The following is a 72,089-nucleotide window of genomic DNA, read 5'->3' on the forward strand; positions in this document are numbered from 1 at the left end:
ATATCTTAAGGTGAAATCCTTTTGGCCATTTTTACCACTGCAGCCAGATCCAGCAAGAAGTTGATTACGGGGAGTCCCCCGGGCTTGACGATAGCCTCTATTAATGCATCGCTCGCTGAATCTAGAGCTCAGGTCACGAGCCTGGCCCTCAAAGGCCCCATCGGTAGAGCACACGCTCTTCTTTCTCAGAAATCCAAAAATCCTGGCTTCTTGGACTTCATCGTGAACTCAATAGAAATTATTTGAATATTAACCCCTTAATGACAGCCAATACATCTTTTTACTGAACTGAGATATAAGGGAATATCATCCCCATACAGGCAACAATCCAGCAGCTGTCGGCTGTCCACTATATCTGACAACTTGCTGTATCACACACGATCAGTGTTGGCACCGTCCATATCTGTTTAACCCCTTAGTTGCTGCTGTCAAAAGTGACTACATCGGAAAAATGGTTAAAAGATTGTGGGGGCTTCCGCATTAATTTAATTCACACACCAAGATTATGATTGTGTGGTCCTGATGTTTACAATAGCAGTTCATGGCCAAATAGCTGCTTTAGAGTCTCCCGGATATAGCGGTCAGTTCAGAAGTTAGCGACATTTAGATGGTAAACAAACTTTTTCATTCCTGCTATACCACTTTGCATTAATTCCTGAAAATCACCTGAAGGGTTAATAAACTACCTGACAGCAGTTTACAATATGTCAGGGGGTGCAGTTTTTAAAATGGTATTACTTTTGGGGGTTTTCTAATATATAGAACCCCCAAAGTCACTTCTAACCTGGATAGGTCCCTCAAAAAATAAATTTTGTAACTTTCCTTGAAAAAATGAAAAATTACTGCTACATTTTTAAACCTCCTAAAAGGCTAACAAAATAAAATTGCATTTTAAAAATGGTGCTGATGTAAAGCCGACATGTGGGAAACATTATTTACTAATGTTTTTGTGTGGTGTGACGATCTGGATTGAACGGATAATCATTCAAAGTTTGAAAATTGCAATTTTTTTTTATATTTTTGCCACGTTTCTGATATTTTTAATACATAAACACAAAACATATCAACCTAAATTTACCATTATCATAAATTACAATGCACCACGAAAAAACATTCTCAAAATCAATGGGATTTGTTGAAGCGTTCCAGAGTTATCACCACATAAAGAGATATTGGTCAGAATTTTAAAAATTGGCTCTGTCACTAAGGGGTTAAACTCACACACAAAATCAGTTCTCATGAGATAGATTTTTTTTTTGTATATCAAAATAATGGTGGATGTGGAGGGCAGAGTACAGACGGATGTGTTCCGAAAGGAAACATCAGTGAATTCACTTTTACATGCAACATCTGCCCATACCCCATCCTCCATCCAAGCAGTGCCCATTGGGCAATTTCTGAGAATGAAGAGAGTGTGCTCTACCGATGATGGTCCATTTTTCATCCGTGTGATGACCCATTTTTCATCCATGTGATGATCCTGTCATGATTCCAGTGCAGGTTTTTGAGCTGCACACCGGGGGTTAATGTCTGGAGCTCTGTGCAGGTTTTGACCTGCACACTTGGGGTCAATGATTGTGGCCTCTTTCTGGTTCTGGGAGAGCTTCATAAACCTCTGGGTAGCTTCAATCCCTGCCAGTTATACTTTTGCCTTTGGCCTAGTGTGCTGACCCCCGTGTGCCTGTGTGTTGCTATAGCTTGTTTATATGGTTCTGACCCGATTCTGTTTCCCGTTGTGAGTTTGCCTGTTGATTTTGTACTGCGTTATTATGTCTGTGTATGACTCATTGCCTGTGATCTGACTACTCTCTGCTCGCCCCTCTTGTACCCTGCAGCTATCTCTGTGTATGACTCATTGCCTGTGACCTGACTACTCTCTGCTCGCCCCTCTGGTACCTTGCAGCTATCTCTGTGTGTGACTCATTGGCTACGTCCTGACTATTCTCCCTGTCTATGCCCCTTGGTAACTTTGTCTCGCAGTTACCCTGCTAGGAATTGTCTTGCAGCTCCTAGCTCTGTGGAGTTTAGGCCACGCCTCTAGCAGTCACGTGCTTCAGGTCCTGCGGGTCTGAAGTACACATCTATTCGGTTGCTGCCCGCTCCACAGGTATCTTTGAGCACGCTTTCGCTTTACTCAGGGCACGCGCACTGGCTCAGTGAGCAAGTTCAGTGCGGTGTCTCCTGACATTATAACTGGCCTACAGTTTTTTTTTTTGTTTTTTTTTTTCTCTCCTCACTTCTGCAGCATGGACCCAATGTGTGCTTTATCTGAGCAGGTGAAAAGCTTGACTCAGTCACTGCAGAAGCTTAGTTTGGAACACCAAGCTCTGGCCCAGTCCCAACGGCGGGTTGAGGACTCAGTTCAGGGGGTACTTTCCGCAAGCTTCCAGCAGGTGGGGAATAGAGATGTCATTTTAGTCCCACCTGAATTCCCGGTTAAATTACCAGATATGTTTTCTGGTAACAAGGATGATTTCAGGGCATTTAAGGAGGGCTGTAAGCTATTTTTTTTCTCTGAGACCCCGCTCCTCTGGGGATGAGAAACAGAGGGTGGGGGTGGTGATGTCCCTGATAAGGGGGTCCCCACAAGCCTGGGCATTCTCGCTTTCCTCTTCTGCCCCTGAGAGAACGTCTGTGGATGCATTTTTTGAAGCCTTAGGGCTTATTTATGATGAGCCTGATAGAGTGCGGTTGGCTGAGGACAAAGTGATGAGTGTCTGTTAGAGGGAGCACTCGGCCGAATGGTTCTGTACTGAATTCAGACGTTGGGCAGCAGAGATTTCCTGGAGTGATGCCGCCCTTCGGGGGCTGTTCCACAGAGGCCTGTGTGAACGTCTGAAGGATGCTTTGGCACGTCATCCTCCGCCTGACTCCCTGGAGGATGCCATGGTCCAAGCGGTTCGCATGGATCGCAGGCTGCGGGCTAGAGGCATTATGCAACGGGAAACGCCCTTATTCTTCAGTGGAGATGAGACACAGACTCTTCCTATGGCTATGGAGGTGAACGCTGTCACCTGTGAGGGAAAGGAAAGAAGACGCCGCCGGGAAAAGCAGTTGTGCTTCTATTGTGAGAAATCTGGACATTGGAAGAAGGACTGCCCCTCCTGTCCGTCATCCTCCAAGATGGCGGGAAACGACTAGGTCTGGGTAGTAATCGAGGAGGCTACCCAGACCTTCAGGTACAATTTTCCTCATGTGCAAAAATGGTGCTGCAGGTGGAACTGGAACTTGGTTATGGTCCTGTTCAGACTACTGCTTTTATTGACTGCGGTTCGGCTGTGAACCTGATTGATACCAAGGTTATGACTCTTTATAAGATAGGGACAGTCAGGCTTCACGATCCTGTTAAACTTGTGGCAATTGACTCATCTCCTCTTACCCAAGACGGTATCTGTTGCAGGTCTGAACTTTTTTCTCTAAAAGTGGGTTCCACTCATGTGGAAAAACTAAGTTGTCTGGTGGTAGATAACTTACCTGCAGGACTGGTACTGGGGATGCCTTGGCTTCAACGCCATAATCCTACCATTGATTGGGTTACAGGGGAAATCACTCAATGGGGATGCAATAATAAATGTGGTAACCGGGGACATCTTGTTAACGCTGTTAAATCAGTGTCTGTGTCGTCTGTCGATCTGGAAGGTATTCCGGAGTACCTGAAAGATTTCGAAGACGTTTTTTCCGAAAGTGAGGCTGAGGCGCTGCCACCACATAGACCCTATGATTGTGCCATTGATTTAGTACCCGGAGCCAAGTTACCTAAGGCTCGATTGTTCAATTTGTCTGGGCCTGAGCGCCAAGCCATGAAGGAGTACATAGCTGAGAGTCTCCGCAAAGGGCATATCAGGCCTTCTGTGTCACCTGTGGCAGCAGGGTTCTTCTTTGTGAAGAAAAAAGATGGTGGTTTGCGGCCGTGCCTCGACTTTCTGGAACTGAACAAGATAACGGTTAGGAACTCTTACCCACTTCCCCTCATCCCAGACTTATGTAACCAGTTAGCTGGGGCCCAATGGTTCTCCAAGTTGGATCTGCGGGGGGCCTACAATCTGATAAGGGTTCGGGAAGGGGACGAGTGGAAAACGGCATTCCTCACATCAGAAGGACTCTTCGAGAACCTGGTAATGCCATTTGGGTTAACTAATGCACCCGCTATTTTCCAAAATTTCATCAATGTTGTGTTTTCTGATCTGATAGGCCGTTTTGTTATTATTTATTTGGATGATATTTTGGTGTATTCCCCGGACAGTCAATCTCACTTGCAACATCTAAAGACAGTTCTCCAGAGACTCAGGGAGAACCAATTGTTCGCCAAATTGGAAAAATGTTCATTTTTTGTACAGGAGCTGTCTTTTTTGGGGTTGATTGTGTCCTGTGAGGGGTTTCGTATGGATCCTAAGAAGGTGCTGGCGATCGCTGACTGGGTTCAGCCTCGAGATCTCAAGGGGCTCCAGCGCTTCTTAGGATTTGCGAACTATTACCGGAGATTCATTAAAGGTTTCTCACAAGTGGTTAAACCACTCACGGATCTTACCCAGAAGGGAGCTGATGTAAAAAATTGGTCTGTACTCGCTAAGGAATCCTTCTCAGCTATTAAGAAATGTTTTATGTCTGCCCCGGTGTTGGTGCAACCTGACCCGTCCAAACCATTCATTGTGGAGGTGGATGCTTCTGAAGTGGGGGTGGGGGCTGTGCTGTCCCAGAGTCCGGCCACCCTTACCAATCTCAAACCCTGTGCCTTCTTCTCCAAGAAGTTCTCTTCAGCTGAGAAAAACTATGATGTAGGCAATAGAGAACTTCTTGCGGTCAAGCTGGCATTTGAGGAATGGAGGCACTTTTTGGAAGGGGCGGCTCACCCTATCACGGTTGTCACAGATCACAAAAATTTGGCATACCTTGAATCTGCTAAGAGGCTTACTCCTACACAGGCCCGTTGGTCACTTTTTTTTTCACGATTTCAGTTCTCAATTACTTTTCGACCGGGATCCAAAAATGTTAAAGCGGATGCCCTGTCCAGAAGTTTTGATCCAGTGTCTCTCCCTGAGCCGCCGTCCTCCATTCTTCCCCCAGGGGTGGTAGTGGCGGGGGTCTCAACTGAGTTGGAACAAGAAATCCTAAGGGCTCAGGCCCTAGCTCCGGCAACCAGGCCAAGCGATAAACTGTTTGTTCCAGATTCATTGTGGTCTAGACTTCTGCAGGAGTTTCATGATTCTAGGCTCAGTGCTCATCCAGGTATCACGGCCACTAGAGAGGCAGTAGCCAGGGGTTTTTGGTGGCCTTCATTAAGGTCCGATGTCAAGGAATTTGTTTCTGCTTGTGGCATGTGTGCCCGTTCCAAAAGCTCGCATAACCGACCGGCTGGGGAACTCATACCTCTACCGGTTCCTGATAGGCCATGGACTCATCTTTCCATGGATTTTATTACCGGTCTTCCACCTTCCAGGGGCAATACCGTGATCTGGGTGGTGGTGGACAGGTTTTCTAAACAGGCCCATTTCATTCCCTTGGCAACATTACCTTCAGCAGAAACATTGTCAAGGTTGTTTGTGCAGCATGTGGTCCGATTGCATGGGGTACCCCTGAATGTTGTGTCTGACAGAGGTGTGCAGTTTGTGGCCAAATTTTGGAGGGCGTTCTGTATGAAATTGGGCATCTCACTCTCCTTCTCGTCGGCATATCACCCGGAGAGCAATGGTCAGACCGAACGCACCAATCAATCCCTGGAACAAATTCTCAGGTGTCTGACCTCCGCCAGACAGGAGGATTGGTGTGATGCGTTACCGTTGGCTGAATTCGCTTTTAACAACCGGGTGAGTCAGTCCACCAACATGTCCCCATTCCTGATTAACTATGGCTTTAATCCGCATTTTGGGGAGTTTTCTCGGGTGGATTCCAGTTGTCCAGGAGCAGAGGGGTCCGTTCAGCGGTTAAAAAACCTCTGGGCTGAAGTCCGGCGTAAAATCTCTCGGGCCCAGGGGAGATACAAATATTTTGCGGACAAAAAGAGAGCCTCGGGAGACATGTTTCAGGTGGGAGAGAAGGTTTGGCTCTCCACGCATAACATCAACTTAAAGGTACCATCAGTTAAGTTGGGACCAAAGTTCATTGGTCCGTACGAGATTATGGAGATAGTCAACCCTGTGGCATATAGGTTGCGTCTCCCCGCCTCCTTAAAAATATCTAATGTGTTCCATAAGTCTCTGTTGAAACCAGCAGGATCTGTCAAAGAGAACTCTGAGACTGTTGTTCCTCCAGTGCTGGTGGAGGGTCAATTGGAGTATGAGGTCGGACATATTGTGGACTCTCGGCGGGTGCGCCGCTCTTTGCAGTACCTGGTCCACTGGAAGGGATATGGACCAGAAGAGCGCTCATGGGTCCCTGCTCGTTCGGTACATGCAGATCGCCTGGTTCAGGCGTTCCATGCCAAGTACCTGGGGAAGCCTGGGGGTCCAGAGGCCCCCCGTTGAGAGGGGGGTACTGTCATGATTCCAGTGCAGGTTTTTGAGCTGCACACCGGGGGTTAATGTCTGGAGCTCTGTGCAGGTTTTGACCTGCACACTTGGGGTTAATGATTGTGGCCTCTTTCTGGTTCTGGGAGAGCTTCATAAACCTCTGGGTAGCTTCAATCCCTGCCAGTTATACTTTTGCCTTTGGCCTAGTGTGCTGACCCCCGTGTGCTTGTATATTGCTATAGCTTGTTTATATGGTTCTGACCCGATTCTGTTTCCCGTTGTGAGTTTGCCTGTTGATTTTGTACTGCGTTATTATCTGTGTATGACTCATTGCCTGTGATCTGACTACTCTCTGCTCGCCCCTCTTGTACCCTGCAGCTATCTCTGTGTATGACTCATTGGCTACGTCCTGACTATTCTCCCTGTCTATGCCCCTTGGTAACTTTGTCTCGCAGTTACTCTGCTAGGAATTGTCTTGCAGCTCCTAGCTCTGTGGAGTTTAGGCCACGCCTCTAGCAGTCACGTGCTTCAGGTCCTGCGGGTGTGAAGTACACATCTATTCGGTTGCTGCCCGCTCCACAGGTATCTTTGAGCACGCTTTCACTTTACTCAGGGCACGCGCACTGGCTCAGTGAGCAAGTTCAGTGCGGTGTCTTTGACAGATCCATTTTTCATCCATGTGATGACCCATTTTTCATACATGTGATGACCCATTTTTCATCCGTGTGATGACCCATTTTTCATCCGTGTGATGACCCATTTTTCATCCATGTGATGGTCTATTTTTCATCCATGTGATAACCCATTTTTCATCCGTGTGATGACACATTTTTCATCCGTGTGATGACCCATTTTTCATCCATGTGATGACCCATTTTTCATCCATGTGATGGTCCATTTTTCATCCATGTGATGACCCATTTTTCATCCATGTGATGGTCCATTTTTCATCCATGTGATGGTCCATTTTTCATCCGTGTGATGACACATTTTTCATCCGTGTGATGACCCATTTTTCATCCGTGTGATGACCCATTTTTCATTCGTGTGATGACCCATTTTTCATCCGTGTGATGACCCATTTTTCATCCGTGTGATGACCCATTTTTCATCCGTGTGATGACCCATTTTTCATCCGTGTGATGACCCATTTTTCATTCGTGTGATGACCCATTTTTCATCCGTGTGATGACCCATTTTTCATCCGTATGATGACCCATTTTTCATCTGTGTGATGACCCATTTTTCATCCATGTGATGTCCCATTTTTCATCCATGTGATGACCCATTTTTCATCCGTGTGATGACCCATTTTTCATCCATGCAATGACCCATTTTTCACCCATGTGATGGCCCATTTTTCATCCATGTGATTCTCCATTTTTCATCCATTTGCTGTCAGGGCAGCTGTACCTAGATCCTGTGAACGTTTTTGCTCTAAAAGTCGGATAATTTTGCAGACCTATAACACTTGAATGGCAACCTCTGTCCACAAGACAAAGCACAGGACATATCTAATATTATTTCATGCACTAGCAGTAAAAGACATGTGACTAGCCCCACGTTGCCTGAATAATGATGATGTCTGAATAAGCCCCAGCTGATACCAGGGCGGAGGCGGCTGCTTCTCCTCTCTCGTGTTAGCAGAGACTGCGACACGTTATGGTCACACAATGTCTGACTGTGTTCTGGTTACCACCGCTTGGATGCCTTGTTTTTAGCACTGTTTTGTGGCAGTTTATATAGTTTATATTATTATTTGAGCACTGTATGGGTTTATTGTTTGAGCACTGCAAGGCACTATTTTATGAGCATTGTATGGCAGTATTATATAGACAAGCTATGTTAGTTTTATATACGACCATGATATTTGGACACTTTATGTCAGTATAATTTTGGTTCCTGTACAGAATTAATAAAGTAGTTATCCACAGCTCTTGTAAGAGCAATAGATAAAAGTTTGTAAGCACCGCACATGTTCTGCTCTCTAGCAGAGGCGGTCGGTCTCCAAGGCAACAAGCTGTAAGCAAAGAAAAAGTGTTAACTTAAGAACAGCTGGAAATTTTAATAAGCTTTAAATTGCAAAATTGCTTATTTTTACAAATGCTCAATATCCATCTATGAAGATGAGACGAACCCTTTAAAGGGAACCTGTCACCAGGTCAAAAGTGGACAGTTTTTGCTCTTATTTTTCCCTCTGCTACCCTGTTTATTCTATTTTTGTTCTTTTAAAAACCACCATACGGTTCCAGATATATGGATTTTTTTATTCAGAATTAATTTTTGTGTTTTGTGGTTTTTTTTACGAAGGGTGTGTTACTCACAAGGTAATAATGCAGACCAGCATATAGCCACGCCCCAGAGGATCCTGTGAGCAACACCCCTTTGGTAAAACCGATAAAACTCAGAACTGGATAAAAAGGCCCATATCTCTGGAACCTTGTGGCGGATTTGGAAAAAGAAAATGGAATAATCAGGGGAACAGCGGGAATAAAATAAAAGCAAAAAATTGGTCACTTTTGAACTGAAGATATGTCCTATTTTAGGATTTTCATGGACAACCCCTTTTAACATATATTTAATATTAGACTTTCTTTTAGAGAGTTTGCAATAAAAACGTTTCAAAAGCATCTCTGTACAGCCCTGCCAGGACCTTCTTCCTGGCAGAACAATCATTCCCTGCACTTTCCTGTACGCGTCCCGCTGCACTCGATGGAGAAAAGAAGACGGTGAGGATGGCAGTCACACTAGCTGTTAGCGATGTGACGAGAGTGGAGAAAATGGAGGGAAGCCAGGGAACAAGCTGTGGTGGCTTGTAAGTTGAGAGAGAAGACTGGGAGTCTGGTCTGCAGCCCATGAGATTGCATGGCTGGCACACAACTTTATAAATAGTCTGTAAAAATGGACAGAATTTTGGAAAGAAAAGATTTAACCTTAATTTCTGAGTAATGTGAAATTTTACTTTAGTGATTGGTGCATTTCTAAATATGACATCTCATAATTACTCATCTACGTTGCAGAGATATTAGCTTGCAAGGTTTAGATTTTAATTTATGATAAGTCCAAAGGGGCATTGCCAGAGTTTCTTCTTTGGGGGCGTGTGATTTTTTTTCCCCTGCATGATGTTGACCAATTATAAGTTGGAGGCGTCAAGCAATGAAAATAGAACACGCCCCTGGAAGGTGTGAAGATGTCTTCTCCTGTGAAATGTAATGAGAGATAGCCCTGATCTCGGCTCTGATCTCTGCAGCTAATGTGTGGCGTAGAGCAGAGCTGAGTGTCATTATAAGGCTGGAGTCACACACCAGGTAGAAAAATACGGACCGTATTTTACGTCCATAATACGCATAAATGGTCCCTAAATAGTGCTCCGTATGTCATCCGTTGTCAGTGTGTGGCTGCGTATTTTTCTCATGTAAGTATGTAATCCGTATGGCATCCGTATACCGTTTTTTTCTCGCAACCTTGCAAAATGGACATTTAACGGTTTTGAGGCCTGCACATAATTTAACTCATCAGCACCAACCCTATTTATTGCCTCAACATCAGTTGGCAGCCTCCAATCTGCCCATTTTGGTGCTGTGCTTGTGTTGGTGTCTTGCTGGTTGTTAGCAAACATGTCCGACACACTTCAGTTCACCCCAACTGACCGTGTTCTCTTCAACTGGGTTTTCTCCAGGCGCTTTGGCCAGCCATACCCAGTGATTGTGGATCTGAGGAGGAGACGCATGCGGCTCCATCCACTTTTGAGGCAACGACTCACAAGAGGTCATTTTCAGCCCCTCTATTCTTCTCTGCGGGATCATCCGGAAAAATTTTACAAATACCGTTGTATGAGCCTTGCAACATTTGATCTACTCTTGGAGACAGTGCGCCCTGGGATAACCTTTCAGGACACAAGAATGCGCCAAGCTAGATCTGCAGAGAAGCGACTTCTACTCACATTACGGTATGTACTACACAACCACATTCTCTATGTTCATGATGTGTTGCCAAAAGTATGTTTTTTATTTAGTCCTAAGTTTAATGCCCTCATCTTATTCAAGATATATATAAACTTACAGACCAGAATGTTATGTGTAATATGTACTGAATATCACGTAGTGATTGTGCGACCAAATATATGTGTTAGTAGATCTGAATCACTAACAAGTTTGGTATGTATGTACCTGGTGTTTCGTTAATTTATGCATTCTAAAATATTCCATTTCTGTTGTTCTTCAGCTTCCTGGCCACTGGCCTGTCTTATGCCACCCTCCACCATGAGTTTCTCATTGGAAGATCTACCATTTCTGGCATAGTCAGGTCGACATGTAGTCAAATATGGTCAAGACTACATCAACTCGTCATGCCCCAGTCAAGGATGGAAGACTGGTTGAGGATATCAAGGGACTTTGAGGAGGAATGCCAGTTTCCTAATTGTATTGGGGCCCTTGATGGCAAACATATCCGGGTGCGTAAGCTGCCGAACTGTGGCTCACAATTCTTCAATTATAAACAATACTTTTCTGTTGTATTGTTGGCTCTGGCCGACCCTCAGTACAAGTTTATAATTGTTGATGGGTCGCCCTCCCAGGGCTGTGGGGTACTCGGTACCGGGCCGGTGTCAGCGGGATGTGTCACAGCGGCGGTGACCCGGTCCGTGGCCCTGGGCGCCCAAGTAATGGGAGAATTGAAATGGTGGAATGTAATTGATTGAATGAATAGTTCGTGACGCCACCTGTGGTGTTCGGCAAGTGAGATGTTAAGCCGACGCTGCATGCAGATCCTCTGGGGCTGGTGGTGTGTTGCAGCCAAGATGGTGAAGCTCTCCACAGGTGGAGCTGTAGTCCCAGGGCAGTGTAGATGTAGGGGTAGAGGAGAGGCGCAGGCAGTGTAGAAGCTACACCAGATGTAACCAGATGTAAATGGAGGACACCAGGGCTTGTAGTTCCAAAGCTTTACTCACAGTCTGTAGCACACACAGGTGACTGCCCTGCCTCTGTGCTGTGTCCTCCGGGTCAGGGACTCAGTCAACCTCCAGGTCAGATGGAATGCTCTCTTCCAACACTCAGCCAACATGTGCCTTTCTGAACGTCTCCTCTTATAGCGCCTTTGATGTGAAGTACTCCTGCTACTGAGTTACACTGGAGTTCCTCCTGACAGATGTTCCCATGAACCTTCCTTGTACGGCAGACAGCGGTAGCCTGCTTCAGGGACTCCTTGCTCCTGAGTCCCGGCTCACTATCAATGTTGCTGTTGTGCCCCCAACTCTTGGATGGGAGTAGTGCATTTACAGCCAACTACTCCACCGGTGTCTGCTGTAGGACCCTTAGTATTCATACAACCTCGGGGACCGGGCCCCGACCTTGCGCTTAGAACTTCTAGGCAGGGTTCTCTTCTAACCCACGTCCTCTGTTCCCTTTTACTCCTACGTTCCGTACTAGTCTTTCCTTCCCATGGAAGATCAGGTTTCTGTTCAATGTCTTTCTCTTTCTTTCCTTTCCTGTGCCAGCAGACCCAGGTCACTGAGATCTGCTGCAGCACCTCCTTCCTCCATCCCTCTCTCAGGGATCCTCACTCCTCTCCGACTCACTCCCAACTGACTTCAAATCCTAAACCTTCCCACTCTTTTATGTATTCTAACTCCACCCGCCTCCCAGCACGTTTCGTGTTCCAAGCAGGGAGCCCCCAAAGGTGCTCTGCTACACTCCAAGCAGGGAGCCACAATGTGGCTTTGCTGAACTAATGTGTTGTGTGGGATGCAAGTGTTGGAGCGTGGTCAGGAGCCTCCAACTTACCTGGATGGTGGGATACCACACCTCAGGAGGAGGTGCAGTACCTCTGTGGCAACTGAACCCTCAGTGGCGCCACATTGACATTGGGGCCTATGGAAGGACGGGAGACTCTAGAGTCTTCAATACTTTCATTATGGGTCGGTGGCTACGCACCAACCAGTTGGATCTACCCCCACCATGCCAGCTACCAGGCTCCACTCAAGAATCAGTCCCTTATGTCCTTGTGGCAGATGAGGCTTTTAAGTTATCGCGCAATGTCATGAGGCCATATCCCCGGCGCAACCTGGACCACTGGCGCTGAATTTGTAACTTGCGCCTATCACGTGCTCGGCGACTGGTGGAGTGTTCCTTTGGCATTCATTAGGCCAAATGGCGGGTCCTACAGTCTGCCATTCAGCTGAGTGAACAAAATGTAAATGAAGTAATTAAAGCATGTGGCGTTCGCCATAACTTCACCAGGATACATGATTGTTCCTCCTCTGCTGGTGTTGTGCGTAGGCCGGACAATGTGCGCAGGGTGAGACCACCTATCATCCCTCAACGTAGACCGCTCTCTGGGCTCAAAGTGTGTGATATTTTCACAAATTACTTTATGTCACCAGAGGGGGAAAATTCTTGGCCAGAGCATTCTGTGACTATGTTGTAAATTTTTCTTTTTGGCCTTTGGGAAACTATATATATTACAACCCCTTATGTCTTTTCTCGGTTTCTAAATCAATGTGTAAGCATATGGCAGCATGTGGTGATGTTAGTGCATCATTGATAAAGACAAGAACAATTGAAAGTTGTATGTATCTGGGTCGCCCTCCTAGAGCTGTGGGGTACTCGGTACCGGGCCGGTATCAGTGGGATGTGTCACAGCAGCGGTGACCCGGTCCATGGCCCTGGGCGCCCAAGTAATGGTGGAATGTGATGTAGTTTAAGTGGAATAGTTTGTGACGCCACCTGTGGTGTTTGGCAAGCAAGATGTTAAGCCAACGCTGCGTGCAGATCCTCTGGGGCTGATGGTGTGTTGCAGCATAGATGGTATAGCTCCCCACAGGTGAAGCTGTAACCCCAGGGCAGTGTAATTGCAATAGATGAGGATAGGCGCAGGCGGTGTGAGGAATGCTGGTACCCAGATGTAGCGGTGCTGATGGTGTTAGCTCACAAATGAATGGAAGACACCAGGGCTTGCAGTTCCAAAGCTTAACTCACAGTCCGTGGTACACACTGGTACCTGCCTCCGTGCCGTATCCTCCAGGGCAGAGACTCAATCAACCTCCCGGGCAAGTCAGGATTCTCCTCTCCAACACTCCGCCAACATGTACCGTTCCTGAACGACTCCTCTATTGCGCCTTAAGGTGTGAAGAACTCCAGTACCGTGGTACTCTGGAGTTCCTCCTGTCAGATGTTCCTAAAAACTCTACTCGTACGGCAGACAGCTGTAGCCTCTCTCGGGGACTCCCTTCTCCGGAGTCCTGGCTCTCTATTCAGTTGCTGTTGTGCCCCAAGTCTTAGATGGGAGTAGTGCATTTACAGCCAACTACTCCACCGGTGCCTGCTGCAGAACCATAAGTGTCCATATAACCTCGGGGACCGGGCCTCGGCCTTGCGCTGAGAACCTATAGGCAGGGTCCCTCTTCCGACCCACATCTCCTCTCTGTTCTCCTACTCCTTCGTTCCGCACTGTTCTTTCTCTCTCTTATGGAAGCTTAGGTTGCAGTTCTACGTCTTTCTCCTTCTGTTCCTTTCCCATGCCAGCTAGCTCAGATCACTGAGGCAGCTGCAGCACTCCTTCTCCTCAGACCCGTCCTCAGACTCTCCTGACTGACTGTCCTTCCCTCGCCTGACCTCCCGTCAGACTGACCTGTAATCCTACACTTTCCCACTCTTTTATATATCTCAACTCCACCCACCTCCCAGCACATCCAGTGTTCCATGCAGGGAACCACCAGAGGTGCTCTGTTACTCTCTAAGCACTGAGCCTCAATGTGGCTGTGCAGAACTACCCTGTTGTGTGGGGTGCGAGTGTTGGAGCGTGGAAAGGAGTTCCCCCATTACCTGGATGGTGGGGCACTACACCTTAGGAGAAGGTGCAGTACCTCTGTGGCGACTGAGCCTCAGGGGCGCCACATATCCTATTTTAAAGGCCTTGTGAAGCCATATGTTATTTAGCAAAATGGCCATAATTGGCCTTAGAACCCCCAAAAATTGTTAAAATATTACAATACAGCATTTAACCAGAAAAAAACACACAAACTTATAAATTGTAGTATGCAGGGGGGGAGAAGGCGGCAGCCCAGCCTGTGCTGCCTGATGGCTAGTTTGGCCACCTTGGCCCTCGGCCTGTGTGGGGGCATACTCTTGCCCATGATGGAGTTAGTGGGCCGGCTCATGGGCTTGAGGTGGATACTGGGCACTATGATATTGGAGACAACTCTCCTGTTGAGGCTGGTAGGGCCGTGAGTCTAAACCACCAAAATGGCCATGTCGTCCCCAACCAGATTGGGACCAGCCTCCAACATTGGCTGGGAACAAGTGGCCATATTGGTGTGCTGGGTTATACCCTGACATTTGAGAATGATGTTGCCAATGTTGGGTAGGGCGGAAGGGTGTGAGGTGTAGGCCCACGTGTAGGAGGATCCTCAGACCCTGATTGAGCAAGCACTTGGGGGTGTGGGTTAAGACGCATGAGATTCCTGGGTGACAGCTGCCACCTCTCCAGAAACTCAAACACCTCATAAGGGGTATTGGGGGGTGTGCTTGCGTCAATTAGGATCTGAATGGATCCTTGCACATGTAGCCGCACCTCACGGGGAAGGGAACGAAGATAATGGGCAAGGCTGCGTGAGTACTCCTCCTCCCCATCATCAGTGGCAACTCTGGTACGAGAATTTTGGTCCCCTGAATCCACATTGGTCCTGGTATCAGTGGCAGGGATATGGCGCCTTCGTCTACGTTGCCTGGATGGCACAGCAGGCTGGGGGGAGCCCTCTAGCTGAACAGTTGGGCTGCTGCTGATGCCCTGTTCATCCTAGATGTCGGGTGGTGATGCAGCAGACGGTCCTTGTAGTGGCTCTGTTCCTGGTGGTGGTGTTTCTGGTGGCGGCCCAGGTTCTAGGGCAAGATCAGGTCTAGCAGGAGAAGTCACTTGGGCCTGGCTCCTTGGAAGGTCACAAGATGTGCCAGACACCTCAACCCCTCCACCTACAGGATCGATGATGGCCTCTGATTCAGACCCTGTCTCCCTTTCAGTGATGTTAGACTGAGTTCTGTGATTAAATATAAAATGTAGAAAAAGGAAATTTTTGATCGGGCCCTATAAAGCATTTGTGTCATGTCGTGTTTTTGGTATATTTACGATCTGAGATCCATAAGTGGAGCGAGGAATGAGAGGCGGTTGAAATTAACATATTTCCGCTTTGTGTGGGCCCCAGAACCACTTCTTGCCCGCTGCTGGCGCTCACGGCGATACTGGTCACGGATGCTGCGCCAGCGTCTCATCACATCTTCGACTGCAATGTGACATAAAAGAATGAAAAATTACAATTTGCCTAAAACAAGTTTTTGAACTAGTTTCAAAGTCATGTGGCCTACTGGGGTGTGAGTTCTACCCAGGGTGGCATATAGCATTGGTGCAACCAGGCCAGATGCACAGGGTCACAGTAGCTCATGTGGCAATTAGCAACTCTTTAAACTGTTTTTTCTAGGCATTATGAGGAGCTTGGGGACAGGGTAACATTCTCTCAGGGTCAAACAGTGGGTCCAAAAATAATATACAAGCCACAAGAGCCCAATATCAGAAGCACAGTGTTAGCACGGGTGGTCAGGAGCGGGGACTCCGAGAGTGGACCCTCTGGACCGTGGCACCGAGGGACCCCGGGCGAGCTGCCAGGTGGAACCGACCCCTATACAGGGACCGTTAGGAGCAGGCCCAGGGGTTCGAGTACCACGGTAGCCGGTACCGAGAGGGGCGGCTCAGGATGGACCGGAGTAAGACTGAGACTGGAGTAGGACGGCAGGAGCACTGAAGACAGGACTGGAGTAGGACGACAGGAACACTGAAGGCAGGACTGGAGTAGGACGGCAGGAACACTGAAGGCAGGACTGGAGTAGGACGGCAGGAACACTGAAGGCAGGACTGGAGTAGGACGGCAGGAACACTGAAGGCAGGACTGGAGTAGGACGGCAGGAACACTGAAGGCAGGACTGGAGTAGGACGGCAGGAACACTGAAGGCAGGACTGGAGTAGGACGGCAGGAACACTGAAGGCAGGACTGGAGTAGGACGGCAGGAACACTGAAGGCAGGACTGGAGTAGGACGGCAGGAACACAAGGCAGGACTGGAGTAGGTAACAGGAACACGGGTAGCAGGACTGAGAAGCTGCTGTGAGGAGCAGCCGAGACAGGAACTGCAGGAGCAGAGTGTGCACGATGGAGCGAGGCCAGAGTGTCAGGAAACACAACGATCAGGCGCCTCCCTCAGGGGGAAGCGGCCTGATATGGCCCCGTCTGGTCAGCCATTGGTCCAAAGGTGCTTCCGGGTCAGGGCACAGCCGGAGCATAAGAAGCAGGAAGGAGGCGCGGCCGCGGCTTATGGCGCATAGCATGCAGGGAAGGCATTGGTTGCGAACCTGTCTCAGGTGACCGCCGCGGCCGTCGGGTGGAGAGAGGCTGTGGCGTGGGAGCGGAGGGCGACTGCGGCGTGGGAGCGGAGGCCGGGTGAGTATGGCGGAGCGGTGTAACACACAGGATGTGGGGGGCCTACTTGTAATACTTATGTGCTGCTGCTCCTCACGTGGCCGATCACCAAAATCAGGGAACATTTTGCGACATATGCGCCTCCATGAAGCCTCCTTTCTTGCCCGGTCAGCATAATGTGCATCCCGTTGGTCCCATAATTTCGGGCGATCATGCACAAGAACAATTAGCAGCTCCACATTCAGATTCTGGCAGGGTGCCATGATGCTGCTGTACTCCGTGGAGGCATACTTCCTGTATGTCTGGAGCGCTTTTTGAGCTAATTTGCATGTCTAAGCTTCCTGATGATGGATTGGCCCATTTCCTGTCACCAGGAAAAGTCTTGCGTATTTCTCGCAAGTCACATGTGTGGTCCGTGTGTAATGCGATTTTTTTGCGCACCCATAGACTTGCATTGGAGTACTATGGTCGTAATACGCTGACAATCGCAGCATGCTGCGATTGGCACGGACCGTAGAAAATACGCGCGAAAAATACGGCTGATGGGAGCTGCCCCATAGAGAATCATTGGTCCGTGTGCAATGCGTTTTTTTTAACGCCTCTCACTCGTCCGTATTCCTCTCTAGTGTGACGCCGGCCAAACACCTTCAGCTTTCATCTTACAGCAGTCTGAGAAGAGGGGGAATTCAGCAGAGCTGTATGTCATTACAATCACCTCCAGCTTTCATCTCATGGCAGTCAGTGAGTGGGGTGTGAATACAGCAAATAGGAGCGTGATTAACACCTTCAGCTTTAATCTCACAGCAGTCATTATGAGTGGAGGGGAAATACATCAGAGCTGTGTGTCATTACATGCACTTCCAGCTTTCATCTCAAGGAAGTCAGTGTGAGGGGGGAATATGAATACAGTAAAGCTGAGTGTGATTGTGAAACTTTCAGCTTTCAGCTCACAGCAGTCAATGTGACAGGAGGGGGAATACAGCAGAGATGTGTGTTATTACAAACACCTCCAGCTCCAGGAGAGCTGCAGTTGTAGAGGTCTTTGTAATGACACTGATCTCTACTCCTCCCTCCACACTGACTGTTGTGAGATGAAGTTGGAAGTGTTTGTAATGACACTCAGATCTGCTGTATTTTGCACAGAAGCTACATCAATCATGGCTATCTACCATTACATCTCACAGGAGAAAAAATATTATTGTGACATTCTGGAAACTCGTTTTTATTCCCTTGCATGACTCCTCCTTCTTGATTGGTCAACATTATGCAGGGGAAGAAGTACGTGGCCCCCAGAGAAGAATCTCTGGTAACATCTTTTTGGGCTTATCATAAATTGTAGCCTAGTGCCACAAAATAAAAAAGATGTTTTATTCAGCTCTGTAGCCACTATTCTATGAGGTGACTAATTTAGCATGCTTAAACTGGGGAAAGGTCCAAAACATATGTTATGGTAATTTATTAAACAGATACAAAATGTAAGTCATGGATGATTTTAAAACAAAACAAAAAAAAAGAATCCTCACTCACCTACCAGCAGCACTGAGGATCCAGTGGAAGCAGTAGCGTAGCTAACGGGGGAGCTGAGGGGGCGGTGGCCCCGGGCCCCGTGCTCTGATGGGGCCCACCCGAGCTATGCTATGTAACTATATCGGCGTGCAGATCGCACCGATACAATTACATGCTGCAGCAGGGAGTGAGCCATGTGACCGCTCTTCTGCAGAGGAGAGGGGGAAGGGAGGTCACTCACCCAATCCTGGCTGAGCGCGCTCTCCTTGAAAGCTCCCTGCTGCAGAGAAGTCATCAGCTCCAGCAGCAGCCTGGATGCAGGGGGCTCTGCCTGTGAGCTGAGTTCACTGTCTGCTCTGCACTTGATTGCTTCTGACTGAGGGGAGCCTGAAAGCTGAGGAGCGTGCTGCTCCAGGACCAGTGGACGCTGCACACAGCATGGGAATTGATGAGTATCTATGTTAGTTACTATTTGAAGTGTCTAATCTGTTGCTTTGGATACATACATACAACTTACCGCTATTTGGGTGTAATATTTATTACATGATGCTCTCCTTACGTGTTACATAGTTTTCAGGCACTTTGCAGCGGTCACTGATGCGCTATATGGCGATGCTTTGTCTTGGCCTGGGAATTTACTGCACTTTGGGACTGAGAGAAAACCAGGAAAAGTGCAAACTAGAGATCGCACTGATGGCCGCATTCACTGACCTGTGCAGAGAAAGCGGCGCATCCTCCCCGGCAGGCAGAGGGAGGGTTAAACCAGTGTATCGATCACCTTATCTCGGCTGTTTGTGCTGGCGTGTAATTATTAACCTACCCGTTACCAGGCTGACAGCGAGTCCTAGAGGATTAGTGTATGTGCACACGTTGTGGATTACTCTGAGGATTTTTCCGCGCGGATTTGGCCAAATGCACAGGTAAATCCGCAGGTTAAATGACCGGCGTTTTACCTGCGGATTTAGTGCAGATTTCCCCTGCGGATTCCTATAATGCACCAGGTGTCAAAACGCTGCGGATTCCGCACAAAGAATTGACATATTGCAGATTTAAATCTGCAGAAAATCCGCAGCGTGTGCACTGTGTTTTTCATTTCTCATAGACTGTACTGTACAACGCAGCAGAAACTGCTGCGGATCCGCCGGACCAAATCCACTGTGGATCCGCAGCAGAATCCGCAACGTGTGCACACACCCTAACTAGTGTTTGCTGCTCCCAGAGTAGAGTTCCTACTGGGAAGTGAAGTCTGGAACTTGTAGTGCCACAGCAACAGTTAGTGCTTGATGACAAATAGCTGTGGAATAGTGTTTTTCTATGCAGCGATTGTTAGTGGCATGGACATCTTACTAGTGTGATATATTAGTATCAGTAATGCAGGTGACTTATTGTTGGAGTGAATCCTACAATGTGGTGAGCTACAGGGGGGAGGCAGGTCACCCCGGGACCAGCGCTCTGAGGGGACCCACCCACAGCACGCCGATAGTGTTACATTCTGCGGCAGATCAGGCAGAATCGATCTCCCTGATCTGCCACCCGGCCGCTATGGGGCCCCTGAGCAGGCACTAGGGCCCTGCGCCAGCAGTGGGTCCCCACCTGTCATTGCAAAATCAACTGTGTTGGCTGGAGGCCATTTCAGCTGACTCCATTGATGAGAGAAGGAGCATTACGCTCCCTCTCCCATCATTCCCCTCTCATCAGCTTCTGATGTCACTAACGCCAACACTGACAGGGGGTCGCAATGACGTCACTACTCGGAGCCTACAGTCCAGAGATGTGCGGGAGCTCGCAGCAGGGAAGAAACCAGGAGGAAAGGTGAGTTTTGGATTTATTTTTTATGAGGCTGCCTATGGGGTGCATTATATAAAGGGCTGCATTATTCTATAGGGTCTGCCTATGGGGAGTGCATTATACTATACTGAGGACTATAGTGAGACTTGTCTGGCACATTATACTATATGGAGGCTATCTAGCGGGCCATCATACAGTGTGGAGATTACAGTGTTGGAGCTATCAAACAATTTGGGGAATACTAAGCGGTCAGTATAAATACAGTGAGGGGGGATTAGACTGTGTATAAGAGAGCATCATACTGTGTATAGGGGAGCATCATACTGTGTATAGGGGAGCATCATACTGTGTATAGGGGAGCTGTACAGGGGGGGAGACTCATGACATTATTAAATGTAAAGTGGGCACTTATTGCTATAGGGAACTCAGGTAACTGTGACTGTCAAAGGGGCACAAATGGCGCAATTACTTTCTAGGGGACAAAATATGGGCACTGTTTTCGAGAGTTGCTTTAGAATTTAGAGGGCACAGAGAACCACACAGCAGGTACAGTTAAAGGGACACATACAGCAGCTCAGCATTGCGGTATCAGCAGGGTAAGGAGACTGTGCAGGTAGGGAGTAGTCCCATTGGTGACAGTGCTCAAAATATGAGACATGAAATGTGTCTTTGTTGTAATCTCTGCAGACGAGTCCTGGCTGGAAGAAGTTGTCATGTTGGTCTGGGCCAGATGGAAAAGTGAACGATTCCATCAGAAAGAATGTCAGCTGTAAGTTACCATCTGTAACTGTGCTGTGATCTCTTATACGGTATATTGTGTAGGACGGGTATCTACCACTCACTATATGGCGGTAATATCAATATTGGTCTTTATTTAGATATTATGTTCAGCAACAGCGCGGTCCTCGGCTGAGGTTCTCCTCCACTATTATTGTGCGTCACCGAGTTGTAATCAAGGTTACCTGGTTGGGGGCCCACTCAGACGTTTTGCCCCCCCTGAACCAAAATCCCAGCTACACCTCTGAGTGCAAGTCACTCTTGAGATTTGTCCCGACTCAAGGAGTGATGTCTGCTTCATTCTAAAGTCACAAATCTGCTGAAGGTTGTGATGGGCTGCAGTGGTCAGGTCACTAGAGGAGTGCATCAGCTGACATTTCTCTTTTAGTCACCTGACTACTGCAGTCCATCTAGATCCTGTGAATTTGTAATTTAGAAAACTTTTTTCCTGAGTAGGGCAGACCTCCAGAGCTGCCTATAACGGATCCATTGCTACCAGGGAGTATGCCTCCATTTTTTTTTGAAAATCATCCATTCCCAAAACAAAATGTTTCTGTTTCAGAAGCCCCCTTTAACATTTATAGGAATTCAGACAAGTTTAGAAATGTTAATAATATAAATATATTTTCGATCTCTTATCAATCTTAGGCCTGTTTCACACTTCCGTTTTTTCAAATCCGTCAAAATCCGTTGTTTTCCGTAAAAAAACGGATCCGCCATTTTTTGCAGGATCCGTTTTTTTGTCCCATAGACTTCCATTACGGTTACCGCGGATCCGTCAAAAAAACGGATCCGTTTTTAAAAAAACGGATCCGTTTGCATCAGTTTCCGTCAAAAAAACGGAAACGGATCCGTTTGGCGGACACAAAAACGGAAGTGTGAAACAGGCCTTAGGCTGCTTTTATTAAAGTGAATCTGTCAGCAGGTATTTGGAATATAATCTGAGAGCCGCATGACGTAGGGACAGAAACCATGATTCCAGCGATGTATCACTTATTGGGCTGCTTGCTGCTGTTTTAATAGAATCCCTGTTTTCTCTGCTGTAGATGCAGCAGTCTCAGAATGCTGAGCTGTGCATCACCCCGCCTACACCCCTGACTGGCAGCTTCCCGTGTACACTGTACATTGTCAGCCAATCACTGGTGGGGGCGGGGTTACCCTGGACTGGTCTGCACATCAGACCTAGTCCTGCAGTGATAATCTCCTGCTGATAAAATACTGATTGCATTGAACATAGATTTTGTTACAGATTTTTATGCAGATCTTCTGTGTATCTGTGGCAAAATCTGCAGAATATTTGTCCCTGAACTATGGCATAAATGAATGGCATCAATGTAACAAATTGTAACAGAATGATAAGAAATACATGAGAAATCGCCTCATCCTATTGCCCTGTCTCTGCTGGTGTCCCCCAAGTCTCTGTCCTGGGACCTCTACTCTCCTCCATTTATCCCTGGGGTTTCCAGCACCTCGTACTTACTGAGGGCACTTATATCACCCACCTCTGCTGTCCATAATCCCACAGTGTTTATCCGATACATCCTATGTCTTCTTGGCTTTCTTAAACTTCTACACAGAGAAATCTGAACTCATTATCTTCCCAGCACCTTGTCTCCAACAAGACTTCACAATCACTGCAAACGGCTCCATAATTTCCTGTCTCACAAATCCACTGTCCCCGGTCACCTCTCACCAGGCCCGGATTGGCAATATTCCAAGTTCCTCCCGCACTGCAGGGAGATAAGCCGCCACGCCCCCCGCACCCCGCCCCCCATCCTCGCCTTAGCATGAGACACCCCCCCAGCCACTCACAGCGTCGCACTCGCTTTCCTGCTCGCTCTGTTCGCAGGACCTGTGATGAGGTCACAGGAGGGGAGGAGTCAGGGGGGTCACATGATCAGGAGCCTTTGTCCAGACCCCCGATCATGTCACCCCCTGACTCCGCCCCTCCTATGACCTCATCACAGGTCCTGTGCGCTCAGCCTTGCCTCTACCGTCTGCAAGACTCTGCTTTGCTGTTGTCATGGTGCTGGTTGAGGTAAGTATGTGTGTAGTCAGGATTTACAGTGTGGATGTAGCAGAGCTGTGTGTGTATGAGGTGTACGGAGCGGAGCTGTGTGTGTACAAGGTGTACGGAGCGAAGCCGCGTGTGTACGAGGTGTACGGAGCGGAGCCGTGTGTGTGCGAGGTGTACGGAGCGGAGCCGTGTGTGTGTGAGGTGTACGGAGCGGAGCTGTGTGTGTACGAGGTGTACGGAGCGGAGCCGTGCGTGTACGAGGTGTACGGAGCGGAGCCGTGCGTGTACGAGGTGTACGGAGCGGAGCCGTGTGTGTGTGAGGTGTACGGAGCGGAGCCGTGTGTGTACGAGGTGTACGGAGCGGAGCTGTGTGTGTATGAGGTGTACGGAGCGGAGCTGTGTGTGTACGAGGTGTACGGAGCGGAGCCGCGTGTGTACGAGGTGTACGGAGCGGAGCCGTGTGTGTGCGAGGTGTACGGAGCGGAGCCGTGTGTGTGTGAGGTGTACGGAGCGGAGCTGTGTGTGTACGAGGTGTACGGAGCGGAGCCGTGCGTGTACGAGGTGTACGGAGCGGAGCCGTGCGTGTACGAGGTGTACGGAGCGGAGCCGTGTGTGTGTGAGGTGTACGGAGCGGAGCCGTGTGTGTACGAGGTGTACGGAGCGGAGCCGTGTGTGTATGAGGTGTACGGAGCGGAGCTGTGTGTGTACGAGGTGTACGGAGCGGAGCCGCGTGTGTGCGAGGTGTACGGAGCGGAGCCGCGTGTGTGCGAGGTGTACGGAGCGGAGCCGCGTGTGTGCGAGGTGTACGGAGCGGAGCCGTGTGTGTGTGAGGTGTACGGAGCGGAGCCGCGTGTGTGTGAGGTGTACGGAGCGGTGCCGCGTGTGTGTGAGGTGTACGGAGCGGAGCCGTGTGTGTACGAGGTGTACGGAGCGGAGCCGTGTGTGTACGAGGTGTACGGAGCGGTGCCGCGTGTGTGTGAGGTGTACGGAGCGGAGCCGTGTGTGTACGAGGTGTACGGAGCGGAGCCGCGTGTGTGTACGAGGTGTACGGAGCGGAGCCGTGTGTGTACGAGGTGTACGGAGCGGAGCCGTGTGTGTACGAGGTGTACGGAGCGGAGCCGCATGTGTGTACGAGGTGTACGGAGCGGAGCCGTGTGTGTACGAGGTGTACGGAGCGGAGCCGTGTGTGTACGAGGTGTACGGAGCGGAGCCGCGTGTGTGTACGAGGTGTACGGAGCGGAGCCGTGTGTGTACGAGGTGTACGGAGCGGAGCCGTGTGTGTACGAGGTGTACGGAGCGGAGCCGCGTGTGTGTACGAGGTGTACGGAGCGGAGCCGCTTGTGTGCGAGGTGTACGGAGCGGTGCCGCGTGTGTGTGAGGTGTACGGAGCGGAGCCGCGTGTGTGCGAGGTGTACGGAGAGGAGCCGCGTGTGTGTACGAGGTGTACGGAGCGGTGCCGCATGTGTGTACGAGGTGTACGGAGCGGAGCCGCTTGTGTGCGAGGTGTACGGAGCGGTGCCGCGTGTGTGCGAGGTGTACGGAGCGGTGCCGCGTGTGTGCGAGGTGTACGGAGAGGAGCCGCGTGTGTGCGAGGTGTACGGAGAGGAGCCGCGTGTGTGCGAGGTGTACGGAGAGGAGCCGCGTGTGTGCGAGGTGTACGGAGAGGAGCCGCGTGTGTGCGAGGTGTACGGAGAGGAGCCACGTGTGTGCGAGGTGTACGGAGAGGAGCCGCGTGTGTGTACGAGGTGTACGGAGCAGAGCAGTGTGTGTACGAGGTGTACGGAGCGGAGCCGTGTGTACGAGGTGTACGGAGCGGAGCTGTGTGTGTGCGAGGTGTACGGAGCGGAGCTGTGTGTGTGCGAGGTGTACGGAGAGGAGCCGCGTGTGAGCGAGGTGTACGGAGCGGAGCCGTGTGTACGAGGTGTACGGAGCGGAGCCGTGTGTACGAGGTGTACGGAGCGGAGCCGCGTGTGAGCGAGGTGTACGGAGCGGAGCCGCGTGTGAGCGAGGTGTACGGAGCGGAGCCGTGTGTGTACGAGGTGTACGGAGCGGAGCCGTGTGTACGAGGTGTACGGAGCGGAGCCGTGTGTGTACGAGGTGTACGGAGCGGAGCCGTGTGTGTACGAGGTGTACGGAGCGGAGCCATGTGTGTACGAGGTGTACGGAGCGGAGCCGTGTGTGTACGAGGTGAACGGAGCGGAGCCGTGTGTGTACGAGGTGTACGGAGCGGAGCCGTGTGTGTACGAGGTGTACGGAGCGGAGCCGTGTGTGTACGAGGTGTACGGAGCGGAGCCGTGTGTACGAGGTGTCCTGACCGGAGCCATGTGTGTACGAGGTGTACGGAGCGGAGCCGCATGTGTACGAGGTGTACGGAGCGGAGTCGTGTGTACGAGGTGTACGGAGCGGAGCCGCGTGTGTGCGAGGTGTACGGAGCGGAGTCGCGTGTGTGCGAGGTGTACGGAGCGGTGCCGCGTGTGTGCGAGGTGTACGGAGCGGTGCCGCTTGTGTGCGAGGTGTACGGAGCGGTGCCGCGTGTGTGCGAGGTGTACGGAGAGGAGCCGCGTGTGTGCGAAGTGTACGGAGAGGAGCCGCGTGTGTGCGAAGTGTACGGAGAGGAGCCGCGTGTGTGCGAGGTGTACGGAGAGGAGCCGCGTGTGTGCGAGGTGTACGGAGAGGAGCCGCGTGTGTGCGAGGTGTACGGAGAGGAGCCGCGTGTGTGCGAGGTGTGCGGAGAGGAGCCGCGTGTGTGCGAGGTGTACGGAGAGGAGCCGCGTGTGTGCGAGGTGTACGGAGAGGAGCCGCGTGTGTGCGAGGTGTACGGAGAGGAGCCGTGTGTACGAGGTGTACGGAGAGGAGCCGCGTGTGTTCGAGGTGTACGGAGAGGAGCCGCGTGTGTGCGAGGTGTACGGAGAGGAGCCGCGTGTGTGCGAGGTGTACGGAGAGGAGCCGCGTGTGTTCGAGGTGTACGGAGATGAGCCGCGTGTGTGCGAGGTGTACGGAGAGGAGCCGCGTGTGTGCGAGGTGTACGGAGAGGAGCCGCGTGTGTGCGAGGTGTACGGAGAGGAGCCGCGTGTGTACGAGGCGTACGGAGAGGAGCCGCGCGTGTACGAGGCTGGGTGTATGGTCACGGACTGGGTGTATGGGCACAGACTGGTTGTATGGGCACAGCCAGGATGTATGGGCACAGCCCAGGTGTATGGGAACAACATGGATGTAAGGGCACAGCCCGGGTCTATGAGTACAGCCCAGGTGTATGGCCACAGCCTGGATGTATGGGCACAGCCTGGGTGCATTGATTTAGCCCTGGTGTATGGGCACAGCCTGGGAGTATGGGTACAGCCTGGGTGTATGGGCACAGCCTGGGTGTATGGGCACAGCCTATATGTATGGTCACAGCCTGGATGTATGGACAGCAGCCCGGGTGTATGGGCACAGCCCAGGTGTATGGGCACAGCCTAGATGTATGGGCACAGCCCAGGTGTATGGGCACAGCCCAGGAGTGTAGGCACAGCCTGGGAGTATGGTCACGGCCTGGGTGCATGGGCACAGACTGGGTGTATGGGCACAGACTGGTTGTATGGGCACAGCCAGGATATATGGACACAGCCTGGGAGTATGGTCACAGCCTGGATGTATGGACAGCAGCCCAGGTGTATGGGCACAGCCTAGATGTATGGGCACAGCCTGGATGTATGGGCACAGCCTAGATGTATGGGCACACCCTGGATGTATGAGCACAGCCTGGGAGTATGGGCACAGCCTGGGAGTATGGGCACACCCTGGATGTATGAGCACAGCCTGGGAGTATGGACAGCAGCCCGGGAGTATGGGCACAGCCTAGATGCATGGGCACAGCCTGAGTGTATGGGCACAGCCTGGATGTATGGACAGCAGCCCGGGTGTATGGGCACAGCCTAGATGCATGGGCACAGCCTGAGTGTATGGGCACAGCCTGGATGTATGGGCACAGCCTGGATGTATGGACAGCAGCCCGGGTGTATGGGCACAGCCTAGATGCATGGGCACAGCCTGGGTGTATGGGCACAGCCTGGATGTGTGGGCACGGCCCGGGTGTATGGGCATACCCTGGATGTATGAGCACAGCCTGGGAGTATGGACAGCAGCCCGGGTGTATGGGCACAGCCTAGATGCATGGGCACAGCCTGGATGTATGGGCACAGCCTGGGTGTATGGGCACAGCCCAGGAGTGTAGGCACAGCCTGGGAGTATGGTCACGGCCTGGGTGCATCATGCATGGGCACAGACTGGGTGTATGGGCACAGCCTGGGAGTATAGTCACAGCCTGGATGTATGGGCACAGCCTGGATGTATGGGCACAGCCTTGGTGTATGGGCACAGCCTTGGTGTATGGGCACAGCCTGGAAGTATGGGCACAGCCTGGGTGTATGGGCACACCCTGGATGTATGAGCACAGCCTGGGAGTATGGTCACAGCCTGGGTGTATGAGCACAGCCTGGGAGTATGGTCACAGCCTGGGAGTATGAGTACAGCCTGGGAGCATGAGCACAGCCTGGGTGTATGAGCACAGCCTGGGAGTATGGGCGCAGCCTGGGTGTATGGGCACAGCCTGGATGTATGAGCACAGCCTGGGAGTATGGGCACACCCTGGATGTATGAGCACAGCCTGGGAGTATGGTCTCACCCTGGATGTATGGGCACAGCCTGGGTGTATGGGCACACCCTGGATGTATGAGCACAGCCTGGGAGTATGGGCACACCCTGGATGTATGGGCACAGCCTGGGAGTATGGGCACAGCCTGGGAGTATGGGCACAGCCTGGGAGTATGGGCACAGCCTGGGTGTATGAGCACAGCCTGGGAGTATGAGCACAGCATGGGTGTATGAGCACAGCCTGGGAGTATGGGCACAGCCTGGGTGTATGGGCACAGCCTGGGAGTATGAGCACAGCATGGGTGTATGAGCACAGCCTGGGAGTATGGGCACAGCCTGGGTGTATGAGCACAGCCTGGGTGTATGAGCACAGCCTGGATGTATGAGCACAGCCTGGGAGTATGGGCACAGCCTGGGAGTATGGGCACACCCTGGATGTATGAGCACAGCCTGGGAGTATGGGCACACCCTGGATGTATGGGCACACCCTGGATGTATGAGCACAGCCTGGGAGTATGGTCACAGCCTGGGAGTATGGGCACAGCCTGGGAGTATGGGCACAGCCTGGGAGTATGGGCACAGCCTGGATGTATGGGCACAGCCTGGATGTATGAGCACAGCCTGGGAGTATGGGCACAGCCTAGATGTATGGGCACACCCTGGATGTATGGGCACAGCCTGGGAGTATGGGCACAGCCTGGGAGTATGGGCACAGCCTGGGTGTATGAGCACAGCCTGGGATTATGAGCACAGCCTGGGAGTATGGTCACGGCCTGGGTGCATGGGCACAGACTGGGTGTATGGGCACAGACTGGTTGTATGGGCACAGCCAGGATATATGGACACAGCCTGGGAGTATGGTCACAGCCTAGATGTATGGGCACAGCCTGGGTGTATGGGCACAGCCTGGATAGATGGGTACAGCCCGGGTGTAATGGCACTGATGTGTAGTATCCAGAAACCATGACGTCCAGTACAAGCCGTCTTACTCTGCACCATGATGGCCTCTGAGAGCGGAGGAGTGAGGCGAGCTGACTCCTGTAGCCGGACGTCTGGTTCGTAGCCCAATGTCTGGCCTTCTGATGGTGTAGTGTGGTGTAATGTACAGTAGCCGCAGCCTCCAGCCTTCACTAACAGCTCGGCATCACATTGATATGGTCATGGTACTAATGGTGCGGCCATTACTCCAAAGGGCCTGCAGAATCGTCTCCAATTTATCAATAGGTAAGGTTATTGAGGCCGTAAGGTAAAAGCAGTGAAGACTGTGACATTCTTCAGTTGCTGGAACTCCCTGAAGAATGAAATAAAAAGCTATCAAATCGTTATATGTTCTCCAAACTGGTGCAAATACTCACATACAGTACATCGACTGAGAACTGTGTCCGTCAGGGATACTACATCACTGCATCGCGACATCTTTTAGGGATAAGTTATGGATGGAAGAAGCAATCGTGGCGGTCTGAGCCGAAAGGAAGAGAAAAGGTGAAGTGAATGACAACGATCAGCGAGAACGTCACTGGTGAGTATATTATACGCTTATATGGTCTGCAGTGCACTGGTGTAAAGGGCCTGTCACACTAAGCGATATGGCTAGCAATATCGCTGTAACATCACTGCTAGCGATATCGCTGTGTCTGATACTTACCTCCGACCGCTCCCCCGCTGATTATCGCTGATCGCGCGAGAACGTCCAGGACCGTTTCTCGTCTGCTTCCTGCGGCGCTTCCTGCTGTGACGACGAGCGACGCGTGGACGCGGGCGGGAGGACATCAGGATTGCCTCGTCTGACAGGTAAGTAACGACCCCCGACCCCTGCGATGTCGCTGGTGAGATCTGCCTGTGTGGCAGCTCACTAGCGACCACTTAGCGATGCACCAGCGATATGACGCTGTCAGAATCGCTGGTCGGGATCGCTGGTGCATCGCTAAGTGGTCGCTAGTGAGCTGCCACACAGGCAGATCTCACCAGCGACATCGCAGGGGTCGGGGGTCGTTACTTACCTGTCAGACGAGGCGATCCTGACGTCCTCCCGCCCGCGTCCACGCGTCGCTTGTCTCCACAGCAGGAAGCAGACGACGAGAAACGGTCCTGGACGTTCTCGCGCGATCAGCGATAACCAGCGGGGGAGCGGTCGGAGGTAAGTATCAGACATAGCGATATTGCTAGCAGTGACGTTATAGCGATATTGCTAGCGATATCGCTTAGTGTGACAGGCCCTTTAGTGTGACAGTAACTTAACACTGGGGTTACCATTATATGGTCACTATATGGCGGTGATTTGAGTCCTAGCAAAGTGGTTGTGATTAATGATCAGTATGGCGGTATTACCTCTACTGTATATGCTGGTGATGTGGTTATGGTCTGGCGGTATTATTTGTCTCCTACATTGCAGCGTTGGTGGTATTATTGGTCTTGGTGGAGTCATGCTGATAATGATTAGTATGGTGGCTGTTTTCTGTCACTATGTGGTGGTATTATCTGACTCCTACATTGCAGCATTGGTGGTACTATTAGTCATGGTACAATCATGACTATAATGATTAGTATGGTGGCTGTATTCGGACACTATGTGGCGGTATTATTTGTCTCCTACATTGCAGCATTGGTGGTACTATTAGTCATGGTACAGTCATTCTGATAATGATTAGCATGGTGGCTTTATGCGGTCACTATGTGGCGGTATTATTTAACATTCTAGGGTATTATAGCCAATTTTGGCCTTGCAGTAAATCTGTATTTGCTACGTCAGTCAGAGACCCCCATCTGGGGTAGTGGGTATGGGGGTGCTGCATGGTTCTGTGCTTTCACATGCCAGAGCTGAATTTAGGTTGGATAGGACAGGGCTGGAAACCGCACATTCTATACTGGGTTCTCGGCATGGAGCGCGGAACGTGATGTGAATGTGACCAGCGGCAGAATAGACTCTTCTATTGATCATTAACTGCCTGGCTGTGTATTTTATTGTGCATGAAGGTGCAAGGAGGGAAAATGCAAAAGTTTCCCAGAAAGTTTCCAAACAAATGAGATGGAGTCACCGCCAAGCATCATTAGGGGAGAGACTTGTGACCTCCAGCAGACTACTGCACTAATAAAACCAGCCAGGCGTTCACAGGCAGGAGAGCGCCCACCTTCCATGTTGTGCCCCTCGATGCAGCGATTGTCTGGCGGCATCATGAATATTCATGCCGAGGTCTGAAAATGTATTGTGCAAGTTATTGGAAAATAAGTCTGTGCTGCAAGAGCTCTTATCAGGGCAAAACAAAGGCCTGGTTCCTCTCCACTTGTAGCTCTGTAGCGCCACCTATTGAGGCAGCGGCCTTGTATATCAGTCTCCGGCTCTTTAATGAGTCTTCTCCAAAAAGAACTGTTTCTGGGATCTTCGCCCTTGAGCATGGCGTTGGTTGGCTCTCAGTGGTCCTACAAGCAATACTACTGCCAATTATCAGTAATGAAAAATTCCAATAAATCAGGATACATTGGCCTACCGAGGTGCTAAATTATCACCGACCCTTGCACTACCTGCCACACTGATGCATCCACCACCATCCATGATGATAACCCAAACCAAACAATTCATTGCCCAAGGCACAGAGGAGCAATATGGACAGCACCTGTCTGTTCTTTTGTGGGGTTTTTTTGCAGGGTAAGTTGTGTTTTCTACAGATTGCATATCCTGTCAGAACATAAGTATATTTATAGTAGAGATGTGTTCTGCCGCACCTGGCGGGGTAGGGTCTCTAAGCCGCTGGTCTGAATGTGCATCATGGACCGGAGGTGTAGGTGCACCTGGAGCAATGGCACTCAGAGCGATGAGCAGAAAAGTTGGAAAGCCTGGGTGGCACCTGAGGTGTGAAATGACAGAGCTCTATGTGCTGGATGGCATTTTGGTTGTGGAATGGCAGAGATGGATATTGCAGACTGGGATTTTGGAACAGCAGAGTCGAATGCAGGGACAGGGACCTTGGAACAGGTAAGTTGACAGGTACATTGGAATAAGAGAGCTGAGTATGCAGGAAGGCGCTTTGGAATAGCAGAGCCAAGAATGCACGTATGCACCTGGGAACAGCAGAGCTGAGGATGAGTGTATCTGTAAGGAGATGGACATATTGCCCACATTCCCCTCTTGAAGAAACAAGTATACAGTTGTGATGTGTAATTATCAGGATCTTGTCAGTGCCGGCGAACTGCCACGGCTGAGCATGGTGACTCACCCACACTGCTGGGGGCCCAGGGTCAGATGCTGCAGGGAAAGCTCAGGCAGACAGGACCTGGGACGCTGAAGGTAGTAGGAAGCACAAGGACCTACGATCATGTGACCACTGGGGGCGGGGCTTAGCGTCCTACTGCTGGAGATGATTGTAGGATGCTACTACAGGGATCCTGGAGTAGAGGAGAGGGGAACTCAGGTCAGACAAGCAGAGGTCATACATGGAGAGAGAATAGTCAGAACGTAGGCAATGAGTCATACACGGAGATAGCTGCGCAGTACAAGAGGGGCAAGCAGAGAGTAGTCAGGACATAGGCAATGAGTCATACACAGAGAGGGCAGCGTAGTACAGGAGAGACAGGCAGAACTCGTAACGGGAACAGAACCAGATCAAAACCAAGCAAGCATAAAGTAGCACAGGCACAAAGCACAGACACACCAGGGTCAGACACACTCGGCCAAGGGTCAAAGTATAAGCGACGAGGAATGACCCCACAATGAGGCTATAAGAAGCCTCAGAGAATCCCAGAGTGAGGCCGTCAGATTAACCTCTGAACTACCTAATCCCACAAGCTGAGCAAACCATGACAGTAATGGGACATGTGCTATGCATTCATTTAGTTAATGTGTGTTGTTAGACAGTAGGGAAAGCAAGAGTTAATGGTTGGGACTAGCCCAGAGTGGGATGGACTAGGCTAAAGGGAAAGTGGACAGTTTCATGTTAGTGAGTCAGATAGAGTCTTGAGTGCATAGAGAAACAACCGATATGAGCAGTGCCATATTCTGGGGCGTCCTTAGAGAGAGAGGGTGTCATGCCCGTCATGTCTGTTGTGCTGCTTGACCCCTGAAGCAGTGTGCACATGCACCACATCTCATGGCTGCCTGCTGTTGCTGGTGCACACTCGTGCTCTACCTCATGGCTATACGCCATAGCTTGTGCGCACATGTGCTTCATCTCATGGCTGTGCGCCATTGCTAGTGTGCAAGCGTACCTCACCATGGCTGCATGCCGTTGCTGTTCGCATGTGTGCTTTACCTCATGGATTCATGCCGTTCCTGTGTGCGCGTCCATCTTTGCTCTGCCTGCTGCAGTCCTCTATGGTCCAGTAGGACCTGATCCAGCAATCCTATGGTCCTGGAGGACCCGACCATGTGATCCTCTCTATGGTCCTGGAGGACCCGACCATGTGATCCTCTCTATGGTCCAGGAGAACCTGACCCAGCAATCCGCTCTATGGTTCTGGAGGACCTGACCCGGAAGTCCTCCCCCATGGTCCTGACCCGGAAGTCCAGGTGCTAAAGCCCTATATCAGACCGCCCCTTCCTGTGGTCGGGGCCTGAGTATCGTGTTGCTTCACTGCTAGGCTGTTTGGTCTGCTCGGTCACTTCCTGTATTCTGTGCCCCTGCACTCTGCCCTGTTGTGCTTCTTCGCACACGCTCTGTGCTTGTACTTCGTCTGGTGTCCTGTATTTGTCCGTGTCCTGTACTTCGTCTTGTCTTTGTCTGGTGTCCTGTACCTGGTCCTGCATCTATCCTTGTGTGCCTCCCCTGTACTCTGTCTGATTGTGCTCCTTTAGCACAAGCTCTCCTTCCTTCCTGTGCTCTGCCCTATCGTGCTCTCTCTCTTGCACAAGTCTGTTTTCGTACTGTGCCTCGCCGTGCTGTGTGTACGCACCTTGGCCGTGTACTCTGTCTTGAACTCTATCTTTTCATTCTGACCTTCCGTGCTCCTTTAGCACAAGTCTTGTCTTTTACTCTGTGCTTTGCCATATACTTGGTTTTGTGCTCTGGCATATGCTACGCTTTTCCCTTGTTCCCGGCTCTGTGCCTCAGCATACATTCCGCTACCTGTCTGTGCTCTGCTCTATGGCTCTAGCATACGCTCCATTTCTCTTTCTTGTACCCGGCTCTGTGCTTCAGCCTACGTTCTCCTCCTTATTCTGTACTTTGCCTTGCCTTGTTTCTTCGTGTGCCCTTTGCAGGCGCCTGGCTTTCCCTCGCCCGCCTGTTTATGCCTCAGCCGTGCCCGCCTTAGCCGTGCCGGCCTGCTTGTGCCTCAGCCGTGCTCGTCGGCCAGTGACTTAGTTGTGTCCGCCTGTTGTGCCTCAGCCGTGCTTGCCTCAGTCTTGCCTGCCTGTCTGACCCTCAGCCCCACCAGCTAGCCAGTGCCCCAGCCGTGCTCTCTGTGCTTCCTGGCTCTCACGGTGTCCGTGCACTGTGCATTGCGTGCCCTCCTGGTACACGCAGGCCCTAGCCTGCTCCTTGGCATACCTCCCCGTGCTTCTTTAAAGCCCGCGCAGGTCCTGCCATGAACCCTGGCGTGCCTCTTAGCACGCACAGGCCCTAGTCTGAACCTTAGCATGCCTCCTGGCACGCGCAGGCCCTAGCCTGCTCCTTGGCATACTTTCTCGTGCTTCTCTAAAGCATGCGCAGGTCCTGCCATGAATCCTGGCATGCCCTCTAGCATGCACAGGCCCTAGCCTGAACCCTGGCGTGCCTCCTAGCACGCACAGGCCCTAGCCTGAACCCTGGCGTGCCTCCTAGCACGCACAGGCTCTTGCACCCTGCCTTGAACCCTGGTGTTCCCCCAAGCACGCACCCTGCCTTGTACCCTGGTGTGTCTTCTAGCACGCATCCTGCCTTGTACCCTGCCTTGGACCTTGGCGTGTCTCCTAACACACACCATGTCTTGAACTCTGGCGTGCCTCCTTGCCTGAACCCTGGCTTGACTGCCGGATGCCCGGAGCCCGCCGATCGCTGGCCGAGGTCCGGAGCCTGATGAATGCGGCCTGATGTCCGGAGCTGATGTCCAGAGCCTGTCGATCGATGCCAGATGTCCGGAGTCCGATGCCATCTAGCCCTTGCAGAACCCTGGTGTGCCACCTAGCACGTATCATGCCTTGGACCTTGGCGTGCCCACACTCGTACCTTGCTATGTTTCACTTTGTCCTGTAACTATGTCTTGTTCCTGATTAAACCCTGAGACCACGCTTTATTGAAGAAACCCTGTGACCACGCTTTATGTCTTGTACCCTGCACGTTCCCTGTTGCCAGACACTCACACCCTTGTCTTCCTTGAGCCGGCCGTCTGGTTCCAGTAGTCGTGGTGGCTCACCCCCTTGGTCTTGCCCCTGACACTCCCTGTATAGGGGGTGGTTCCTCACAAGGTCATCAAGCCCTAGGTGGGTGGGTGCCACGACCCAGAGGGTCCACTCTAGAAATTGACTCAGCAGAAGCTGACTCCGTCACAGAGGGGACCGAAAGAAAGAGTTAGTGTGATCCAGAGCAGTAAAGAGGTAAAGTGACCGGGAGACAGAGTGATTCTCCGGAGACGGGTCCTGGAAGAGGACGCCCAGCAGTAAGGCCCAGTGAAACTTCTGAAGATAATGGGCCTAGGCAGGACTGAGTACATGAGATGAATAGAGCGCCCCAGGCAGGAGTTTCAGAGCATCAGCATTCCGGCCATACTGACACCATAGCTCCCCTAAAGGGAAAAGAAGATGCAAAGCCGTGGGTTAAGTAACGGGCTCTCGCTAAGCTGAACTGTAGTGTCGAGCCGGGTTGTGGTGAAATACTGAGGAACAGTGAAGACAGAGGACAAGCAAAGACAGAGAAGACAAAGGGACTAAATCTGTGTAAGGAAAATGTTGCGCATTATCAAGGAAACATTTGAGAAGATATGGACCCACTACTGTATATAACCCCATGATCTACTGTATATCACCCTCCCTGTCATGAATGTGCCGCATGCTGCTGGGACCTGTGCTACATCACACCTCCTCATTAAATCTACAGAGCCATTCATGAGTTAACAGGTGTTTATGGCATGGAAAGGGTCTAGAGTTCCTCGTGGTCTATTGGCTGTATTGCTCATTGGAATAATGTGGTGTTTGCAGGTACGCAGGATGCAGTGACGAGTCGCGAGACGATTAGGTGCTTTCTATATTAATGTTTATAAGACCAGAGGGAACTTTCCTCTGTCCCGGCCTGATCACCAAAAGGGGTAACACGGGTTGCTCTCGCAGGGGTTCTATACAAGCACACACAAACGGGTAGAACACGACTACTTCCGGCAACAGCCGGTCACTATAGGGCTGCGGTATGGCCGACTACCGGCCCTTAATTACAAAGTCAACTTAGCCATCCAGACATCCCTCGCCGTTCTGGTTGGTGGTCTTTCGGCGTAGTAGTTGCTGAGGCGATGACGAAGTCTTCGCACACTCCGGCGCGCTGATGACACTGGAGCCCCACAGGCTCCGGCGGAGTCCTTGGATGGTTGGGCCGCAGCCCCTGGCCTGGGGCAAGCGGCAGCGATGTGTGGTGGGGAATGACAGGCCACCTGCGCAGCTAACGGCTGCGACGGGGGGTCCGCGGTCAGCAGAGGCCCGGCCCCTGCTGCGGACCGGAGCAGGACAGTGGTGGCCGCCGGCGGTACTGTACTTGCCGCGGCCACTGGTGAGACCAGGGCGGCTGCAGGTGGCGGGGAACAGGCCGCAGCCGCGGGCTGGAGCGAGACGGCAGCAGCCGCGGGTGACCGTGGGTAGGCCGCAGCCGCGGGCTGAGGGGAGGCGGCAGCAGCCGCGGGTTGAACTGGGGCCGCAGTGGCTGTGGGCTGGGGCGGGGCAGCATGTCCCGCATATTCGCCTCGATACAGTCCTTCTGGAGTCCTCGGTGAGCGTCCTCCCTGGCACTGGTGAGTCGCTCTCGCTTTCAGCCACTCCCACGGTCTCCTGCTGTCTCTGTGTCGGTCTGTTGACTCATCATCCTGGGAATTCCCCGCCTCTTTTGTACTGGTCCCTCCCCCAGCCCATCTGTCTGTCACAACGGTCCGTCCCTGAATTCTGCCCCCTGGGGACAGTTTCCCCCGGAACCCAGATGATGGCTCCCTTGGTTCCGGCCCGGACACTCGACAGCTGCCGTTCCTCCCACACTCCCCCGCCCTGTATGCTCGCCAGTCCTCGGGCGAGGGTTTTTGTAGATTTGGGTTAGCTTTTTGGAACGACAGTCCTTGTCGCCATACGAACTGGTCCTGTTTGTAACGTTCAGGGGGTTTGCCAGCTGTTGACCGCTCGGAGCGTCGAAGCTCGGGTGTAGTGGAGTCTTCTGGGGTGGTGGAGGGTGGTCGAATAGTTGGTTCTGGTGGGATGCCCAGGTCTACTGTAGTGCCACTATTAGGGCGACCTGCAGATGCGACGGTGAAGTCCTCTTCGTCATCCAGGTCCCAGACCGGGGGCAGGGGTCGGGGACCTGGAGGGTCGGTTTGAGCCGCGGGGGATCGGTAGACGTACAAGGTCGTAATGTGGCGCCCCTGAGGCTCAGTCGCCACAGAGGTACTGCACCTCCTCCTGAGGTGTGGTGCCCCACCATCCAGGTAAGTTGGAGGCTCCTGACGACCACACTCCAACACCTGCATCCCACACAACACGGTAGTTCAGCAAAGCCACATTGCGGCTCCCTGCTTGGCGTGCAGCAGAGCACCTTTGGTGGCTCCCTCCTTGGAACACGAACACGTGCTGGGAGGTGGGTGGAGTTAGAATACATAAAAGAGTGGGAGGGTTTAGGATTAGAAGTCAGTCAGTCTGAGTCACTCAGAGAGGAGTGAGGAGAGAAGATCCCTGAGAGAGGGATGGAGGAAGGAGGTGCTGCAGCAGATCTCAGTGACCTGGGTCTGCTGGCGCGGGAAAGGAAAGAAGGAGAAAGACATTGAACCGAAACCTGATCTTCTATAAGAAGGAAAGACTAGTATGGAACGTAGGAGTAAAAGGGAACAGAGGATGGAGGCTCAGGTGGGCACTAGAATGGGAGCCGGGCTGCTATAGTATCTTTATAGAATCTTTCTTTCTCTGTTTCTTTCTCTCTCTCTCTGTTCTTTCTTTCTCTCTCTGTTCTTTCTTTTTTTCTTTCTCTCTCTGTTTTCTTTTTCTTTCTTTCTCTCTGTTCTTTCTTTTTTCTTTCTTTCTCTCTGTTCTTTCTTTCCCCTCTTCCTTTCTCTCTCTGTTCTTTCTTTCGCTCTGTTCTTTCTTTCCCCTCTTTCTCTCTCTAATCTTTCTTTCTATCTCTAATATTTCTTTCTTTTTCTCTCTGTTCTCTTTCTTTCCCCTCTTTCTTTCTCTCTGTTCTTTCTTTCCTCTTTCTCTCTCTATTCATTCTTTCTCTCTGTTCTTTCTCTCTCTGTTCTTTCTTTCTCTTTCTTTCTGTTCTTTTTTTCCCATCTTTCTTTCTTACCTTTCTTTCTCTGTTCTTTCTTTCCCCTCTTTCTCTCTCTTTATCTGTTCTTTCTTTCCCCTTTTTTTCTCTCTCTGTTCTTTCTGTCCCCTCTTTTGTTCTCTCTGTTCTTTCTTTCTGTTCTTTCTCCTCTTTCTTTCTCTCTCTGTTCTTTCTTTCTTTCTTTCCCCTTTCTTTCTCTTTCTCTCTGTTCTTTCTTTCAACAATTTCTTTCTCTCTAGTCTTTCTTTCTCTCTAATCTTTCTTTCTTTCTCTCTGTTCTTTCTTTCTCTCTCTGTTCTTCCTTTCTCTGCTCTTTCTTTCTTTTTCTCTGTTCTTTCTTTCTCTCTGTTCTTTCTCTATCTCTCTCTGTTATTTCTTTCTCTCTCTATTCTTTCTTTCCCATCTTTCTTTCTCTCTATCTCTTTTCTTTCTTTCGCCTCTTTCTTTCTCTCTCCCTTTCTGTTCTTTCTTTTTTCCCCTCTTTCTTTTTTTCTCTCTGTTCATTTTTTTCTGTCCCCTCTTTCTTTCTCTGTTCTTTCTTTATTTTTTCTTTCTCTCTATATTTCTTTCTTTGTTTCTTTCACTCTCTGCTCTTTATTTCTTTCCCCTCTTTCTTCCTCTGTCTGTTCTTCCTTTCTTTCTCTGCTTTCTTTCTCTCTGTTCTTTCTTTCTCTCTCTGTTCTTTTTTCTCTCTCTTTGCTCTTTCTTTCTTTTCCTCAGTACCAGTAAGTGTGCCCACAGTAACAGCCACTGTGCCCATAATGCCAGCCACTGTGCCCATAATGCCAGCCACAGTGCCCTCAGTACCAGTCAGTGTGTTCAGCAGTGCTAAATGGGTGCGGTTGGGGCGTGGACATGGGTGTGCCTAGTTGTGAAATGGGTGTGGTTGGAGGCATGCCATAAAATGCACCTTGGAACAGCAGAGCTGAGGATGAGTGTATGCACATTGTAACAGCAGAGCTGAGGATGAGTGTATGCACATTGTAGCAGCTGAGCATCAGTGTATGCACATTGTAACAGCAGAGCATAGGATGAGTGTATGCACCTAGTAATAGCAGAGCTAATGATGAGTGTATGCACCTAGTAATAGCAATGCTGAGGATGAGTGTATGCACCTTGGAACAGCAGAGCTGAGGATGAGGGTATGCACCTAGTAACAGCAGAGCTGAGGATGTGTATGCACATTGTAGCAGCAGAGCTTAGGATGAGTGTATGCACATTGTAACAGCAGAGCTGAGGATGACTGTATGCACCTAGTAATAGTAGAGCTCAGGATGAGTGTATGCACCTAGTAATAGCAGAGCTCGGGATGAGTGTATGCAGATTGTAACAGCAGAGCTGAGGATGAGTGTATGAACCTTGTAACAGCAGAGCTGAGGATGAGTGTATGCACCTTGTAACAGGAGAACTCAGGATGAGTGTATGCACCTTGTAATAGCAGAGCAGAGGATGAGTATGCACCTAGTAATAGCAGAGTTGAGGATGAGCGTATGCACCTTGGAACAGCAGAGCTGAGGATGTGTATGCACCTTGTAACAGCAGAGCTGAGGATGAGTGTATGGACCTTGGAACAGCAGAGCTGTGGATGGGTGTATGCACCTAGTAATAGCAGAGCTCAGGATGAGTGTATGCACCTAGTAATAGCAGAGCTGAGGATGAGTGTATGCACCTAGTAATAGCAGAGCTCAGGATGAGTGTATGCACCTTGTAACAGCAGAGCTGAGGATGAGTGTATGCACCTAGTAATAGCAGAGCTCAGGATAAGTGTATGCACCTTGTAACAGCAGAGCTGAGGATGGGTGTATGCACCTAGTAATAGCATAGCTCAGGATAAGTGTATGCACCTTGTAACAGCAGAGCTGAGGATGAGTGTATGCACCTTGTAACAGCAGAGCTGAAGATGAGTGTATGCACCTAGTAATAGCAGAGCTGAGGATGAATGTATGCACCTTGTAACAGCAGAGCTGTGGATGGGTGTATGCACCTAGTAATAGCAAAGCTCTGGATGAGTGTATGCACCTAGTAATAGCAGAGCTCAGGATGAGTGTATGCACTTTGTAACAGCAGAGCTGAGGATGAGTGTATGCACCTAGTAATAGCAGAGCTCAGGATAAGTGTATGCACCTTGTAACAGCAGAGCTGAAGATGACTGTATGCACCTAGTAATAGCAGAGGTGAGGATGAGTGTATGCACCTTGTAACAGCAGAGCTGAGGATGAGTGTATGTACTTTGTAACAGCAGAGCTGAGGATGAGTGTATGCACCTAGTAATAGCAGAGCTGAGGATGAGCGTATGCACCTAGTAATAGCAGAGCTCCGGATGAGTGTATGCACCTTGTAATAGCAGAGCAGAGGATGAGTATGCACCTAGTAATAGCAGAGTTGAGGATGAGCGTATGCACCTTGGAACAGCAGAGTTGAGGATGTGTATGCACCTTGTAACAGCAGAGCTGAGGATGAGTGTATGGACCTTGGAACAGCAGAGCTGTGGATGGGTGTATGCACCTAGTAATAGCAGAGCTCAGGATGAGTGTATGTACCTAGTAATAGCAGAGCTGAGGATGGGTGTATGCACCTAGAAATAGCAGAGCTCAGGATGAGTGTATGCACCTTGTAACAGCAGAGCTGAGGATGAGTGTATGCACCTAGTAATAGCAGAGCTCAGGATAAGTGTATGCACCTTGTAACAGCAGAGCTGAGGATGAGTGTATGCACCTTGTAACAGCAGAGCTGAAGATGAGTGTATGCACCTTGTAACAGCAGAGCTGTGGATGGGTGTATGCACCTAGTAATAGCAGAGCTCAGGATGAGTGTATGCACCTTGTAACAGCAGAGCTGAGGATGAGTGTATGCACCTAGTAATAGCAGAGCTCAGGATAAGTGTATGCAACTTGTAACAGCAGAGCTGAGGATGAGTGTATGCACCTAGTAATAGCAGAGCTCAGGATAAGTGTATGCACCTTGTAACAGCAGAGCTGAGGATAAGTGTATGCACCTTGTAACAGCAGAGCTGAGGATGAGTGTATGCACCTAGTAATAGCAGAGCTGAGGATGAATGTATGCACCTTGTAACAGCAGAGCTGTGGATGGGTGTATGCACCTAGTAATAGCAGAGCTCAGGATGAGTGTATGCACCTTGTAACAGCAGAGCTGAGGATGAGTGTATGCACCTAGTAATAGCAGAGCTCAGGATGAGTGTATGCACCTTGTAACAGCAGAGCTGTGGATGGGTGTATGCACCTAGTAATAGCAGAGCTCAGGATAAGTGTATGCACCTTGTAACAGCAGAGCTGAAGATGAGTGTATGCACCTAGTAATAGCAGAGCTGAGGATAAGTGTATGCACCTTGTAACAGCAGAGCTGAGGATGAGTAAAACAGCAGAGCTGAGGATGAGTGTATGCACCTTGTAACAGCAGAGCTGAGGATGAGTGTATGCACCTAGTAATAGCAGAGCTCAGGATAAGTGTATGCACCTTGTAACAGCAGAGCTGTGGATGGGTGTATGCACCTAGTAATAGCAGAGCTCAGGATGAGTGTATGCACCTTGTAACAGCAGAGCTGAGGATGAGTGTATGCACCTAGTAATAGCAGAGCTCAGAATAAGTGTATGCACCTTGTACCAGCAGAGCTGTGGATGGGTGTATGCACCTAGTAATAGCAGAGCTGAGGATGAGTGTATGTACCTAGTAATAGCAGAGCTCAGGATAAGTGTATGCACCTTGTAACAGCAGAGCTGAGGATGAGTGTATGCACCTAGTAATAGCAGAGCTCAGGATAAGTGTATGCACCTTGTAACAGCAGAGCTGAGGATGAGTGTATGCACCTAGTAATAGCAGAGCTCAGGATAAGTGTATGCACCTTGTAACAGCAGAGCTGAGGATGAGTGTATGCACTTTGTAACAGCAGAGCTGAGGATGAGTGTATGCACTTTGTAACAGCAGAGCTCAGGATGAGTGTATGCACCTTGTAACAGCAGAGCTGAGGATGAGTGTATGCACCTAGTAATAGCAGAGCTCAGGATGAGTGTATGCACCTTGTAATAGCAGAGCCGTGGATGAGTGTATGCACCTAGTAATAGCAGAGCTCAGGATGAGTGTATGCACCTTGTAATAGCAGAGCCGTGGATGAGTGTATACACCTAGTAATAGCAGAGCTGAGGATGAGTGTGTGCACCTTGTAATAGCAGAGCCGTGGATGAGTGCATGCACATTGTAGAAGCAGAGCTCAGGATGAGTGTATGCACCTAGTAATAGCAGAGCACAGGATGAGTGTATGCATCTAGTAACAGCAGAGCCTTGGATGAGTGTATGCACATTGTAGCAGCAGAGCTCAGGATGAGTGTATGCACCTTGGAATAGCAGAGCTCATCATTAGTGTATGCATCTAGTAACAGCAGAGCCTTGGATGAGTATATGCATATTGTAGCAGCAGAGCTCAGGATGAGTGTGTGCACATTGGAACAGCAGAGATGAGGATGAGTGTATGCACCTTGGAATAGCAGAGCTCATGAGTGTATGCACCTAGTAATAGCAGAGCTGAGGATGAGTGTATGCACCTTGGAATAGCAGAGCTGAGGATGGGTGTATGCACCTTGTAGCAGCAGAGCTCAGGATGAGTGTATGCACATTGGAGCAGCAGAGCTGAGGATGAGTGTATGCACCAAGTAATAGCAGAGCTGAGAATGAGTGTATGCACCTTGGAATAGCAGAGCTCAGGATGAGTGTATGAACCTAGTAATAGCAGATCTGAGGATGAGTGTATGCACCTTGGAAGAGCAGAAGTGAGGATGTGGCCAACAACCAGAAGAGCTGAGTTAGTGGACAAGCAAAGGTAAGTGGAACAGCAGAGTAGAGTTTCACAGGAGACTCACTTTAAGGTATCTGGAACAGAGCTCGGTTTGTTTGGAGTCTCATTTGTCAGAAGATGCAGCAGAGCTCAGTAAAAAGGCTGTCCTGTCTGTCAGGAGGCACAGAATAAAGCCAAATTAAAAAATGAAGTCTAGTAGCATGGTAGTGATGAGGACTACCTGAATACTCAGGCAGCATACCACTACCTGAGTCAGCCTAAAAAAGCCTAAGCAGGTGACCTCAGAGGTAACTTGACGTGCTCGGGATCAGAGGGAGCCAGCCACTGTGATAGGAAGCTGGCCCTAGGGTCAGAACTGGTAATAATATAATAATCTTTATTTGAGTGGCAATGTGTTACACAGTTTACGTTTCATTTTAGGTCTTTTTTGTTTTTACTACATTTTATGTATTTTTGTACTTTTTCATTCTTTATAGGGACTTACAGACTGTGGCGCAGCCAGCCCCACACTGACGCCTGGTGGCAAAGGATTTTCAGCCCTTTGGCTATCCCGGTCTGTGATTAGATCTCAACAACCCTCCACTGATGTCAGGACAGATAGTGGCCCCCCACACAGAGTCGGGGCGGTCCGACTTTCTCACTCAGAACTCCGCTGCTTCTATCGTGACAAGAATACATGACTTCTGTCTCCCGACCTCCCAACGTGAGAGCATCATCTAATCCTGCCTGCAGTCAGAAGGATGTTATTTACCAGCTTGGCGCCTGCGGTCACTGTCCTGCCTGAGGAGCTGTCACCTGATGTCACTGTGACATTGACGTTCCCCGCCATTACTACCGGGCGAGAGGTGAAGAGATCCGGCTTAACCTAATTAAATAATAGGATCCAGAAGGCTGTCTGAGGGTAATAGATGTTCATAAGCCGGAGCCGTCTACCATGGACAGTGACCTTCATTCCTTCTCATCCCCTCGTATAATCCCTGGAGTCGTCAGTGTCATTAGTCTCTGCCCCGGGTTCACAGGACGTGCTTTATTTCCTCCTTTTGTCCTGTTTCTTCCAGACATAAACGCTGTTGGTCCTGAGACAAAATGGGAACAAAACAATACGATATATACAAGTACATAAAATAAAAAGGAATAACGAAAGAAAATTACTAAGCCTGGTCACGGAAAGAGCTTAGCGGAGGGAAGCACTCCGAATAAGAAAATGGACAGAACCAAGAGTGAACTATGTCTTCCCAGAATGACCAAAGACCCAAACCCAAATACTACTTTTTATTAGCTCAAGGTTACACCCACATACCTCCCCTAGGTGAACTCATGTGGGTGCAGATTGTGGGATCTGCCTGGTCTGTCAGAAGTTTATGAGATCCCCTACTTATAGTATATGTTCGCTCCTGGAGGTCCCAGGTGGTAGATATTGTTGTAATATTTTTTTATTGTGATTTTACCTTTATATACAGATCAATCATGATCTGGATAGCATCATCTATTAGACCGTTATTAACATGGGGGGTAGAATAAATATACAGTGATAAGACTGAATGCGTTCTGTTCGTCACTTTGCTATGAAGCTGAAAATGCATCTCCCATAATTATCAGATCAATACAAACTCCCTTAATCCTATCTGACCACTGGCACCGGCTGGTCTGTGACAGATTATTTGATGAGAGGAAGCTTCTCCCTGGGGAGACAGTTCTCCTCCTCTGGGTAAATGAATGTCTATTTTGTTATCTGGTCCCCAGAGTAGATCTTCCTGTCTTAATTACCTGGCCCTTGCAGGGGTCTCTGCTTCAAAGGAGCTGGATGTTTCAGCTCTCTTTCTATAACTTACCCTGTTGATTGTGAGGGGGATACGTCTCCTCTCTGGAGATGTCTTATGGATTTTTAATTTTTCTCTATGACAGACGTCATTACAAATATGGGACCGTTTGTCTTTCACACACATTTATTTTCCTGCACATTCAACTTTGATGTGGTCTGTGCTCATAAATCTGCTGAGATGAGCTCAGAAAAGGAACGATAAGAGCTGCAAAGTCTTCGGTAAAAATGTCAGAATGAGCTCACTGATGGATCCTCAGTTAAATCATTCTGCAACCAACAATAAACACAAAGGCTATAGGAGGTAAATGGACATGTGTTTAAGTGAAAAAGAAGAAATTGTCCTTAAAGGTGGACAACCCCTTTACAGACTCCTCCTCTAGAGCATAAGGACAGCGTGCGGGGAGAAGCTGCGGGGGATCTGTCTTCCCAGAATATAAGTGTATGTGCACACGCTGCGGATTCTGCTGCGGATTCGCAGCGGTTTTGGCCCTGTAGATTTGCAGCAGTTTCTGCTGCGTTGTACAGTACCTTTATTTTCTATGGAAAATGAAAACCGCAGTGCACATGCTGGGATTTTTCCACGCGGATTTGCTGCAGTTTTAAATCCGCAGCATGTCACTTCTTTGTGTGGAATCCGCAAAGGTTTTACACCTGCTCCATTGTCCAGGTGTCAAACTGCAGGGGAAAACCGCAGGCTAATCCGCAGATAAAACAAGGGTCTTTTGACCTGCGGATTTTGCAACATGTGCACTTACCCTTAGAGACATTTAGTCACCTCAATGAGAAAAGCAAAAAACTGCAAATATTGAGATAAATGCAGAATGCCATTTCCTCTACCGCCATCTGGAGACCATGAGGGGTAAACATCGTGGTAAACACACATTTGTGGCACATAAGGGTTTGTGTCTTCACCTTCTCCCCTCCGCTCTATGCCTGTGGCCCCAGCTTCCCACTTGCTGAGGGACTGTGCACTCCTGAGAATTAACAGTTCAGACCAGCGGAATGACTGAACAGCGGTATGACTGAAATGCCAACATATTTCACCATCAACATACCTCCCAACTTTTGAAGAAGGGAAAGAGGGACAAAGGATGCGGTGCACGCCACGGCAAATTTTAGGCCATGCCCCAACCAGACCCATTTCACAACTAGTCACACTCATGTCCACGCCCAACCGCACCCATTTGGCACTGCTGATCACACTGACTGGTACCGAGGGCACAGTGGCTGGCATTATGAGCACAGTGGCTGGTACTGTGGGCACACTGACAGGTACTGAGGAAAAGAAAGAAAGAAAACAGAGAGAAAAGAAAACAGAGAGAAAGAAAGGAGAACGGAGAGAAAGAAAGAACAGAGAGGAAGAACAGAGAGAGGAAGAACAGCAAGAGAAGAAAGGGCGAAAGAACAGAGAGAGAAAGAAAGAGGGGAAAGAAAGAAAGAAAGAACAGAAAAAAGAAAGAACACAGGGAAAGAAAGATGGGACAGAAAAAAAGAACAGAGAGAGAGAAAGAAAGAGGGGAAAGAAAGAACACAGAGATAGAAGGAACAGATGAAAAGAATGAACAGAGAGAGAAAGAACAGAGAGAAAAAGAGAAAGGAAGAACAGAGAGCGAGAGAAGAAAGGGGAAAGAAAGAACAGAGAAAGAAATAAAAAAAGAACAGAGAGAGAAAGAAAGATGGGTCAGAAAAAAGAACAGAGGGAGAGCAAAACAAAGAAAGGGGAAAGAAAGAAAGAACAGAGAGAGAAAGAAAAAGGGGAAAGAAAGAAGAGAGAGACAGAGAAAGAAAGAAGTAAAGAAAGAAAGAGAAAGAACAGAGAGAAAGAGGGGAAAGAAATAGAAAGAAAGAAAGAGGGGAAGAAACAGAAAAAAGAGGGGAAAGAAAGAACAGAGAGAGAGAAAGAACAGAGAGAGAAAGAACAAAGAGAAAGAAAGAACAGAGAGAATGAAAAAAAGATTAGAGAGAGAAGGAAAGAACAGAGAAAGAAAGAAAGAGAGGGAAAGAAAGAACAGAGAGAAAGAAAGAGGGAAATGAAAGAAAGAACAGAAAGAGAGAAAGAGGGGTCAGAAAAAAGAACAGAGAGAAAGAAAGAGGGGAAGAAAGAGGGGAAAGAAAGAACAGAGAGAGAACATATAGAAAGAACAGAGAGAGAGAGAAAGAAAGAACAGAGAGAGAAAGAAATAGGGGAAAGAAAGAACAGAGAAAGAAACAGGGGACAGAAAAAAAAACAGAAGGAGAGCGAAAGAAAGGGGAAAGAAAGAATGAAGAGAGAAAGGGGAAAGAAAGAAGAGAGAGAGAGAAAGAAAGAAGAGAGAGAGAAAAAGAGAAAGAAAGAACAGAGAGAGAGAAAGAAAGAGAGGGGAAAGAAAGAAAGAACAGAGCGATAGAGAGAAAGAAAGGGGAAAGAAAGAACAGAGAGAGAAAGAAAGGGGAAAGAAAGAACAGAGAAAACAGAGAGAGAAAGAAAGAAGTAAAAAAGAAAGAAAGAACAGAGAGAAAGAGAGGAAAGAAAAAGACAGAACAGAGAGAGAAAGAAAGAAAGAAAAAAAGAAAGAGGGGAAAGAAAGAACAGAGCGATAGAGAGAAAGAAAGAGGGGAAAGAAAGAACAGAGAGATAAAGAAAGAGGGGAAAGAAAGAACAGAGATAGAGAGAAAGAAAGAGGGGAAATAAAGAACAGAGAGAGACAGAAAGAACAGAGAGAGAGAAAGAAAGATGTAAAAAAAGAATGAAAGAACAGAGAGAAAGAAAGAGAGGAAAGAAAGAACAGAGAGAGAAAGAACAGAGAGAGAGAAAGAAAAAAAGAAAGATTAGAGAGAGAAAGAAAGAACAGAGAGAGAAAGAAAAAGAGGGAAAGACAGAACAGAGAATGAGAAAGAAACAGAGAGAAAGAAAGAACAGAGAAAGAAACAGAGAGAGAGAAAGAAAGATTCTATAAAGATACTATAGCAGCCCGGCTCCCATTGTAGTGTCCACCTGAGCCTCCCGGTGCAGGACATATCATGATCCGCTCACATGGCTGGCATCCCCGATTCCAAGGTGATACTGCTGTTCGTGCTGTCAGAGGAGGAGGACATGGTGATGGATCTGAAGCATTCCTGGTTCCGTCACAATCTACTCATGAAATTACCTCATTTCTAGTCAGCTTCCAGCACATCACTTCCGGTGGACCGTCATGTGTGAGTTTTAAAGTGCTCCCCGGGGCTCCGCCGTGTACTCCTGTGTCCATGGCAAAAGCCTGCTTTGTATGCCTTGTGCACACTTGGCTCCACTCCATACATCCCATACACATATGGCTCCACTCCGTACACACACGGCTCTGCTCCGCATACCACATACACACGCGGCTCCGCTCCGTACACCAAGTACACACACGACTCCGCTCCATACACCTCACACATACGCGGCTCCGCTCCGTACACTTCGTAAACGCGCGGCTCCGCTCTGTACACCTTGTACACACATGGCTCCGCTCCGTACACCTCATACACACGTGGCTCCGCTCTGTACACCTCATACACATGCGGCTCCACTCCATACAGCTTGTACACGTGCGGCCCCGCTCCGTACACACGTGGCTCCGCTCCGTACTCCCCGTACACACACGGCTCCGCTTCGTACACCTCGTACACACACGGCTCCACTCCGTACACATGCGGCTCCACTCCGTACACCTTGTACATGCGCGGCTCCGCTCTGTGCACCTCATACACACGTGGCTACGTACACCGTACACGCGCGGCTCCACTCTGTACACCTCGTACATGTGAGGCTCCGCTCCGTACACCTTGTACACACGCAGCTCGAGTCTGTACACCTCATACACATGTAGCTCTGCTCCGTACACCTCATACACACACGGCTCCGCTCCGCACATCTTGTACACACACGGCTCTGCTCCATACACCTCGTACACACACGGCTCTGCTCCGCACACCTCGTACACACACGGCTCTGCTCCGTACACCTCGTACACACACGGCTCTGCTCCGCACACCTCGTACACACACGGCTCTGCTCCGTACACCTCGTACACACACGGCTCTGCTCCGCACACCTCGTACACACACAGCTCAGCTACATCCACACTGTAAACCCCTCCTGACCCCACACAGAAACTTTACCTCATCCAGCACCATGACAACCAGCCTGTGGCCCCTGATCATGTGACCCCTGACTCCTCCCCTCTCACAGGTCCAGTACGCACAGAACACACAGCCCAGCCACATCATTGCAGGCTGCGGTGGGTCTATCCGGGAGGGCGAGGATGGTGTCAATGCATGGGGGGACGTGGCGGCTCAGTGCAATGCTGGAAAAATAGTGTCGGGTGCTTATAGATCTGGATGCTACATACACTCCACGCTACACACACTCCACACTGCACAAAATGTACGTAACACACACGCCACACTGCACACACTGTACATTACACACACTCCACGCTGCACACACTGTACGCTACACATACTCCACTCACTGTACATTACACATTCTCCATGCTGCACACAATATACAGCTCTGGCAAAAATGAAGAGCCCACTGCACAGTTTTATAAAAATCAGCTTCTCTCCATGTCTGACAGCCATTCCATTCCAGTGTCAGCTGAATTCCATCCAGAGTACACCTCATTCTACTTAATGTGCTTCTGATTAGGTGATCACCTGAACCAAATCTCATTTAACAAAGGAAAGTATTAGGGTGTGTGCAGACGCTGCGGAATCCGCTGCGGATTAATCCACACGGATTTTGCAAAAACCGCAGATAAACCGCAGGTCAAAAGACCTGCGGATTATCTGCGGTTTTGCCTGCGGTTTGGTCCTGCGGATTCACCATCTCCACAATGGTGGAGATAGGAACCCGCTGCGGATTCCGCAGAAAGAATTGACATGTCAATTCTTTCTGCGGTTTCAAAACCGCAGCAAATCCGCGTGGATTTTTCCGCAACGTCTACACAGCGGTTTTATTTTACCATTCATTTGAATGGTACTGTACACCGCAGCTAAAACTGCTGTAGGTCCGCAGCGGCCAAAACCACTGCGGAATCGCAGCGGAATCCGCAGCGTGTGCACATACCCTAAAAAACCCTGCTCTGGTGTTCACAATTCTCTTGCAATAAGAAAAGCTGGATGGCAAAACAAGTGCTAGTAATATCCCAAAAGTAATAGGAATGAAAAAATAACTTTTACCCAAGCAAAAGAAGTTGAAAAGAAAAGTCTTGAGTGAGGAAAAGAAGGGCTCAATTCTGGCTTTTCTAGCAGAGAGATACAGTGAGCGTCATGTTGTCTCTATCCTTAAAATTTCTAAGACGGGGTCCATTACAACAAGGTCAAGCAGCAGACATTGGGGACAACAAAGCTACAGACCGGCAGAGGGCGAAAACGACTGTCCAATGACCGGGATGACCGTCATCTTATTCGAATGTCACTCAGCAATCGCAGAATGACATCAAGTGACCTACAAAAGGATTGGCAAATGGCAGCTGGGGTGAAGTGCATGGCTCCTAGAGACAGGGCTCAAGTCATGTAAAGCTAGAAAAAAGCCTTTCATCAATGAGAAGCAAAGGCTGAAGTTTGCCAAAGACCATAAGGATTGGACCATAGAGGACTGGAGTAAGGTAATCTTCTCTGATGAGTCTAATTTTCAGCTTTGCCCAACACCTGGTCATCTGATGGTTAGACAGAGACCTGGAGAGGCGTACCAGCCACAGTGTCTTACACCCACTGTGAAATTTGGTGGAGGATCCGTGATGATCTGGGGATGCTTCAGCAAGGTTGGAATTGGGCAGGTTAATCTTAGTGAAGGACGTATGAATCAAGGTTATCCTGGAAAAACAGCTGATTCCTTCTGCTCAGGCAATGCTCCCCAACTCTGAGGACTCTTTTATCCAGCAGGACAAGGCGCCATGCCACACAGCTAGGTCAATCAATGTGTGGATGAAGGACCACCACATCAGATCCCTGTCATGGCCAGCCCAATCTCCAGACCTGAACCCCATTGAAAACCTCTGGAATGTAATCAAGAGGAAGATGGATAGTCACAAGCCATTAAACTAAGAAGAACTGCTTACTAGAGTTGAGCGGAACAGGTCAGTCAATTTCAAAAATCGCCGACTTTCGCTAAAGTCGGGTTTCATGAACCGAAACCCGACCATAGCGTGAGGTCGGCCATGATGTTGGCGACCCGAGCGCCAAAGTTGCGTTTCAAATGATGCTTTCAGTGCCTTTTTTGAGCCAATGATGGAGGACGCACACTGGGCAACGCGATGACATAGGCATCGGTCACCACCATCTTTGAGAAGGGCATGCAAGTGATTGGCTGGCTTTGTGTGGCGTCACAGTGGGTATAAAAGGCTGTGAACGTCGACCGCCATCTTACTTCTGCAGATCTTACAATAGGGAGAGGTGCTGCTGCTGATTCTGAACAGTGAGAGCATTATTCAGGGAAGAAGAAAAAAGAAACTGCTTCTGTTGATGGCGCCTTTCAGGGCCGGACTGGGACTATAATTCATTCCTGGCATTTGAAGTTACACAGGCCCACTAGTCACATGGTGACTATATAATATCTTTGTACACTTGTAGGTTACAAGAAGTGAGAGGAGATTAACACGACTATATAACATGTAGTCAGAGGTGTGCCCAGTATTTCAGCTCAGTCCTATTTATTGCTTTTAGGTACAGTACTCCTCCCAAAGCTCTGTCCCCTTTTGTACGCACGGTGACAGAATTCCTGGCAGAACTGCTATCCATTGGGCAACCAGACCCCCTGGTCATAGCTGCCCCTATCATACCTCCCAACTTTTGAAGAAGGGAAAGAGGGACAAAGACTGCGGCGCTGCCAATTTTAGGCCATGCCCGGCCACACCCATTTCGCAACTAGTCACACCCATGTCCACGCTTAATCGCACCCATTTAGTACTGCTGATCACACTGACTGGTACTGAGTGCACAGTGGCTGGCATTATGGGCACACTGACTGGCACTAAGGAAGAGAGAAAACAGAGAGAGAAAAAAGAAAAAAGAGAGAAAGAAAGGAGAGCGAGAGAGAAAGAAAGAACAAAGAGAGAAAAAAGAAAGAACAGAGAGAGAAAGAAAGAGGAAAGAAAGAAAGACCAGAGAGAGACAGAGAAAGAACATAGAGAGAAAGAAAGAAGTAAAGAAAAGAAAGAAAGAACAGAGAGAAAGAAAGAGAGGAAAGAAAGAACAGAGAGAGAGAGAAAGAAAAAAGAAAGATTAGAGAGAGAAAGAAAGAACAGAGAGAGAGAAAGAAAATGAGGGAAAGACAGAACAGAGAATGAGAAAGAAAGAACAGAGAAAAAAAGAAAAAGAGAGAAAGAAATAAAAAAAAAATTCTATAAAGATACTATAGCAGCCCGGCTCCAATTGTAGTGCCCACCTGAGCCTCCCGGTGCAGGACATATCATGATCCGCTCACATGGCCGGCATCCCCGACTCCAAGGCAATCCTGCTGTCTGCGCTGTCGGAGGAGGACACAGTGATGGATCTGAAGTATTCCTGGTTCCGTCACAATCTCCTCAAGAAATTATCTCATTTTCGGTCAGCTTCCAGCACATCACTTCAGGTGGAACATCATGTGTGTGTTTTAAAATGCTCCTCGGGCTCCGCCGTGTACTCCTGTGTCTGTGGGAAAAGCCCGCTTTGTATGCTTCGTACACACTTGGCTCCACTCCGTACATCCCGTACACATATGGCTCCACTCCGTACACACACGGCTCCGCTACATATACCCCATACACACGCGACTCCGCTCCGTACACCAAGTACACACACGGCTCCGCTCCGTACACCTCGTACACACATGGCTCCACTCAGCACACTTCGTACTCACGCGGCTCCTCTCCGTACACCTCGTACATGCGCGGCTCCGCTCCGTACACCTCGTACTCACGCGGCTCCGCTCCGTACACACGGCTCTGTTCCATACACCTCATACACACACTGCTCCTCTCCATACACCTCGTACACACACGGCTCCGCTCCGTACACCTCGTACACACACGGCTCCGCTCCGTACACCTCGTACACGCGGCTCCGCTCTGTACACCTCGTACACACACGGCTCTGCTCCGTGCACCTCGTACACACGCGGCTCCGCTCCGTACACCTCGTACACACACGGCTCCGCTCCGTACACCTCGTACACACACGGCTCCGCTCCATACACCTTGTACACACACGGCTCCACTCTGTACACCTCATACACACACAGCTCTGCTACATCTACCCTGTAAACCCCTCCTGACCCCACACATACTTACCTCATCCAGCACCACGACAACAGCACAGCAGAGTCTTGCAGACACCAAGAGGCAAGGCTGAGCGCACAGGACCTGTGATGAGGTCACAGGAGGGGCGGAGTCAGGGGTCACATGATCAGGGGTCTGGACAAAGGCTCCTGATCATGTGACCCCTGACTCCTCCCCTCCTGTGACCTCTTCACAGGTCCTGTGAACAGAGAAGAGAGCAGGCAAGTGACGCTGTGAGTGGCTGTGGAGGGGAGGTCTCATTCTACGGCGAGGATGGGGTGCGTGGGGGCGTGGCAGCTTATCTCCCTGTAGTGCTGGAGGGCTGGAAACTATAACCGCCGTGCCCACACAGGGCCGGCGGCAGGAGCAACAGCCAGGCCAGTGGCCGCATCAGCCGGCCCACATGACAGCGGCCCAGCGGGAAAATGCTGGTTGGTTATATTACCATTCCGGGCCTGACGCTTTTCACTGTACAGTTAGTGTGCAGTGAAAGGGGAGGATTTTTGCTGTGTGCAGCAGCGCTGGTGGAGATTAGGCTGCCTTTTAAGGCTACCTGCTAGCTGCATTGCTGTGTGCACACTGCTGTTCAAACCGCTTTTTTCAAAGCACTCCAAATTTTATTATTTTGTCCTGGTGGGTTACTGAGCGTTCATTTTTTCACACATCGTCTAGCGGTGTACGCTCCTCACACATTACCGTGTACCGGCTGGCATCACGGACAAATACAAACTATCTGGGTGTGACTCTGGAAGAAAAAGCCGAGGAGTTTGTCCATTTTTCCAGACTTACACCTTAGAGACGTGTCCGTTTTTCAAACAGTTCCGTATATCTGCTTGTTGGATTATGGTCCAATACATACCGTGAGAGCGTCTGTGACTAACATAATATATACATTGATTTAATTTGTTTAATACACCTTACACGGCTGGAGTCTCCTCATGCAGTACCATCTCTCTGCTGGTATTTTTGGTACATTTTCCCAAACATGAGGAAGTATGGTGGAAGAGGCCACGAACGTGGGCAGGGGGGCGCAGCTGGTACTGATGGTGGTGGTGCATCGGCTGGTTCTGGCAAAAGCACAATAGCAGCTAAGGCAGGAGGTGTTGAGCCTGCATCATCTTCTGGGCCAAGAAGGCCTGTAAAGTTGCCTTTTCTTGGAGTCGGAAAACCGCTTTTAAAGCCGGAGCATCAGGAACAGGCTTTGGCGTACATTGCCGAAACAGCCACCAGCTCTATTGCCTCCTCTTCTGAACGGTCGAAAACTGCAAGCACGGAGTCGTCAGTGCAGGGTTCTGGTCGTAAAAAAACCCTTTCCTTGTGTCCTTCACCCTCACCAAAAGTTACGGATGCGGCAGCCCACACTTCAGATTACTCTATGGAGCTCTTTTCACATACCATGCCTGGGTTATCCAGTCAAATCCTGAATTCCCCAGTCCAAGATGAATCTGACATGGAGTGCACTGATGCACAGCCACTGCTAGATGATTCTGCTGGTACATTGACCCACAGCACTACATTGTCCTAGCAGTCTATTGAGCCATAATCTGACCCTGATGAAACCCAGGTGCCCCTTCCCGCATACTATACCACCTTACACGGTGACACAGAGGAAGGTAAAGAGGAAGGTGCAGATGACTTTGAAGAGGAGGTGATGGATGACCCAGTTCTGGACCTGGATTGGCATCCATTGGGGGAGGAGGGTGGCGCTGGCAATAGTTCAGATAAGGAGAAGGATCCGCAGCAGGCATTGACATTGCAGCAGCGGTTATCTGGCAGGCCCGCAGCTGTCCAAAAATGTGGACCAAAAACTAAAAGAGTTGCAGGACATCTTGACCAGACGGTTAACTTAGCACAGCGTGCAAGGCCAGAAAATGTTTACCATAGGAAGAATGCAGTGTGGCACTTCTTTGTCCAAAATCCTACTGATGAAGCAAAGGTTACCTGTAAGAAGTGTGGAAGGACCTTTAGCCGAGGTAAACAACTCAGAAATTTGAATACCAGTTGCATGCTTAGACATCAATCAACATGCACTTGCAAGTGTGGACGGACTACAAAACCTCAGGTAGCACATGTGCACCTGCTCCGACTCAAGGTAGCCAGCAACGCTCCATCACTACCCCCACTGTAAGACCACCGCCACCATTAAGCACACCACCAGCACTAAATGTGGAGGTGTCGTCGCAAGGCCAAAGCACTTAGGGAATCACAATGGTTTTGCAACACAACACTGAATCTAGGCCATCACCACCAATATCATCGCCAACCCCCTCTCACTCCATCCGGTCCACCGCTACTTCCCCCATATGCAGCTCTCCAGTCCAGCTCACCCTACCAGACACTCTGAGTAGGACAAGAAAGTACTCATCCTCTCATCCGCGTACACTGTGTTTGAACGCCTACATTGCCAACCTAATCTCATTAGAGATGATGCCCTACTGTTTGGTTGAAAGCGAAGCTTTCCGCGACCTCATGGCCTACGCTGTCCCAAGCTATGACCTACCCAGTCGCCACTTCTTTTCTCGAAAAACCATCCCTGCCCTCCACCGGCATGTGAAAGACCGCATTGTCCATGTTGGTCTGGGTCGCCCTCCCAGGGCTGTGGGGTACTCGGTACTGGGCCGGTATCAGTGGGATGTGTCACAGTGGCGGTGACCCGGACCGTGGCCGTGGGCGCCCAAGTAATAGGAAGATGTGAATGGTGGAATGTAGTTAGATGAATAGTTTGTGACATGTTCGGCAAGGGAGGTGTTAAGCCGACGCTGCAGACAGATCCTCTGGGACAGAGTGGAGTGGTGCAGCAAGGATGGTATAGCCCTCCACAGGCAGGGCTGTTGTCCCAGGGCAGAGTAGATGTGGAGACACTTAGATGGTGTAGTGTCCGGCGCAGGGGATGTAGCAGTGCCAAGCGGACGGACGCAGGAAGGAACGGAGGACACCAGGGCATGTAGTTCCAAAGCTTTACTCACAGTCTGAAACACAAAAAGAAAGCAAAGAATAACAAATGTGCAAAAATACCCTGCAGTAAAAAATATGACAATAATCAGCAAGTGCAGGTAAAAAGATGACAACAAATACAGGGTATTTAGTCGATACTTTTTTGCAAAAAAGTGTATACCAAGCCACTCCACCTCATCAAGGTAACCCTTAATGGAGCAGTCCCTATCTAATGTATTTAAAACCTGAACATATGAACAGTGTCTAAATGAACAGGATTAAGACAGGCGCTTCCTAGAATGGGCACTGTAGTGTAATGACCACTGTGTCCACTAGGGGGTGCTGTATGGATGTCCCAAGAGAGAGGATGAGTGGCAGAATACGGAGTGGCCGTGGTGTGTCTCAAAGTGGGTGGCTTTGAGATGAAGGCTTGGTTATGTGCTGATCAGCAGAGCTGATCTTTCGTGCCTATGTGTTAGGGAGAAGCCTTCAGGCAGCTGGAGAGATGGGCGGGTTCTAGCTGCCCACAAACCCACCCAGGGGTGTGTCTGATAACACCTATAGTAAAAGGCTATGTGAGTAGGTGAAGGACCTGTGATGAGGTCATAGCCATGTGACCCAGTGGGCGTGGCTACGGACCATATAACGTAGCCAGGATAGGTCACAAGGGGTGAATGCTGGGACCAGGTTGGTCCAGTTTGGAAGGTCCCTTGAGGAGAAGGATCTCCTCACTAACAGCCTGTGGAGAGGCTGGGCGTGTGCAAGGGCGATGTGTGCCTGAGAGCTCCCTGGAGGGAACTAACATAAAACGTCCTGATAAGCCGCATAAGGATCCCTGACGGGGGAGATAACACTGGGGCTGAATAGCCTGTTTAATGGACGCTATGCTGGTGATATGGAGCTGTTGAACATTGCTGCTGTGGTTTATGAGGGTGAATAAACCGCATGGACTGCTATGTTTTTATGGAAAACCTGGTGCCGGATGTGCTTTGTTCGCTGCCAAGCGAGTGATCCCCTACTAGATGACAGCGCTACCTCACAATTGGTGGAGAAGCTATGGGCAGTGTTGTAGCCTTGTTGCTGTGGGCAACGGAAAAGGACTGCAAAATTTGGTGGCAAAGAGCAACGCTGAGCCAGGAGGGCTGACGGTTGTGGAAGCCGTGTGATGTGCTGCTGACTGGCCACGTGTGAGCAAAGCCTGTGACGGCCTTCAAGTGGGGAAGCCACTGTCCGGCTGTGGTTTTGGAAATCGTGGGGCGGCCTAGTGAGTAAGGCACTGTCCGGATCGGTGAGCTCAGTGCGGCCGCTTCCCCAGGAGAAAGAGACTGGTAATTGCTAGTGTGCCTCTGCGGAGAAGAGGTACCCGAGGACCAGTGTGGGTAACACAGGAGAAACGGGCTGGTGTTCGTGTGGTACTGACCTGGGTCAATGAGTAAAACAGTGACCCGTGTGGCCGACACAGGTATCGGACAGGTGTTCATGTGGTACTGACCTGGGTCAGTGAGGAAGACAGTGTACCTGGAGGGTTCAGTGAGGAAAGGTCCTGGAAGGTCAGCCCTGGGACAAGAGTCGGATCCCAGGAGCACGTGGTGTGACCTTGGACCTGGTGAGGCGCGAGTGTTGGGCAGTCTCAGGCGGAGACAGATGTCCTGAAGAGCACCCGCCGAGCCCCTGGACCTGGTGAGGCCGGTGTGTGGGGAGACCCTGGGAGGAGGGTCGCTCCCTGAATCGCACCCGATGCGCCCTGTGTGTTGGACGGTCTCAGGTGGAGACAGGAGCGTCCTGAATAGCACACAGTCAGGGCACGTGAGTTTTTTTGTGGTGTGTTTTTTTTTCTTCTTTTTTCTTGACTCAGCCTGCGGTGGCTCAGTGGGAGTCAAGAAGGTGACAAGCGGCTTGATGTGGCTCAGTGGGGCCACGAAGGTGACAAGCGGCTTCCGGTGGATCGGCGGGTCCACGAAGACGGCGCAGCAGGAGCTGCAGTGACTCCAGCCACTGTGTGTGTGAACAGCAGCCGTTGGTGCCGGTGATCGGTGACAGCAGGAGCTGTGGTGGTGCCAACAAGGACTTGTCTGGTATCATAAGAGACATAAACTGTGTGGTGTGAACTGTGGTCTGAGAAGACCGGTATAACAGACATGGGGAGATCCCGAAAGCGGGTGGTGTCCCAAAAGGGGGCGGTGACCCAAATCGGGGTGGTAGCCCAAAAGAGGGTGGAGTCCCAAATTGGGGTGGTAACCAAAAAAGAAGGGGAGTCCCAAAAGGGGGTGGAGTCCCAAATTGGGGTGGTAACCCAAAAGGGGGTGGAGTCTCAGAGGGAGGCGGTGACCCAAATTGGGGTGGTGGTCCAGAAAGGGGCCGAGTGTGAAGAAATGGCAGCACTGGTTGGCTCAGTGGGTATGTCTGGGAAACTGCTGTGTTCATGTATGTCATTTCCAGAATGTGGGATATTCTTTCCGAGTGATGACTGGCGGCAAGTGTGTACTGTGATGCTGCATCGGGAAGGAATTTCGGGACGGTTGGACTCCAAGTGTCAGGTAACTCTGGTAGGAACTCCTCTCACTTTCTGTCTGACTGAGAAAATGGCTCAGGTTCGCTGTAAACATGGGGTCACAATGAACTGTGTGCTAGACAGAGTGGTGTTTGAGGGGCTTGGAGGCAGTGAGTGCCAAGGGGGCAGTATACCATCAGACTTAGTGTATGCCTTGGAGTGGGGCCGGGACTTTGTCAGGTTTGATGATATATGCCAGGAGGGTGGAGACGTTCCTACTGTTGGGCTAACCAATACGAAGACGGTGACGGCTCCTGACGTGGAAAGGTCAGAGGTGGAAGTGACCGGGAAAAGGGGTACGTCAGCCCAACGGACGGACCAGACATCTCATGACAAAACTGACGCTGACATGGTGGATAAGACGGCTGAAGTAGTCGCACGGTTAATGGGTAGCTGGAAGGAGTACTCGGCAGGTCGGGGTGACTCAGACTCTGGGGGTGACTGTGGCTCTGAGAGAGACAGGGAGCACAGACTAGAGGAGCTAGAGAAAGAAGTCTCTGAGCTCAAAGGTCACATGGTAACGTGGCAAGGACTGAATCAGGCCCTCAGAGAAGAGATGGATGAACATGTCAAACGAGAAAGCGTACTGAGACAAATGGCCGAGCACAGGGTTGAGGAGCTCGAGAGAGAAGTCTTGGAGCTCAGAGGTCACCTGTCCACCTGGCAAAGTGTGAACAAGAACCTCAAGGAAGAGATGGAGGAACTCAGAGGAGTAGTAAAAAGTCTTCTGCGAGAGAAGTTGGACGAAGACTTACCGCGGGTGAACGCGAGTGATAATAAGACAGAACTGCCAGTAGCCATCGTGGCAAAGGGACATGAAGTGATCCCATCATGTGAAGTTGGTGGGTTAAGAACTAAAGAAGACAGTCACCTGGTCGGGGCAACTGTAGTGAGGGAAGTGTCCGTGGTAAAGCCAGATCCTTCGGTCCAGGAAGAGAGCAAGACCATGACCTTCCAGTCTGTGATTGATGTACCAGAGGACATGCAAGAAGCCTGTGCTGAGGAAGGTGTGAATGAGGCTTTCAAAGAGGCGGTCAAGGCATGTGAGGTGCACTGGGCACCTGAGACTCGGCAGTTAGTGATAGTATCAGCCAGAGAAGATACATCAAACCGAGTAGCTGTCCTGAAAGAGATGCATTTGCAGTGTCTACGTGTCAAACAATTGGTTAGGCAGAGTAATGTGAAGGCTGCTCGACGTCTAGAGATAGCAAGAGAGGCTATGGATCGGTGGGGTTTGCGGAAAGATGTGGTTCCGGTACCCAAAGCTCTGATTGGGAGAATCATTGGAAGATCCGGGAAGGTGATGCAAGACCTCGTGAATATCTCCGGTGTGATGAGGGTGAGGATCCCTCCTGATGATGGAGACCCGGTATCCAGTGAAGTGGGTAGAATTCCCATCATCGTGGTTGGCTCCATGGAGAGCCTGAGAGATTTTCGGATGCTCGTGGAGTATCGGGTGAGGTACCTGCAAGAAATTGAGTAGTTGAGGCTGGACCGCCAGCGAATTAATAAAGAAGTACGGAATACCAGGTGGCGGCCGCCTCCAACCCAAGATGTAAGGACCCGAAGGGTTCCTCCAAGTAGTGACATGGCAGGTGGCCGAAGAATGTCAGAAAGTGGCAGTTCGATGGGCCGTGCGAGGCTGAGAGACAGCAGTTCCTGTGAGACGCTGAATGGGTCAGACTCAGGCCAGACAGTAGGACCGATTAAGACTGATGACCGTACCAACCGGGAGAGCCGGTCAGTGGGAGAACAGTCAGGTGACGAAGTGCACTCTAGGAGGGTGGTGACTGGTGACTAAACAGTGTCTGATGATGCAGACAGACTGCAAATGGAGGGTCAAAGACAATGACCGATATTCTGACCGCTTGGAGCGGGGGAGGCCTAATGCAGAGATGAGGCCATATGACAGATGGAGACGGTTCTCTCGACCTGTGGGGCAAGGTGTAATGTGTGCCCGGTCTCGAGATCCTGGTGTAAGATTGTGTGTTCAACCCCACAAGTTTGAACAGAGGGGCGGGGTATGTGGTGTAATGACCACTGTGTCCACTAGGGGGCGCTGTGTGGATGTCCCAAGAGAGAGGATGAGTGGCAGAATACGGAGTGGCCGTGGTGTGTCTCAAAGTGGGTGGCTTTGAGATGAAGGCTTGGTTATGTGCTGATCAGCAGAGCTGATCTTTTGTGCCTATGTGTTAGGGAGAAGCCTTCAGGCAGCTGGAGAGATGGGCGGGTTCTAGCTGCCCACAAACCCACCCAGGGGTGTGTCTGATAAGACCTATAGTAAAAGGCTATGTGAGTAGGTGAAGGACCTGTGATGAGGTCATAGCCATGTGACCCAGTGGGCATGGCTACGGACCATATAACGTAGCCAGGATAGGTCACAAGGGGTGAATGCTGGGACCAGGTTGGTCCAGTTTGGAAGGTCCCGTGAGGAGAAGGATCTCCTCCCTAACAGCCTGTGGAGCGGCTGGGCGTGTGCAAGGGCGATGTGTGCCTGAGAGCTCCCTGGAGGGAACTAACATAAAACGTCCTGATAAGCCGCATAAGGATCCCTGACGGGGGAGATAACACTGGGGCTGAATAGCCTGTTTAATGGACGCTATGCTGGTGATATGAAGCTGTTGTACATTGCTGCTGTGGTTTATGAGGGTGAATAAACCGCATGGACTGCTATGTTTTTATGGAAAACCTGGTGCCGGATGTGTTTTGTTCGCTGCCAAGCGAGTGATCCCCTACTAGATGACAGCGCTACCTCGCAGCACGTAGTGTAAGACGGCTCTTTATGTGCATGTCACACAAGAGAGGGGTGGGGTCTCTCAAACCATGCAAAAGCAAGGAAAAAAATGAATTAAAAACACATGTGACATGCACAAATGTGAACAAGTCGGTCGGACAGTGTTCACACCACCCACTGACTGAAACACAAAAAGAAAGCTCAGAATAACAAATGTGCAAAAATACCCTGCAGTAAAAAATATGACAATAATCAGCAAGTGCTGGTAAAAAGATGACAATAAACACAGGGTAATAATAATAATAATAAATTTTATTTCTATAGCGCTGACATATTCCGCAGCACTTTACATTTCAGAGGGGACTTGTACAGACAATATACATTACAGCATAACAATAATCACATAGATCATAACAGATACCAAGAGGAATGAGGGCCCTGCTCGCAAGTTTTCAATCTATGAAGGTATTTAGTCGATACGTTTTTTTGCAAAAAATTGTATACCAAGCCTCTCCACCTCGTCAAGGTAACCCTTAATGGAGCAGTCCCTAGCTAATGTATTTAAAACCTGAACATATGAACAGTGTCTAAATGAACAGGATTAAGACAGGCGCTTCCTAGTATGGGCATGTGGTGTAAGACGGCTCTTTATGTGCATGTCACACAAGAGAGGGGTGGGGTCTCTCAAACCATACAAAAGCAAGGAAAAAAATGGATTAAAAACACACATGTGACATGCACAAATGTGAACAAGTCCATTAAGGGTTACCTTGACGAGGTGGAGTGGCTTAGTATACACTTTTTTGCAAAAAAAGTATCGACTAAATACCCTGTATTTGTTGTCATCTTTTTACCAGCACTTGCTGATTATTGTCATATTTTTTACTGCAGGGTATTTTTGCACATTTGTTATTCTGTGCTTTCTTTCTGTGTTTCAGTCAGTGGGTGATGTGAACACTGTCCGACCGACTTGTTCACATTTGTGCATGTCACATGTGTTTTTAATCCATTTTTACTCACAGTCTGTAGTGCCCGCTTCTGTGCCGTGTCCTCCGGGTCAGGGAGTCAGTCAACCTCCAGGCATGATGGAATGCTCCCTTCCACACTCCGCCAACTTATGTGCCTTTTCTGAACGTCTCCTCTATAGCGCCTTTAAGTGTGAAGATCTCCTAGTACTGTGTTACACTGGAGTTCCTCCTGACAGATGTTCCCAAGAACTCTACTTGCACGGCAGACAGCTGTAGCCTGCTTCGGGGACTCTCTACTCCTAAGTCCCAGCTCTCTATCTGTGTTGCTGTTGTGCCCTCAAGTCTTAGATGGGAATAGTGCATTTACAGCCCACTACTCCACCGGTGTCTGCTGCAGAACCATTAGTGTCCATACAACCTCGGGGACCGGGCCCCGGCCTTGCGCTTAGAACTTCTAGGCATGGTTCTTCCTCTAACCCATGTCCTCTGTGTTCCATTTTACTCCTACGTTCCGTACTTGTCCTTTCTCTCCTATGAAAGCTCAGGCTTCAGTTCAAAGTCCTTCTCTTTCTTTCCTTTCCTGTGCCAGCTGGCTCAGATCACTGAGGCAGCTGCAGCACTCCTTCCTCCATCCCTCTTCCAGGGATCCCCACTCCTCCCGAGTGGCTTCCTCTCTACTCCACCTCTGGACTCAACCGAAAACCAATCCTGGAACTGTCCCACTCTTATATATATTTTCTGAACTCCACCCACCTCCCAGCACATCTAGTGTTCCAAGCAGGGTACCACCAAAGGTGCTCTGCCTCTCTCTAAGCAAGGAGCCGCAATGTGGTTTTGTTGAACTACTCTATTGTGTGGGATGCGAGTGTTGGAGCGTGGTCAGGAGCCTCCAACTTACCTGGATGGTGGGGCACCCCACACCTTAGGAGAAGGTGCAGTACCTCTGTGGCGACTGAGCCTCAGGGGCGCCACCTATGCACTAAAACAGTCAGTGAGTGGAAAGGTGCACCTCACAACGGATGCATGGACCAGTAGGCATGGCCAGAGCCGTTACGTGTCCATCACTGTGCACTGGGTTAATGTGGTGGATGCAGGCTCCACTGGGGACAGCGGAGGTGGAACAGTGATGCCTAGCCCACGGTATAGGAAACAGTTGGCTGTAGGCTTTCCCTCCTCCTCCTCGTCTATCAGTGAAAGCTTGACCACAGAGCGCAGTCGCACGAGCACTACATCCGCAGCTGGCAGTGTTGCACATGAGGTGTCCCACTACCAAACAGCTAGTGGTAAGCGTCAGCAGGCTGTGTTAAAGATAATGTCTTTGGGCGACAACAGACACACCACGGAGGTACTGGCCAACTACTTGCAGCAACAAACAGAGCAATGGCTAGGCAGTCTACATCTTGAGGCAGGCAAGGTAGTCAATGATAAAGGCCGTAATTTTGTGGCAGCCATAGCCCGTGCAAAACTCACACTCATACCTTGCCTGGCTCACACTTTGAACCTGGTGGTGCAGTGCTTCCTTAATAATTATCCAGAGTTAACATCCCTGCTCCATAAGGTGCGAAGACTGTGCTCGCACATTCTTAGCTCGGCCGTACACTCCAGTCGTATGCAGAAGCTGCAGCGATTGCTCCACCTCCCCAAGCACCGCCTAATCATAGGCGTTGCAACAAGGTGGAACTCCACCCTGCACATGGTTGAGAGGCTGTGCGAACAGAGGCAGGCTGTAATGCATTTGCGGGAGGATACATCGGCAGGCAGCTTGAGGGAAGACATGGAATTGTCGGGTGTGCAGTGGTCAAAGCTGAAAGACCTCTGTAAAGTCCATCAGTGTTTTGAGGAATGCACACGGCTGGTAAGCACAGGCAACGCCATCTGTTATGAATGAGTCACCGGAGGAGAAAACAAAAATACAAGCTAAGTCCAGAAAACCGGAGGGGTTGGTAGCTATCAGATTGCAGACCCCTGATCCTATTCACCACAACTAACAGTAGCCATGGGCGGTTCCTAAGGTGCCCTAGACCCCTCGTCACAGCCGGAGAACTACATAAGCCTAAAGAAAGAAAGGGAAATCTAAACTGCCCCAGAGCAGACCCCAAAGCAATAGACAGCCCCCAACATGTATTGTCGGTGAAAAACAGATGAAAACACAAACACAGACAGAAAGACAGGCTGAGCAAATGATGGGGCCCAACTAACTAGATAGGACAGGACAGAAAAGATGCTGGCTGCAATCCGCAAAAAAACCAACAAAAATGTCCCAACCGTCTGATAGGAAAAAAGGCCCTGAAGTCGCTAGACTTCAAAATCACTATATCAGCACTCACGTATATTCTGGAAACAGAGCAAAGAGATCAACTGATCAGAGACAAAAATGGAATTCAGCCAGTCCCAACCAGGACTGGCTGAATACAAACACTAAGGAAACCAGACAAAATCTCATGGAATAATAGCAGGGCAAAAACTTCGCTTTTAGTACACAGGAACTAAAACTGGATGCCAGAGCTCAGAGCAGAAAGGATCACCAGCAAACCCTGCAGGGCGTCGGCTGCCTTATATCCACTCAGAAATTCCAGATGTCCAATCACACTCCGCCTGTTCAGATAACAGGTTCTTCCCATCCCAATCAATTTCACTACCTCTCTTCACCAGCAGAGGGAGTTCATCAGACATCAAAGGTGAAGGGGAAAATGAACTCACAACAGTACCTCCCCCTTGAGGAGGGGTCACCGAACCCTCATCCACGCCACCAGGGCGATCAGGATGGGCCCGATGAAAAGCACGAACCAATCTTTCGGCATGAATATCGGATGCAGGGACCCAAGAATTATCCTCCTGGCCATAACCCTTCCATTTAACCAAATACTGGAGTCTCCGTCTAACCAGACGAGAATCCAGTATCTTCTCAACCTCATATTCCACATTACCTTCAAGCAATACAGGGTCAGGAGGTGCCACCACAGGAACTACTGGCTCAACAAACCTCTTTAACAGAGACTTATGAAACACGTTATGGATCTTGAATGTAACAGGAAGAGCCAATCGAAAAGAGACCGGATTAAGAATCTCCAAAACCTTGTAAGGTCCAATAAATCTAGGTTTAAACTTTGGAGAAGCCACCTTCATAGAGATATTCTTTGATGACAACCAAACCATATCACCCACCTTAAACCGGGGACCAATGGTCCTATGCCGGTTGGAAAACCACTGGGCCTTTTCCTGGGAAAGAGACAACTTATCCACCACTTGGTCCCAGATCTGGTGCATTCTCTCCACCACAGTGTCAACACCTGGGCAGGCAGAAGACTCCACCTGCCCTGAAGAGAATCGAGGATGAAACCCAAAGTTACAAAAAAAAGGTGACATCAAAGTGGCAGAACTAGCTCTATTATTTAAAGCAAATTCGGCCAAGGGCAAAAATGAAACCTAATCATCCTGATCAGCAGAAATAAAACATCTCAAATACGACTCCAAAGTCTGGTTTGTTCTCTCCGTCTGCCCATTGGTCTGAGGGTGAAACGCAGAGGAGAAGGACAACTGAATTCCCAGCTTGGAACAGAAAGTCCTCCAAAATCTAGACACAAACTGAACTCCTCTGTCAGATACAATGTTCTCAGGAATCCCGTGCAAGCGAACCACCTGTTGCAAAAACAAGGGCACCAACTCTGAGGAAGATGGCAACTTAGGGAGTGGTACAAGATGGACCATCTTAGAGAATCTATCACAAAATTACCCAAATAACAGTCATTCTCTGAGAGACAGGCATATCAGAGATAAAATCCATTGAAATATGGGTCCATGGCCTCCTGGGCACCGGCAAAGGCATCAACAACCCACTAGAGCGAGAACAAGGTTTAGACCGGGAGCAAGTCCCACAGGACTGCACAAAATTCCTGACATCACGAGACAAGGCGGGCCACCAAAAAGACCGACTCACCAAATCTCTAGTACCAAAAATACCTGGATGACCAGCCAATGCGGAGCAATGAACCTCAGACATCACTCTCTTCCTCCACTGGTCAGGAACATACAATTTTCCAATGGGACAATGCTCAGGTTTGTCCTCCTGAAACTCTTCCAGAGCACATCTCAAATCGGGCGATATGGCAGAAAGAACTACCACCTCACCTAAGATGGTAGCAGGCTTGGTCACAATAGGAGAATCAGCAAAGAAACTCCTAGAGAGGGCGTCTGCCTTGACATTCTTAGTGCCCGGAAGAAAAGAGACCACAAAATCAAAACGTGTGAAAAACAAGGCCCACCTAGCCTGTCTAGGATTCAAGCGTTTGGCCGACTCCAGGTAAATCAAATTCTTGTGGTCAGTAAGGACCACGACTTGATGTTTAGCTCCCTCCAACCAATGTCTCCACTCCTCAAATGCCCATTTCATGGCTAACAGTTCCCGATTCCCCACATCATTGTTACATTCAGATGGAAAGAACTTTCGGGAAAAGAAAGCACAGGGATTCATTTTAGACGTCACCGGATCTTTTTGGGACAAAACAGCTCCTGCACCAATCTCAGAAGCGTCCACCTCTACCTGAAACGGGAGTGAGACATCAGGTTGCCACAAAACCGGGGCAGAAGTGAACCTTCGCTTCAGCTCCTGAAAGGAAGAAACAGCCTCCGGAGACCAATTCAGCACATCAGCACCTTTCTTAGTCAAATCAGTCAATGGTTTGGCAATACCAGAAAAATTAGCTATAAATTTACGATAAAAATTAGCAAAACCCAAAAACTTCTGGAGGGCCTTCAAAGAAGTGGGCTGAACCCAATCATAAATGGCCTGTACCTTGGCCGGGTCCATTTCAATAGTTGACGGAGACAAAATAAATCCCAAAAATGAAATCCTCTGTACACCAAAAAGGCATTTCGATCCCTTGACATACAGGGAATTCTCCCTCAAAATCCGGAACACAGTCCGAACATGTTCCACATGAGAGTCCCAATCCATGGAAAAGATCAAAATATCATCCAGATAGATGATCAAAAATGTATCCACAAAATCTCGGAAAATATCATTCATGAAGCACTAGAAGACAGAAGGGGCATTAGTGAGCCCAAAAGGCATCACCAGGTACTCAAAATGTCCCTCCAGAGTATTAAACGCCATCTTCCATTCATCCCCCTGCTTAATGCGAATAAGATTATACGCCCCCCTGAGGTCAAGCTTGGTAAACCAGCAAGAACCTTTAACTCTGGAGAATAGATCAGAAATCAGTAGTAACGGATACTGATATTTAACAGTAATTTTTTTGAGGGAACGATAGTCAATACAAGGCCTTAATGAACCATCTTTCTTGGCCACAAAAAAAACCCCAGCACCTAAGGGTGAAGAGGATGGTCTAATATGACCCTTCTCCAACGACTCCTTAATATAGGATCGCATAGCCTCGTGCTCGGGTACAGATAAATTGAAAAGTCGACCCTTGGGAAATTTACACCCAGGGCTCAGCTCAATTGCACAGTCATAACTCCTATGAGGAGGCAAAGACGCAGACTCATTCTCACTAAATACATCATAAAAATCAGCCAAATAGTCAGGAACATCATGCGACTGGGGAGAGGTGGAGAAAACAAGAGCATCACTAAGGGCACAACGACAACCCCAACTCACCACAGACACAGATTTCCAATCCAAAACTGGATTATGGATTTGCAACCAGGGAAACCCCAGAACGATGGTATCATGCAAATTATGCAACACCAAAAATCTGCAATTTTCTTGATGGTCTGGGGCGACCCGCATTACCACCTGGGTCCAAAACTGAGGTTTATTCTTCGCCAAAGGAGTAGCACCAATACCCCTCAAAGGGATAGGCGTCCGCAGAGGTGTCATAGGAAACCCACAACGTTTAGCAAAATCCAAGTCCATCAGGTTCAGAGCTGCTCCCGAATCCACAAAAGCCTTAGCGGAAAATGTGGACAGGGAGCAGATCAGAGTAATTGCCAGAAGAAACTTAGGTTGAACACCACCCACAGCAAATGTGTGTGCAAAACGTTTCTCTCGTTTAGGGCAGACTGAAATCATATGAGAGGCATCTCCACAGAAAAAACACAGCTAATTATGCCTTCCGAACTCCTGACGTTGCGCCCTAGACAAAACTCTATCACATTGCATAGGTTCAGATATTTGTTCAACAGGTGGCAACACCTCTCGTACAGTTTTACGTTCACGCCAACGCCGATGAACCTGAATGGCTAATGACATAGAATCGTCAAGACCAGAGGGAACAGGAAATCCCACCATAGTATCTTTTACGGTTTCTGACAAACCCTTCCGAAAGAGAGCAGCCAAGGCATTATCAATCCAGGTAGTAAGGACCGCCCACTTTCGGAATTTTTGACAGTACAACTCTGCAGAATCCTGACCCTGGCTCAATGCCAACAGGGCCTTTTCAGCCTGATCAATAGCATTAGGTTCATCATACAACAACCCCAAGGCCTGAAAAAATGCGTTCACATCAGTCAGAATAGGATCATCAGGTTTCAAAGAAAACGCCCAATCCTGGGGATCGCCGCACAGCAAAGAGATGATAATTTTAACCTGCTGCGCGGAGCTCCCCGATGAGTAAGGCTTCAAAGCAAAAAATAATTTACAATTATTCTTAAAATTCAGAAATTTAGACCGATCCCCAAAAAACACATCAGGAGTAGGGATCTTTGGTTCAGCAGCATGTGAATGAGCAAGGTAGGCGGAAATTCCCCGCAATTCAGCAGCAAGCTGCTCCACACGATCAGACAATTGCTCAATCTTCATTGAGAAAAAATTCCTCCTACAGCCTCAGGGAAATAGAGGAAAAAATATACACAAAAAAAAAATTCTGACACTTTTTCTTTTTTTTTCTTTTTTACAATTCTTTCCTGCTATTGAGTACCCTAGAATCCGCGGTATGGCTGGTGATTCTGTTATGAATGAGTCACCGGAGGAGGAGAAAACAAAAATACAAGCTAAGTCCAGAAAACCAGAGAGGTTGGTAGCTATCGGATTGCAGACCCCTGATCCTATTCACCACAACAGTAGCCGTGGGGGGTTCCTACAGTGCCCTAAACCTCTCGTCACAGCCGGAGAACTATATAAGCCTAAAGAAAGAAAGGGAAATCTAAACTGCCCCAGAGCAGACCCCAAAGCAATAGACAGCCCCCAACATGTATTGTCGGTGAAAAACAGATGAAAACACATACACAGACAGAAAGACAGGCTGAGCAAACGATGGGGCCCTACTAACTAGATAGGACAGGACAGAAAAGATGCTGGCTGCAAACTGCAAAAAACCCAACAAAAATGTCCCAACCATCTGATAGGAAAAAAGGCCCTGAAGTCGCTAGACTTCAAAATCACTATATCAGCACTCAGGTATATTCTGGAAACAGAGCAAAGAGATCAACTGATCAGAGACAAAAATGGAATTCAGCCAGTCCCAACCAGGACTGGCTGAATACAAACACTAAGGAAACCAGACAAAATCTCATGGAATAATAGCAGGGCAAAAACTTCGCTTTTAGTACACAGGAACTAAAACTGGATGCCAGAGCTCGGAGCAGAAAGGATCACCAGCAAACCCTGCAGGGCGTCGGCTGCCTTATATCCACTCAGAAATTCCAGATGTCCAATCACACTCCGCCTGTTCAGATAACAGGTTCTTCCCATCCCAATCAATTTCACTACCTCTCTTCACCAGCAGAGGGAGTTCATCAGACATCAAAGGTGAAGGGGAAAATGAACTCACAACAGCCATCATAAGCATGAGCATCCCACTTATGCGTCTGCTCATACAAAGTTTGAATATGCAAATAAAGTCCGTGGAGCCTCATTTAAGAGTCTCAAACACGGGACTAGCCAGATCTTCCTCCAGGGAAGGACCCAGCCAAGGAGTGGCTCCTTTCGGAAACCACCATTACCACCATATTAAGTGGCCCTTTAAGTCAATATCCAGCTCTTTACGAGTTTACAGATATGACAAGGGAAATACCAAGGCCAGGTATCCATCCACAGACAGCTGTTTCGGGGTGTTGCCCCTCATCAGTGTGAAGTAGGATTCTGGCTAGGTGGGAGCAATGCTTAGTAGACCCTAAAGTCCCTCTAGGCCCACCGAATGCGCGGCGTCGCTGCCAAGAGCGCCGCTAAAGACGCTCGCAGTGGAGTGTGGAGCATGTGCACTGAGGCGTGCTGAATCACTGGTGAGGACCAATGTCTGACTCAAACCCTGACCTACCTACACCTAAGCCTGGGCGCTAGCAGGCTAGGCTGCACAACACATGTGTACCAAGGGTAGGGGTTTCATAATGAGTCAATCACCAGATACATTCATACGTGCATACATCTCTCACACCTCATAGTCTGTAAATACAGTCTATTCTAGCGCATGGGCGAGCGGCCATGCGAACCTTTTATAGCCACTGGCGTCCGGGACCTTCCTGGCTTCTCGGATGGGCCAATCCGAACACGAGCAGGACCTGAGCACGTGACCCTCGATCTCCAATGGGAGATCACTCCACGGGCATGCTCAGTGGCCAGAGGAGGCAGCAGCAAGCAAACCCACGGAGTTGGCCTGGGCAGAGCGCCGAGACCGACGAATCTGCTGAGCAGGCTCCACTGCGGCTGAAGAAGAATGGGAGACCGCTGGGTGCAAGGCTCTGGATTCCTGGTGTGCAGTGGCAGGAACCCGACGCCTAACATTACCCCCCCTCCTAGGGCCCCCTCCCCCCTGAGCCTCGCTACGCTCAAACGCCGCAATGAGGAGCGGAACGTGGATGTTCTCCACTGGCTCCCAGGTCCAAGCCTCTGGACCATGACCCTTCCAATCCACCAAATAAAACTTTTTGCTCCGCATCACCTTGCATCCCACGATGTCATTGACCTCAAACTCGTCCGAAGACAAGTCTGATGTCCCGGCAGATGACTCGGAGAACCGGGACAAGTGAACAGGCTTAAGGAGGGATACGTGGAATGTATCAGAGATAGCCAAGTGTGGTGGAAGGGCCAGACGGTAGACCACAGAGCTGATCTGCTCGAGGACCTTGAAGGTGCCAATGTAGCGGACTCTACCCGCAGCCTGATGTTTCGAGTGGAGAGCCACACCAAGTCGCCAGGGGCAAAAGTGGGAGCAGGGCACCGGTGTGCGTCAGCGGAGGTCCTCATTCTCTCCTTGGAAGCCCGGATAGCATCCTGGGTGCGATCCCAAATGTCGCGTGCCTCCACCGCCCAGTCTGCCACCCTGGAGTCGGTGGATGACACGGGCATGGGCACAGGGACGCGCGGATGCTGACCGTAATTTAGGAGGAATGGGGTCTGACCAGTGGAGTCAGCCACAGCATTGTTCAAAGCGAACTCTGCCCACGGCAGCAAGGATGCCCAGTCGAAGATATGTGATCAGGGTCTGATTGGCTCTCTCTACCAACCCGTTCGTCTCGTGATGATAGGCTGAGGAGAGATTCAGGTCAATGCTGAGCAGGGAACAAAGCTCTCTCCAAAACCGGGACGCAAATTGAGGACCCCGGTCACTGACAATCTTGTCCGGCAAGCCATGCAGGTGGAAAACGTGCTTAATGAACAACACTGCCAGGCCCCGCGCAGAAGGTAACCGGAAGAGAGGTACCAAGTGCACCATCTTAGAGAAATGGTCGGTGACAACCCAAATGACCATTCTGCCACTGGACTTGGGTAGCCCCACCACAAAGTCCATACCGACCATCTCCCAGGGCCTGTCCGCTACCAGCAGAGGAAAAAGAAGCCCAGCGGGCCGCTGCCGAGAGGACCTATTCTGGGTGCAAGAGACGCATGCCTGAATATAGTCCCTGACGTCACGGGCCATATGCGGCCACCAGTACGTCCTCGCCAAAAGCTCAGAGGTCCGTTTTGTCCCGAAATGTCCACCCACCCTGGACGAATGAGCCCAAGAGAGGATCTCCGGTCGCAGACGGGCTGGGACAAATGTCTTGCCCGGAGGTACAGACTCAAGGGCAACTGG

General features: G+C 49.8%; 1 long non-coding RNA gene across 1 annotated transcript; it reads left to right on the forward strand.

Annotated features, from left to right (window-relative positions):
* The first annotated feature begins 18,666 nt into the window (after positions 1-18,666).
* On the forward strand, positions 18,667-44,390 carry LOC141098840 (uncharacterized). Its single transcript, XR_012234371.1, has 2 exons — positions 18,667-18,872; positions 43,325-44,390. It is a non-coding gene; the product is annotated as an uncharacterized lncRNA (long non-coding RNA).
* The last annotated feature ends 27,699 nt before the right edge of the window (positions 44,391-72,089 follow it).

The sequence above is a fragment of the Dendrobates tinctorius genome, unplaced genomic scaffold (genome assembly GCF_039654945.1).
Source record: "Dendrobates tinctorius isolate UK_male_01 unplaced genomic scaffold, ASM3965494v1 ptg000095l, whole genome shotgun sequence".
NCBI lineage: Eukaryota > Metazoa > Chordata > Amphibia > Anura > Dendrobatidae > Dendrobates > Dendrobates tinctorius.